At 35.9% G+C, this 72089-nt stretch overlaps 1 pseudogene; it reads left to right on the top strand.

The window, feature by feature from the left end:
• Positions 1 to 23774: 23774 nt before the first annotated feature.
• Positions 23775 to 49632, top strand: LOC113750492 (annotated as a pseudogene).
• The last annotated feature ends 22457 nt before the right edge of the window (positions 49633 to 72089 follow it).

Below are 72089 nucleotides of genomic sequence, written 5' to 3'. Positions count from 1 at the left end.
TCTCGAGGTACGTAAGCGACTGGAAGAGTCTTTTGAAGGCTTTCAGCAGAAGATCTGCTAAACAAGTATGTATGACCATCAGAATCAATGTCTGGATGTTCCCGAAGGGCAAAGCTATAGCGCTTTTCCAGCTAGTCGTTCCAAATATAGCCGAACAATGGTTAGAGACCATGATTAATATTTTCACCGTCTTGAACTACACCGAGCAAAGACAAGTAAACTTTTCGGTGTTCCAATTTGAAGGATCGGCCCGAGCGTGGTGGAACGTTATTAAAGCAAAATGGGAAAGAGAACAGACCGTATGGACATGGACGAATTTCCTAAGGAAATTTAACGAGAAATACCTCCCTCCTTTAGTTCAAGAGAGGAGAGAGGAAGAGTTTATTGGACTACGCCAGGGAACGCTAAGTGTGGCCGAATATGAAACGAAATTTACGAAACTATCCAAGTTTGCTTCTGAATTGGTGGCCACAGAGCGGCGAAGAGTAAGACGGTTTATACAGGGATTAAATTTGGAACTCCAAGAAGCATTAGCGACAGTACAAGTGAATACGTTTACAGAGGCCCTTGAGAAAGCTCAAAGAATCGATACTGCAAAGGCACAGATAAAAGCTTCCCAGACCCAAAAAAGGAGTGCATCGAGTAGTGTAGTGGAGGAATTAAGTGAAGCGAGAGTCCCTTCCAAAGTGCAAAAAGTGAACTTTTTGTCCCACCCACCATGGACATTAGGGGCGATAGGTGAAGGATCTACAAAAGAAAGCCAAATCAGATTTGGGAAAAGTTTTCAAGAAAGCCAAAAGATGGCTTCTCACGTGGTCTGTGGGTACTGTGGAAAGGCAAATCATGTCGAAAGCGATTGTTGGAGAAAGGGGCGAAAATGTTTAATCTGCGGAAGTGGCGATCATCAAGTTAGCAACTGTCCGAGGAGACAGTCACGTGAAAGCAATATTCTGCAACTGGATGGAGCTAAATCACAAGTGAATGAAGGAGGGAAACAAACTAGCGGACCGGCAAAGGTTTATGCTTTAGACAACCGACAAGTTCCTGACTCGTCTGAGGCAACTGAAGGTAAAATTTCGAGGACGAAATTTTTTTTAAGGGGGAGAGAGTGTAAGGTCCCGCAAATTTCTTATATATATTTTTTCTTTTCTTCAAAAATGCCTTTTAATTTGAAAATTATTATTTATTAAAGCCCTGCTACCCAAATGTTCCACAATAAGTGCATATGAACCTAGAAAGTAGGTTTTACTCTTCGTTTCCAAGATTGGGGCAAATTAGGGTTTTCGCGATTTTTCGCCGGATGAAATTTCGGCACCGAGGAAGGATCAAATTTGGTGATTAAAAATGACTTTTAAGTGAGAAATAATATGTGATTAGAAGCAATGATACAAGGTTAGTGAATAGGAAGTAAAAACCCTAGTACGTGTGTTTTTAAGAAAAACGACGCGAACCGGCGGGTCCCGCGCACTACCGATTGAACGCACCACTTGACCACCACTTTCTTCCCATACAAGTCTATTGATATTTGAGCAAAATATCTCCTAATTTACAGCTAAGCTTAACCGAAATTTGTGGCTCAAATGCAAGGAAGGAAAGAGAAAATTTTTGTGGTTGAGGTTAAGCCAAGTGTTGGCCAAACTTGTGGTTAGAATTAATTCTTATCTTTCTACCTTCTTATAAGACAAACTTAGCTTAATCTCCTTCATTATTTTCTGCATCTTGGCCGAGTAAGGAGAGAGAGAAAGGGAGAGCAAGAGTTGCACCATTTTCTTCTTGATTTACACCAACCAAGTGCTAAAATCGAATTCTAAACCGATTGATCGTAAGTTTGGAAGCTTGGGAAGTTAAGAGAACCAAAAATTTCAAGAAATAGTGGAGGATCACTCTTGCAAGCCTTCTTTTTGAGGTATAAAATCTGATCTATGGCTTTGATCCTTTTATTCTTGTTTAAGATGTTAAATAGTTCATGTTTTGGGTTTGATTACAAGTTATGCAAGTTGATGTGATGATTTTGGATGAGATAGGTAAGTTAGGGTTTGATTAATTTCTGCCTATACTTGATGTATGATTGATATATGTGTGTCCAAAGTTATATAGGGGGTTTTGGTAGCAAGTGTAGCAAGAAATTAAGAAAACTATCATTGAAACCAAAAGATTTCAGATTTCTGGAAATTTTCACCCTATTCTTCCCGTTTTTGTTGCACCATGTTAGAGGCCGAATTGGCCTTAGGTCAAAACATGAAAGTTGTAGAGAATGGTATTTTATTGCTGCCTACAAAATTTCAGCTCAATCGGAGCAACGTAGCTTGTTAAAAGATGAAAATACCCTCGCTGATCTAGGTCACTTTCCAGAGTTCCGCGTGGACAGTTTAGTCCTTTTGATTGAGTTTATTCACTATAATCCGTTCGGGTTTAGCCTTTCACCAAAACATGAAAGTTTCAGTTCCGTGTCTTAGCTTTGTAACGCCACCAAGAACGTCTTAAGCAGGCCTCGGTAGACTGAGATATGGTCAATTGAGTGCAGTGCGGTTGATTAGCTGAATAGTTGAAACCAGGTTATGTGAGTTGGGAATTTGATCAGGTTACACTGAAAATTAGACTAAGTGCTCTTCATGAACATTGTACCCCTGTGTCTTACCTTCGAAATGGTATAAGCTGCGTATCAATCCGATAAGCGTAGCCTCAGATATGTTATTTCCGTAAAGCCCGTCAAATCTGTCTTTTGCTAGATTGTATTTCCGCACTTGTTATCACTTTGATTTCTGTTCTCATGTTGTTATGAGCCTATGGAACGGCCATTTACTTGAATCTATGATATGTATGATTTTGGGATTGGCTGAGGAAAAATAATGAAGCCAAAATAGCTGGAAAATTAGGTAAATACAAAGGGCGTGCTGCCCAAATTTTCGCTCGAGGGCTAGGTTCCTATTTGAACTTGTATACTTTTGTTTGGCCAATACCATGACCGGCTTTCCATTTTAAAACATGATTTTTCATCCTTGGGTTCAAACAACCCTCTTCTTACTTGAAAGTCATCTTTACACGTTTTACTCCTAATTAGTCGGGTTTCTTTGTTTCTCTTAAATGTTTTGCTCGATAAACTGTAATATATTCTCTTGTTCAACCTTAGGTTTCATTGGTGACTAAGCGTAATATCCGGAAGGATATTTTGCACATTATTTTGCATAACTAGGTGAGTGTTCCTTATTTGACTTTATGGCTTGTTGTTATCGTTTGCTAATGTGTTAAGTGCTTTTAATGATTTCCAAAACGAGCTTTCTAGGCGAGTGTGTACTTTATCGCACTCGACCTAAATAACTGTACAATTTTCAAGGATTTAATGATTAAAATGTTACTTGCGCATGAATGTAAGTCTTTTGGGCTGAACTGGCCATTGCCCTTGTTACCGGTCGTCTCGAGCGAGAAGCGGACTCGGTCGGGCGATTAGGGACTTGGGTGAACGTTTGGTATACTCGAGTATTACCCTGTAGGTTGGTGGAGACTGGCCAACGGCCAGGACGGGGGTGAATGAATGAATGAACGAACGAACAAACGAACGAGGGTTTATTGATAAACGAAAAATGCATTTTCAAATGATTGGAGGAATAAGGAGAAATGTCAGGAGAACGAATGAACGAACGAACGAATTGCTCCTTGTGAGCCGTATCCTTTTAATGAATGTTACTATTGCTTTCCATTGTAAATGTTTCTTGAATTATTGATACTCCATGTTTAATGTATTGAATTGATTGTTTGATTATCTGTTCGGAACCTCACTGAGCTTTTAGCTCACCCCTTTAGTTTTGTTTTCCTTAACAAGGGATGACGAGCAGGATGAGAGCATAGATTAGCCTAGTCTAGGTCTTTTGTTTCTTTTGTAATGGTTCTCGCCCTAGTGCTTGGCACGGGTTGGTTGTATGGTGAAGTGAGAACCTTAGTACATTTGATGGTTGTACTTCCTTTTGAGATAGCAATGTATATAAGTTCCGCTTTAAGTTTGGATTGCTGCCCTATTTATTCTTGTGATTTGTTCTGGATGTGATTAAGGAACGACTGAGTCCCGGCGAGAGCCGGGCAGGTGACCCGCTGAACCCTGGGGTACGCCCTAGGGGGAGGTTGGGCCGTCACAAGTGGTATCAGAGCTTAGGCTTCAGATCTCTGTAGTGTATCCCAGATTAAAGATTAGGATACCGGACTGTGGGATTTGATTGGACTTGAAAGTTAAGCGATTGAGGGATAAAACTTATAGCTGCTTCGCGTGGTTTCTACGTGGAGTGACCCTGGACTAAGTGGTGAATAAGTATGAGGGACTAAGTGCTCGTTCGAGCATAAGCTATGAATTGCGAATGTTATAGGCCTTAAATCTTTCTTATGGTATCTGAGGACTATAGATAGGTACGTCAGGTAGGAATTTCGATTGTAGATGGTTTACTCCTGGGACTGCAGCTCGAGATGTGAACTATCTTATTTCGGATTCTCGTGCCTGAGTACTCTATAGTTGAGGTGCTGCTAAATACTTGAGACTTGCATTTTGGGAACATGAACGGGTTTTGTCTGGCTAGAATAAGTATAAGAGATCAACGGACATCGAGTCGGATAGAAAGTGACGTGAGAAATCGGACGGGGTTATTCTAGTTGGGTGTGGGACGATATACCCATTTTCTTTTGATTCGCTCGTATATTGTCACTACATGCCGTCAGTTGTATACTTGTGTATTGAATATCCGCTTGACTTGAGACGTATTTGTGTATTTGATTATTTGTTTCTTTGATATGTTTATGTGGTGTGTTATGTGGGTATATGTTTATTTGAGTATTTGGTGCCCTCAATTTTAGTTACTTTAGTCACCTTATCATGTTTATTTACTAAATTACCTTTTGGGAAAAAAGAAAAGAGAGGGAAAACATATATATGGACGGGAGACGTAGCCGTGGACGTGGACGTGGCCGTGGGAATGAACGAGCTCAAGAGCCAAGAGAGGAAAGAGAAACAACAGCTGCACAAGAGCAAGGAACGAGGGTTGAAGCCGAAGACCAAATGGCAACGGTAATGCAACAAATGACAGATATCTTGGCAAGACTGGTGGATCAACAAGACCAAATGGCCGTGAATCAACCCCGGAACCCTGAAATCGGAGAAGATAAGGCTCTTGAGAGGTTTCAGAAGTTTACTCCTCCGAAATTCCTTGGAGGATCTGATCTCGAGGTACGTAAGCGACTGGAAGAGTCTTTTGAAGGCTTTCAGCAGAAGATCTGCTAAACAAGTATGTATGACCATCAGAATCAATGTCTGGATGTTCCCGAAGGGCAAAGCTATAGCGCTTTTCCAGCTAGTCGTTCCAAATATAGCCGAACAATGGTTAGAGACCATGATTAATATTTTCACCGTCTTGAACTACACCAAGCAAAGACAAGTAAACTTTTCGGTGTTCCAATTTGAAGGATCGGCCCGAGCGTGGTGGAACGTTATTAAAGCAAAATGGGAAAGAGAACAGACCGTATGGACATGGACGAATTTCCTAAGGAAATTTAACGAGAAATACCTCCCTCCTTTAGTTCAAGAGAGGAGAGAGGAAGAGTTTATTGGACTACGCCAGGGAACGCTAAGTGTGGCCGAATATGAAACGAAATTTACGAAACTATCCAAGTTTGCTTCTGAATTGGTGGCCACAGAGCGGCGAAGAGTAAGACGGTTTATACAGGGATTAAATTTGGAACTCCAAGAAGCATTAGCGGCAGTACAAGTGAATACGTTTACAGAGGCCCTTGAGAAAGCTCAAAGAATCGATACTGCAAAGGCACAGATAAAAGCTTCCCAGACCCAAAAAAGGAGTGCATCGAGTAGTGTAGTGGAGGAATTAAGTGAAGCGAGAGTCCCTTCCAAAGTGCAAAAAGTGAACTTTTTGTCCCACCCACCATCGACATTAGGGGCGATAGGTGAAGGATCTACAAAAGAAAGTCAAATCAGATTTGGGAAAAATTTTCAAGAAAGCCAAAAGATGGCTTCTCACGTGGTCTGTGGGTACTGTGGAAAGGCAAATCATGTCGAAAGCGATTGTTGGAGAAAGGGGCGAAAATGTTTAATCTGCGGAAGTGGCGATCATCAAGTTAGCAACTGTCCGAGGAGACAGTCACGTGAAAGCAATATTCTGCAACTGGATGGAGCTAAATCACAAGTGAATGAAGGAGGGAAACAAACTAGCGGACCGGCAAAGGTTTATGCTTTAGACAACCGACAAGTTCCTGACTCGTCTGAGGCAACTGACGGTAAAATTTCGAGGACGAAATTTTTTTTAAGGGGGAGAGAGTGTAAGGTCCCGCAAATTTCTTATATATATTTTTTCTTTTCTTCAAAAATGCCTTTTAATTTGAAAATTATTATTTATTAAAGCCCTGCTACCCAAATGTTCCACAATAAGTGCATATGAACCTAGAAAGTAGGTTTTACTCTTCGTTTCCAAGATTGGGGCAAATTAGGGTTTTTCGCGATTTTTCGCCGGATGAAATTTCGGCACCGAGGAAGGATCAAATTTGGTGATTAAAAATGACTTTTAAGTGAGAAATAATATGTGATTAGAAGCAATGATACAAGGTTAGTGAATAGGAAGTAAAAACCCTAGTACGTGTGTTTTTAAGAAAAATGACGCGAACCGGCGGGTCCCGCGCACTACCGATTGAACGCACCACTTGACCACCACTTTCTTCCCATACAAGTCTATTGATATTTGAGCAAAATATCTCCTAATTTACAGCTAAGCTTAACCGAAATTTGTGGCTCAAATGCAAGGAAGGAAAGAGAAAATTTTTGTGGTTGAGGTTAAGCCAAGTGTTGGCCAAACTTGTGGTTAGAATTAATTCTTATCTTTCTACCTTCTTATAAGACAAACTTAGCTTAATCTCCTTCATTATTTTCTGCATCTTGGCCGAGTAAGGAGAGAGAGAAAGGGAGAGCAAGAGTTGCACCATTTTCTTCTTGATTTACACCAACCAAGTGCTAAAATCGAATTCTAAACCGATTGATCGTAAGTTTGGAAGCTTGGGAAGTTAAGAGAACCAAAAATTTCAAGAAATAGTGGAGGATCACTCTTGCAAGCCTTCTTTTTGAGGTATAAAATCTGATCTATGGCTTTGATCCTTTTATTCTTGTTTAAGATGTTAAATAGTTCATGTTTTGGGTTTGATTACAAGTTATGCAAGTTGATGTGATGATTTTGGATGAGATAGGTAAGTTAGGGTTTGATTAATTTCTGCCTATACTTGATGTATGATTGATATATGTGTGTCCAAAGTTATATAGGGGGTTTTGGTAGCAAGTGTAGCAAGAAATTAAGAAAACTATCATTGAAACCAAAAGATTTCAGATTTCTGGAAATTTTCACCCTATTCTGCCCGTTTTTGTTGCACCATGTTAGAGGCCGAATTGGCCTTAGGTCAAAACATGAACGTTGTAGAGAATGGTATTTTATTGCTGCCTACAAAATTTCAGCTCAATCGGAGCAACGTAGCTTGTTAAAAGATGAAAATACCCTCGCTGATCTAGGTCACTTTCCAGAGTTCTGCGTGGACAGTTTAGTCCTTTTGGTTGAGTTTATTCACTATAATCCGTTTGGATTTAGCCTTTCACCAAAACATGAAAGTTTCAGTTCCGTGTCTTAGCTTTGTAACGCCACTAAGAACGTCTTAAGCAGGCCTTGGTAGACTGAGATATGGTCAATTGAGTGCAGTGCGGTTGATTAGCCGAATAGTTGAAACCAGGTTATGTGAGTTGGGAATTTGATCAGGTTACACTGAAAATTAGACTAAGTGCTCTTCATGAACATTGTAGCCCTGTGTCTTAGCTTCGAAATGGTATAAGTTGTGTATCAATCCGATAAGCGTAGCCTCGGATATGTTATTTCCGCAAAGTCCGTCAAATCTGTCTTTTGCTAGATTGTATTTCCGCACTTGTTATCACTTTGATTTCTGTTCTTATGTTATTATGAGCCTATGGAACGGCCATTTACTTGAATCTATGATATGTATGATTTTGGGATTGGCTGAGGAAAAATAATGGAGCCAAAATGGCTGGAAAATTAGGTAAACACAAAGGGCGTGCTGCCCAAATTTTCGCTCGAGGGCTGGGTTCCTATTTGAACTTGTATACTTTTGTTTGGCCAATACCATGACCGGCTTTCCATTTTAAAACATGATTTTTCATCCTTGGGTTCAAACAACCCTCTTCTTACTTGAAAGTCATCTTTACACGTTTTACTCCTAATTAGTCGGGTTTCTTTGTTTCTCTTAAATGTTTCGCTCGATAAACTGTAATATGTTCTCTTGTTCAACCTTAGGTTTCATTGGTGACTAAGCGTAATATCCGGAAGGATATTTTGCACGTTATTTTGCATAACTAGGTGAGTGTTCCTTATTTGACTTTATGGCTTGTTGTTATCGTTTGCTAATGTGTTAAGTGCTTTTAATGATTTCCAAAACGAGCTTTCTAGGCGAGTGTGTACTTTATCGCACTCGACCTAAATAACTGTGCAATTTTCAAGGATTTAATGATTAAAATGTTACTTGCGCATGAATGTAAGTCTTTTGGGCTGAACTGGCCATTGCCCTTGTTACCGGTCGTCTCGAGCGAGAAGCGGACTCGGTCGGGCGATTAGGGACTTGGGTGAACGTTTGGTATACTCGAGTATTACCCTGTAGGTTGGTGGAGACTGGCCAACGGCCAGGACGGGGGTGAATGAATGAATGAACGAACGAACAAACGAACGAGGGTTTATTGATAAACGAAAAATGCATTTTCAAATGATTGGAGGAATAAGGAGAAATGTCAGGAGAACGAACGAACGAATTGCTCCTTGTGAGCCGTATCCTTTTAATGAATGTTACTATTGCTTTCCATTGTAAATGTTTCTTGAATTATTGATACTCCATGTTTAATGTATGGAATTGATTGTTTGATTATCTGTTCGGAACCTCACTGAGTTTTTAGCTCACCCCTTTAGTTTTGTTTTCCTTAACAAGGGACGACGAGCAGGATGAGAGCATAGACTAGCCTAGTCTAGGTCTTTTGTTTCTTTTGTAATGGTTCTCGCCCTAGTGCTTGGCACGGGTTGGTTGTATGGTGAAGTGAGAACCTTAGTACATTTGATGGCTGTACTTCCTTTTGAGATAGCAATGTATATAAGTTCCGCTTTAAGTTTGGATTGCTGCCCTATTTATTCTTGTAATTTGTTCTGGATGTGATTAAGGAACGACTGAGTCCCGGCAAGAGCCGGTCAGGCGACCCGCTGAACCCTGGGGTACGCCCTAGGGGGAGGTGGGGCCATCACACCGTCTCTTGGACTTCAGCTTCCGCTTGTTCATGTAAGATGCACCTAATCTTTGTGGAGTATAGTCTCTTGCAAATTTCGTTTTTGAACTCGTTTTACTCTTAAAAGTCCTAGAAACGATACCAAACACCAAATATGAGCCGATTCTAGCACTTAACACCACATATTACCAAAATTAAGTGGGAATATTCATAAATAAAATGCACATTAAGCTCTCTCTATCAAGGTTCCATGGATGAACTAGAGAGCTTTTTGGAGACAAAAGGGAAGAAAACCACCAAAGAAATGTAGATTTTAGTTCTTACTTTAGATTAGGATAGTGTAGGATTAGATTAGTTTATCTACTATTGTGTTTAGCTAACCTTATGAAAGATTGAGGATGAAGAAGGGAGAGATTAGAGGCTCATGTGATAAGGATTCTTCTCTCTAAATCTTGATTTCTTGTATTTAGATTCTAATGTTTGGCTACAATACAAAATTGGATCTTTTTTTCATTTGTTTTATGTGTTTTTAAAATTTCATGTCTTAGGTTTTGGTTGAATTATCCATTGATTGTTTGTGGTATTTCTTTGGTTATTTTTTATGCTATTATCTTGAACAAGTTATTTAGTACTTTGTTATTATAATTATGATTAACTGGCAATTAATTATGATAATCTTAAGGTATAAAGTTTGCAATAAGAATTGGGATTTAGCACTAGTTCAAGGAAGTGTTAAACCTAAGAAGTACACTTACAAAAATAGAGGTAGACTTTTGTGACTTTTTTTTTATAGTAATTTCATAGAAGTTCATGAACTTATAGTTGATTTCACAATCATGAACATAGGTATGAATTAGGTATTGTGAGGACCCAAAAATTTATTTTAAATTTTCTCTTGTTTTGAAAAACTAATTTATATTTCCTTTAATTTTACTTTACTTGCTTATTTGCTAGCCTTAATTTGACAGTGATTTTAGAGGTTAGGTTAAGATTTTTATCATTCCCTTTCTTATATTTTGGTACATGTTAAATTTCGTAGAGTATTATGGTAGTTCGACCGATTTGAGAGATGTGCGTACTATATTTGGTGGACGAGAATGGGCGTGGTATTAGAGGAATTATGCGATTAGAAGCGTTAGGAACGTATTAGAGGAATACAAGATAGATTAGATATAAGAAACACAAGAGAGACAAAGAGATAGGAATAGAACCATTTGCTGCCACTTGTTGAGGATCTAACCAAACTTTGACTAAGACTTGGACCAAGAAAGTCTTGTGTTTATCTTCCAAAATTGAACCAAAAACCTCTCATTTGTTCCTCCTTGTGGCCGAACCTAAGAGGGACAAAGAAGAGAGAAAACTTCCAACTTTAATCTTGATTTCCTTGCTTGATTTGTGAAGAAACCAAAGATTAACCTTAATCCACTCCATAAAACCTTGAGTTAAGCTTGGAAGGAAGCTTTTGGTGGAGTTACTAGAGGAAGAAAGCTCTTGTCTTTCAATTTACCTTGGAGTTTGAAGGTATGAAGCTAGGGAACTTACTTTTCATTCTATTCTTGCAATTTATTGGGCATATGACTTGAATATGGAAGTTTTGTGGATGGTATCAGGGATTTGTGATGTTGTTGGAATTTTTCAGCTTTTATTTATATTTTCCAGCCATGAATTGGGAGTTTCTAATTTTGATTTGGATATGAAAGTTTAGATATGAAGAACTGTGACGCCCCCACCTCTCCTTAGGGCGAACCCTAGGATATCAGCGAGGCGCCTGCCCAACTCTCGTCAGGACTTACGTACTCATTCTATTTTAAAAGAAATCCACAAGTCAACCATAGACTTAAGATTAAAGGAATACTTCAAATATACAATCCAAATTCTTCTAGGGCTACTATTTACAATTACAATCCAAAACCCAAATATAATAAAGTTTACTCTTCCAATGTCTCCAATATCATACAAAATATTCACTAGTTTCAACCAAAACTGCTAGTCTAGAACTTCCCAACTTCCATTTCCACTTCCAAAACCTGTTAATGAAAACAAACTTAAAGGGATGAACTAACGCTCAGTGAGGCCAAGAAAATCAAGCAAACAAGAAGCACAAATTCAATCAAATATCACGCTTAAAACTGACTTAACATGAAATTTCATTTAAGTGCACAAATAGGAAGTAAAACACACGTAAAAGGATACAGGAGCTCTCAGGAGCTATTTTAACGTCTCGACCGGTTCAAACCATTTTTGGTTGACCCTCCGTCAACTCAAGTAGCAACATGTTCGTAGAGCTCCACTTACTTCCTCCATCCATCATAACACCCTCTTGGATCAGGAACCAAACAAGCACGAGATGGCAATACTACTCGAGTATGCCAAGCAAGATCTCAAAAGATCAAACTTTATATTTTCCCATGGTTCACCAAGCTTCTCGACCAAACCCTTGTCGGCTCGAGTTACTAGGTTAGCCAATGGGGTTGGGCGTCCCCACAAGCACGAGTAGTCGATGAGACAATGCTCCAATCGATTTAAAATCGGTCATAGTACTGAGTGGGTATGAGAAGCACCTCCCACCCGAATAGGGTGTGGTACATGTTGCCGCTCAGTATTCATGAGTTACAAGCATGTTCGAGTACAAGTGCAAGTCATGCAAATTCATAGACAAGTAGTGAGTATTCAAGAAGGAGATGACAAGGGCGATAAAGTACACTCTCGCCTTGACAAGTTCACAAATCATAACAATTTCACATAGCACTTGTACAAATATCATTTCAATCATAGCATATGAAACATGCACTTGACACTCACCAAAAGTCAAGAGCAAAGCAAGAGCAAAAACAAGAGGTCAGACAAGCTCCTTGGCGTCCACGTGACCACATGAGACATGTACAATCACGATTACCTAGGTATTCGACTAGGGCTAATAAGAGAAAAACAAATCTTCTTGCTACCCACACTCAAACCCACAAGCTCAAGTCGAGTTAAAAGAGACTTTATCAGTGAAATAACACTCAAGGGAAACTCAAAAGTCGTTTTCAAGTCAAGTCGTGGCAAGAAATCTTGATTCCAAAAGGGAGTACCATACTTAATTTTGGCACGAGAATCGGGGAAAGGAAAAATAGTTTTCATATTTTAAAACTTCTAATCCTATGCCCACGTTTTAGAATATAAAGGAGCATTCACATTTTCTAAACTTATGGAGTCAAAATCCATCAAAACGCTACTTATTTTCATAGTAAATGTTGAAGTTAGAAGTTCCAAGTTTCGAATATAAAACTAGTGAAGTTCCTCGAGAATTACCCTAACTAAACGCTCCAATTTATGGTTTATTTTCATGAAAATCAAGGGTATAAGACTAGGGGGTGAAATCCATTTCCCAAGGATGAAATGAGGTGCAAATAACCAAGAAAGTTAGGCTTGAAACCTAGAAAATGTTTTCAAGTGTCTTTGGAGTTTTGTCACTTTACAAGGAAAAATTCAGTTTTGGTAACTTTCTTTGAAAAATCATAACTTGATTTCCATAAGTCCAAAATTTGCAAATCTTATACCGTTGGAAAATAGACTCAATGAACTAAAACTCTCTAGAAGACATGTTTTCCAGATTCAAATCTGAAATCAGTCAAATCTTAGCTCCAAATCACTGTTTCAGTAAGAACAGACCAAAACAGTCTTGAATTTTAGTGAACTTTGAAAATTTGGAAAAATTCATAGGACTCGAACCAGCCCTTAAAATTTATATCACTGAAAGAACTCCAAGTCTAGTTTCAAATGCAATAAACGGAACTCAATTTGGGTTTTTCTACACTAAGATACAACAGTTTTATGAAAGCTGGTTTTTGAAACCTGGTTCACAAAATTCCAGCTTTAGAACACCCGACACAGTTTGTAAATCAGGTCATAACTAAGGCTACATAAATCCAAAATTAGCGTGGTTTATGGCGTTGAAAATTAGATTCAAAATGCCAAAATTCACTAGAAGAAATTGTCTTCAAATTCATTTTGTAAGATGAGTGAAAATGAGCTACAAACTGCAGCTGTATTTGTTTCTCGGTTAAAACAGTGAGGAAAAACAGCCAATTTTGCCGGTTCACTGCAGCTCATAGAAAACAAACTAGTAGGTGCATTTTTTACCGTTAGAAAGCCCTCAGATTCTAGTTTCATATGCCACAAATGGCACTTGATTTCGACTCCTGTATGAAAAAGTATATGCTGTTGAATGTACACTGGTTGGCCCTACTGATCAGAAATTTCCAGGTTTGATTTCCTCCCTTTAACCTAATTTTAACTCATCCAAATGAAATGCTTTTTGGGAGATAATTTACACACACATAACCCAACATGTAGCAAGCATTTTGGCATCAATATACCCACAAAATTCGAAATTAAAACAAGGAAAATGATCCAGCAAAAATCGGACAGCATGGCTCTGTGCTTCTCTTCGAATTTTCTCTCCAACTTTTCACACCAAAACCAAGTTATAGATCACTAAAACAACAACCAAACAAACAAGAAATCCTCAAGGCCACTACCTAAGAATCTTCCTCAAGACATCTATCTAAAGTCAAGGTTCATGGAACCCATCAACAACCCAAGCTTAACTAGTTAAAAACTAACTAAAACTAACCATAAGATGGAAGAAAAATGAGAGCTTTGAAAGTTATCTTTCCTCCAAGAGTAGTAGGCAAAACCACAAGAAATCAAGCTCTAAATTACCAAGAATCTTTCCTCCTCTAAGTCTCCTGCTAAGCTTGAGGATGATGCAAGAGAATGGGCTAGGTTGGAGTAAGTTTTTTTGGGAGCAAAATGAAGAGGATGAAGCTGAAATTTTGGCTAAATGGGAGAAGGGAGTCGCCGGCCAAGAGGAGGGAAGAAGAGAGGGCTGTGATGTGATTTGTTGAAAAGGAAGAAGTGACATAAAGCTACTTTTAGTGCAAAAGTCAACAAGTGAATAGTGACCCATTTGTGCACCTAGTTTAGCTTAATTTATCTCACTCACTTCTAATCCCTCACTTAGCTTTTCTTAGTCTACAATTGATCATCTTTAATTCTCCAAGACCACTGCACTCTCAGACTAAATATTGTCTCAAAAAATGTGTATTCACTAATTTTCACTAATCAAGCGATCGAAAAATTAACTTTAATAGAAAACGTGTTAAAAATATATAATGAGGCAATGTACCATGCGGATGCAATTAAAATGAATGAAATAAATTAATTGGAGCAAATAAATAAATAATTAAATAAATAAGCCAGTAAAATAAAATAAAAATAAATAATAAATAGATAAAATTCGGGTCCTCACAAGAACTCTAGCTTTGGTATGAAATTTTAGCTTCAAAATAGGATTTTCCAGCTTTAGATGTGAAATTCCAGCCTAGGGTTTAATTATTCCAACTTGAGTATGTGATGGTTATATGCTATATATATGCTTGATTTAGTGAGTTGGTGGCCTGGTATGTATATGGTTGATTTGAGGCTGTTTTATGGTGAGAATGAAGCCTTGAAAATGGCTGGAAATTAGGGAAAATAAAGGGGAAGTGCTGCTGAAAATTTTTCCCGCAGGAGACTTTAAGCAGTTTTGGGAAATCTGTTATATCTTGGTGTAGAAAAATCCAAATTGAGTGCCGTTTATTGCATTTGAACTAGACTCATACCTGTTTTAACCATGTAAAAATCAGGGGTTGGTTCAACTCCTATAAATACCAGCAAATTTACAAATTTTCTTGAAAAACCATGACTGTTCTGTTTTGCACATGACACAGCAGTGATTTTGAATTGAAAATTTGACTAACCTATGAGTTGAATTTCATTAAGATGTCTTCTAAAGTCTATTAGTACTTCGAGTCTATTTTCTAATAGTGTAAGTTTTATGATTTTTCGACCTATGGAGCTCAAGTTATACTTTTTCAAAGAATGTCGCCAAAGCTGGAAAATTTTGTCAAATGAATTGAGTGGAACTTGGAAAACTTTGAGAAAACTTTTCTAGGTCTTAAACTTTAATTGGTGTGATTTTGGATGGTTTTGTGGCCTTAAATAAGTGTACTTCATAGCCCTAGAATGCACTTGGACATTCTTCGATTGGCTTTCAAGTTTGTCTTTGAGTTTTGTGTTTTGAGGGGCCGATTTTAGATAGGCGTATGACTCATGATTAAGGCTAATATGAACACTTTATTAACCTACGTTTTGAATGATCGGACCATGACATCTTGTCTTGGTTACTTTTAGGGTTTAACGGTGGGAGCGAGCACGACCCAGAGTCAAACGTTTAGCTTTGGTCTACTTTAAAATGTGAGTGTTCCTTGCATGTGTGTGCTTGAAATGACTATGTGAAATATTGTGAATGTTGCCGAAATGTTAAATGCTTTTCAATGATTGATAAATGGATTTTCAATGGACAAATGTGTACTTTATCGCACTCGACCCAAGTAAAAGTGAATTTTCAATGATTGAATGCTACTTGTGCATGAATGTTAGCCTTTTGGCTGAATTGGGCCCTTGCCCTTCGTTGCCAGTCGACTCGAGTTAGAAGTTGACTCGGTTGGGCGGCTGGTGACCCTGGAACAATGTTTGGTATACTCGAGTATTACCACGAAGTCTGGTGGAGAACTGGCCAGTGAATTCAATACAATGAAATCAATGAATGAATGACATAAACACTAAAGGAGTTTTCACGTGCAAATGTTATCTAATGTCGGAGGGATAAGGAAAATGGTTGGCGAATGTATGACTTGAATGAATGGCTCCAAATAAGCACGTATCCTTTCAATGAATGAATGATTGATTCTTTAATGACTACTTATTACTGTGCCAAGTGTGCAAAGCGCTAAGTGTAAATGTTCCCGTGTTTATCTGCTTGTTTGGGAATCTCACTGACCTTTTAGTTCATTCCATTAGTTTGTTTTCCTTACAGGGGTGGAGGCTGGAGCAAGTAGCCGTGAACTAGTGTATATAATCTCTCGTACTTGTACTTTTGTAGATGAGATGTATTTGGAATTTTTAGAAATGTAATCCTATGTTTTACTCTTAGATTGTAAATTAAGTTTGAATTGTTGGTTGGAAATGGAACTTTTATGTTAATTTTGAGGATTGAACGGCTATTTCAAAAACGTTAGTGAGTGAGTCTTGGCGAGAGTTGGACAGACGGTCTGCCAAACCCTTGGGTACGCCCTAGGAGGAGATGAGGTCGTAACAGGTATAGGTAGGGTTGGTCCATTGACGAAAGGGGGTATCGCATATTTTAGAAAATTATGTCATAACTAGTCGAAATAGTAACAATCAATTAACTCGGGAGATTCATTAGCAAGTAGTTAGGAATTCCATAACTCTACAAGCTTTTTAATTATAGTTTTACTTTATTTTAGTACATGTTTGTAGTGTAGTTTACTTTACTTATATTGGTGATTATCTAAATAATAAAGGAGTTTGAATAGCATCAATAATTGATCAATTTTCTCTGTGAGATCGATATTCGAATACTCACTATACTCATGTGTGACCTGTATACTTGCAGCAGCAGGAGTTCAAGTATAATTAAAACTTCTTGCCATAACTATTCTCGTTCCTATGCTTCCACGATCACGTCACTGTCCAACTCTAATAGCAGGATCATGGAGAAAGTTCCAGGCCGAAAATCCTTTTCTACCAACTCAAGTGGAAGGACGAGCAAAACAAATTGTAATTCTTTTCATGGCCATATTTACCGTTTGAATTTGCTAGATTTATTGCTAATTTAGATATCAATTACTGGATTGCAGGCACGTAGAGCATTTGATGATGGATCCAATTGGATATGACTTCAGGTGCAGCATGAAGATGGCTACATGCGTGCAGTGTTCAAGTGATAAAGGGATTGACTTCTGGTCATGCATGGTTCAAAGTTGTGGTCGTGGTTGTAATTGCTTCACATTGGTCACAGCCAAATTGTTACAGTCACGATGAGACCATACATTCACACATCTGATTTTTTAAAAATCGTGAAAAAGTCTAAAAACTATATAAAACCATGTAAAAGAAAATGGTCGAAATAGATAAGCATTATTACCAAAATCTTTATTACATTTACTAATGATTAGTAATAATTATCTCCAAACTTCTTATTAATCATTAGTAAAATATCAACGTTGATTGATATAAATAACATTCCCAAGACCTAGTTTAGCTAGTGGAGGCATTGGCTAAGAGACGTGAGACCTTTGATTCACTCTTAATCCCTTCCCTTTTCTCCCTTTCTCCTTGTAAGGTTTCAAATCTCCTTTTGAACAATTTTTTTTTTTAAAAAGTAGAAACAAATATTGTATAGACAATAATCCAGCTAAGTGGATTATGTTATTGTAAATAAATTTTTAAGCCATTATTATGAATTTTAGCTTTCATGTATATATTCTAGCTTATAAAATGGCTAAGTTAATAAGAAACATGAAATTAGTTGTGACTTCGAAGTAATTTAAACTAGAATTATAGTTTTAGGATGGTAACAAAGAAAAAGTCTTCCAAAAAATAACAAGACATATCTTTTAAATTCATGATAACTATATATAGAGACTTACAGATAATAAGAGATAAATACATAACTAAATATTGAGAAAATATCAAAGTTAAAGCCCTGAAACTAAAGTGCGTCCCTACTTTCCTCCCATTTCTCTTCCTCTTCACTTTTTCGCCTTCTAACCAAATATGACCAATGATAGTCACAAACTAACAGTCACCTATTATAACAAGTTTTTGTTATTACTATAAGAGACTCCTTTAATATTGCTAATTTATATGTAGCCCCAGTTTTAATCTTTTCCCCATCCTTCATTATTTTCTTTCTCCTCCTATCTCCTTCCTCTTTCCTGGGCTTCAGTTTTCTTCTCCTTGTCTTCAGTTGTATTACCATGGATTCCCAACTAATTCTAGACAACTTCATAACTTGAACATACAAATAAATTTCTTCAATTTTGGTAATAAATAAGGAGATATAACAAGACATTGTTTAAGTTCTAAAAACTTTTGCAAGTACATCTCCTACCATCCAACCTATGGATTGGGAAAGAAGGGCAACCAAAGTTGAGAGATAGAGTGGGCGAGATAGCCTGATTCTGCCTCTCCGGTTCCTTTCGCTTCTCCTACATCTCTCCTTCAAGGCCTGATAGTCAATTGGGTTGGAACTTGAATAACAAATTCAAGTGGATCTTAATTTGTGAGATTTTGAATTTTTCTTTTTACAAATTGCGATTTATGAAAGTTAAGATGCCATGGAACTCATGGTAAAGCTTTGTTCGTATAAGGTGGAGGATATGGGTATGGTTGCCTGTGGACACTGGAGTTTGACGATGCAAGAGAGGCTGAGCAGGTTGCTTGCAAATCTGGAGCCATGGGAGGGGAGTACGAAAATTAGTTTCCTTTGTTAAAAAGAAAAAAAATTGCTTTCATTTGCTCATGTAACTAGGCGAACTGGTAGACATTTTATTGAAAAAATTGATCGTACAACCATTAAATGTCCGTAACGTGAAATCATGTTAATGACTATAATGGTGTTACCTTCTGATGACGAAATATTAATAAGCTTCAGGAATTCACGTTCTCCTATAAAATTATTTCAAAATTTTAGCTGCTATGAATTTATGGATGTTCAAATTTTTTCCTTCTTCTCCATCCGGTTAGTTTTACAGAACTACCTAAACACTAAGGTTTCTTTCTTCTTTGAATCTGCCTTGTATTGAAAGTGTAGATGTTTCCTTTTATCCTCTAGACACTAATGATTTGGTTCTCAAAATTTGACAGATTTTTCTTCTTCTTTATTAGTCTTTTTCCCTTCTCCACGGGAGTGATTTTTTTTTTTTTTTTGGATTGTTGGGTTTCTTGGAGACAGAGTAATTCATTCGTGGAACGATCAACAAAGTTTTGGTATCCATCAATTTATTGGTGAAGGTTTCTCATTATCAGTGATAACTTATTGAAGCACTCTATGGTCATAGATGACTTTCACAAAAATGAAAGTCACTTGTCTTCCGTTTCGAAAAAAAAAAGAAAAAAGAAAGTCACTTGTCTTCCTTCCTTTCTTGTTTAAGTGGCATAATCTCGGCCCACTTGGAAAAGTCGCAAGTCACCCTACGTTAATAGTTGTTGACCTTGGCAATGGTACGAGAAGGCCACAAGCAATCAAATGGCCACAAAAGCAACAATTGAAACAACAGCTGGATGTAATAATTGGAATGGTTGATTAATGTAATTTGCATAGACCTAACAAGATTGACTTTTAATCATACTACTTTATTGATGCAATAATTTAACTTAGGCCTGGATCAATGAGCGCCAATATTCTAAAATGAGCAATCTCCTAAGTAAGTTAAAAAATCTCATCCTCTCCTAATCAACATCGTACTTCATCAAGAACCAATCTTTTCCCTCAATGTTACACAAACTTGTTGTTGATGTAGTTTCCAAAATAGGAAAGGTTTGTACCTTTTGAAGCACCCTTTCACAGTGAAACTTCATGTTCCTTTGAAAGGGTACATATGGGCAGTTTCTAACAGTTTTCTGAATATTGTGGGTGTATAAATCAATGGGTTGAACACCAGAAAATAAACTGAAGCATTTTTTATTCTTGACTAGACAAATCCAAGAACTTGCTACTTGATTGTCTAATTAGAATTCATTGTATTCTAGAGTTTTTGCCCAGAGACCGGATTAGTAAGATAGTGGGGGCAATCAAACTTCAAGGAAAGTGATTACACGCCTTGAATTCTTCAAGTTTTGATCCCCGTTTATGTAAACTTGTTTCTAGTGAATTCTCTCTTGAATTTTCTGATTTGACTCAATACGATCTTGTCATTCTATATTATATCTTTTTCCTACAATCTTGAAGTTTGATTGATTGACAAGAATGGAGTCTACACAAGAGAGTGCTGTCAAAGTTATGAACCAAGATTTCGTTAAGTTAGACAAACTTGATGGAACCGGAACCAACTTCAACTGTTGGAAGGACAAACTTATGTTCTTTCTCACTGCATTGAAGGTGATTTACATTCTCAATCCAAATCTTCCAGAAATTCCTGTTCCAGTGGAGGGTGAGTCCGAAGAAGAGACAAAGCAAAGGCAAAAGCGTGAAGAGGATGAGATTATCTGCCGAGGTCACATTCTCAACACCCTCTCAGATAGTTACTACGATATGTTCCAAGGAGTACGAAATCCAAGGGAAATCTGGGCTGCAATTGAGCGAGAGTATACAACCCAAAAGCAAGGCACAGATAAGTTTCTCATTAAGAAATATTTTGAGTTTAAGTTGGTTGATTCTTTTTCTCTTATGGACCAAATTCATAATCTTCAAGTGATAGTTTCTAAACTTAAAGAATATGGTGTTGAAGTTTCTGAATCTTTCCAAGTTGGTGCAATAATTGCTAAGTTGCCACCATTATGGAATGATTACCAAAAGAAGTTGCTTCATACTTCTGAAACTTTAACTTTATCTAGTGTTTTGAAACATCTTAGAATTGAAGAAGGGGCCAGAATACTTCAAAAACTAGAAGTTGATAGTGCTCCTAAGACTAATATGGTTGAAGAGAAAATGAATTCTGGTGGTAAGAGAAAGAGGCCTGAGAATACTAATTCAAAAGACAATAAGAAAAAAAATAGAAATTGTTACAATTGTGGCAAGAAAGGCCATTATAAGGCCGAGTGCAAACTCAACAAGAAACAAAAGAAAAATGTTGCTCCAAGTGCTAATCTTGTTGATGAGTGTGCAGAAATTGTAGCAATGATGACTTTTGGTACGGTGACTGAACTTCATATGACGACACCTACGCCTTCAAAGGATTGGTGGTATGATTCTGGTGCTGCAATTCATGTTTGCAATGATAAGAATCAGTTCAAGAGTTATGAACTTCTTGAAGGTCATGAAGTTGTCATGGCAAATGGAGTGAGAGCCAAGGTTCATGGCAAAGGGGATGTGCATTTTCAATTCACATCTGGTAAAAAATTGGTCCTTACCAACGTACTTCATGTTTCTGATGTTGTTAAGAATTTAATGTCAGCGGACATTCTTAACAAGAAAGGATTGAAGGCTGTACTAGAGTCAAATAATGTAATTTTGTCAAAGAATGGTGTATTTGTAGGGAAGGGCTATTCTTATAATGGAATGTTCAAGTTGAGTATTAATAAAGTGAATGATATTTCTGTTTACTCTTTGGCTTCTACTTCTTCTACTTGTTCTTATTTTTTGTGGCATGGTAGGTTAGGACATGTGAATCATAAAGTGTTGAAATTTATGACTAAAGATGGCCTAATTTCCTATGATGACCTTGAAAATAAGAAATGTGAAACTTATGTTCAAGCCAAGATTACAAGGTTGCCTTTTCCTAAAGTTGAACGACAAACACAGATGCTTGATCTTGTGCACTCTGATGTGTGTGAATTCAATGGTTTTCTAACTAGAGGAGGAAATAGATACTTTGTCACATTCATAGATGATTGTTCTAGGTTTGTGTATGTGTATCTTATGAAACACAAAGAAGAAGTGTTTGGTATGTCTAAAACATACAAAGCTTTAGTAGAAAATCAATTGAATAAGAAAATTAAAATTTTGAGAAGTGATAGAGGGGGTGAGTACTTCCCTAGTGAATTCTCAAAATTTTGTGAAGAAAGTGGAATTGTACACCAAACCAGTGCACCATACACACCACAACAAAATGGTTTGGCTGAAAGGAAAAATCGAACTCTTGAAGATATGGTTAATTCCATGCTTGTGAGTTCAGGGTTGCCAAATAATTTGTGGGGTGAAGATTTGTTAGTTGCATGTCATGTTCATAATAGAATTCCTTCCTTAAAAACTAGAATTTCTCCATATGAAGTGTGGAAAAATAGAAAACCAAATCTGTCTTATTTAAGGATTTGGGGCTGTATAGCCTACTATAGGGTCCCTGATAATAAAAAGACTAAATTGGGACCTAGAGCCCTTAAAAGTGTGTTCGTTGGCTATGCAGAAAATTCGAAAGCCTATAGACTACTTGATCTTGGTTCAAATATAATAGTTGAGTCAAGGGATGTCGAGTTCTTTGAAGATAAGTTTCTTAAAGACTCAACAGTTACTATAGGTCCATCCTCTCCAAATGCAACTTCTTCTAGTGGTACAAAAAGAAAAGAAATTGATACTCCTAGTGAACCTAGGAGGAGTCAGAGACAAAGAAAAGAAAAATAATTGGCCCACGACTTTGTGTCTCTTCAAGCTATTGTTTTTCTAGTAGAAGGAAATAGAGATTCTCTACTAAATAAAACTCCAATTTTGTTGAGTGTAGAGGATGATCCTAAGACATATGATGAAGCTATGAAATCGAGAGATGTTGCATTTTGGAAAGAGGCTGTGAATGATGAAATGGACTCAATATTGTCTAACAATACTTGGGTTCTTGTGGACTTGCCTCAAGGTTCTAAACCTATTGGTTGTAAGTGGGTATTTCGCAAGAAATATGCCACTGATGGAACTATTCTTACTTACAAGGCTAGGTTAGTAGCTAAAGACTATAGACAAAAGGAAGGAATAGACTATTTTGACACATATGCACCTGTGGCTAGAATAACCTCTGTTAGAGTACTTCTAGCTTTAGCTTCTGTTTTTAGCCTTCATGTGCATCAAATGGATGTTAAAACAGCTTTCTTAAATGGTGATTTGAATGAGGAGGTGTACATGGAACAACCGGAAGGTTTTATACTCCCGGGTAAAGAACATAAGGTGTGTAAGCTAGTGAAGTCTTTATATGGCTTGAAACAAGCTCCAAAACAATGGCATGAGAAATTCGAATCTGTCTTACTCTCTAGTGGATTTAGGTACAATAATGCTGATAAGTGCATTTATTCTAAATTTAATAGTGAATATAGTGTGATTATTTGTTTGTATGTGGATGACATGCTAATTATTAGTGCTACACTTAAAGGTGTAGTAGAAACTAAGAAGTATTTGTCTTCTAAGTTCAAGATGAAAGATCTTGGTGAAGTAGATACTATCTTAGGGATTAAAGTTAAAAGACATAGTGGGGGTTTTGCCTTGTCTCAATCACATTACGTTGAGAAAATATTAAAGAAGTATCAACATTTAAGTGTGAAAGAAGTTGGTACCCCTTTTGATCCTAACTTTAAGTTGTATGAGAATACCGGTAAACCAATAGCTCAACTAGAATATGCTAGTGTTATTGGTAGCCTTATGTATGCAATGAGTTGCACTAGACCGGATATTTCATACTCCGTTTGTAGACTAGCTAGATATACTAAAAATCCAAGTAAAGATCATTGGAAAGCTATTTGTAGAGTGATTGGTTATCTTAAAAGAACCAAAGATCTTGGGCTCTTTTATAATAGTTTTCCTAGTGTTCTTGAGGGCTTTTCAGATGCTAGTTGGATTACTAGTATTAGTGAGCAAAAACCGACTAGTGGTTGAATGTTTATGCTTGGTGGTGGAGCTATTTCATGGGCTTCAAAGAAGCAAACGGTGATAACTCATTCAACCATGGAAGCTGAATTTATTGCACTATCTTCAGCTTGTAAAGAGGCTGAGTGGCTAAGAGATCTTTTACTCGATATTGATTTCTGGCCTAGACCAATGCCTCCAACAACTATCTTTTGTGATAGTGAAGCTACTATGTCTAGAGCATTGAATAAAGTTTACAATGGTAAGTCAAGACATATAAGCTTGAGAAATGCATTTATAGGACAAATGCTTGCAAGTGATGTTGTCAGTATTGTGTTTGTAAGAACGCACAAAAACTTGGCGGATCCGTTGACTAAATCTCTCACAAGAGAGTTAGTGAATGTGACAACATCCGGAATGGGATTAAAACCCTTATACTAAAATCACTTAGCAATGGTAACCCAACCTTTCTTCTAGTACTACCCCTAGTTTGGAAGGTTTAAAGGGTAATAACAAGTTGCTTCAAGTGATAGTGAACACTACGTTTTGTGTGTAGACCATTCCAATTAGTAGTGTTATGTGTTACTCTTAAGTGAGTAGGATGAGAAGTAATTCTTAATAAACATATTTCTTGTGTTTTATTTGTTAAAACTAGAAATATAGTTTACCTATATGGTCATAGAAGTGGTGCCGCTTCTAACAAGAGTTTTGGGTGATCTCTTGTATATGATCATGAATAGGATGAGCACATGGCCAGTAATAGTGCTACAGATGGTTGTGAATATATAAATGCTACATGATTCATGTATGTGATATTTCTTGTTTTTGTGAATCTTGGTTTAAGCAATCTAGCCACCAAGGGCTTCACTTAAATGTGTATTTCGGTTTGGTGACCAGAAGACTCCTTAGGAGTTAAGCGTGCCCACGCTAAGTGATCACTCTTAAAGATCAGAGTTCCAGTTACAAAACAGAAGACTTCTTATGAGTTAGACGTGCCCACGTCTAATCCGGAACGAGTTAAGCGTGCCCACGCTAAGTGATCACGCTTAAAGATCAGAGTTCCAGTTACAAAACAGAAGACTTCCTATGAGTTAGACGTGCCCATGTCTAATCCGGAACGACCAAATCAGACCGAAACTTAATTTTCCAGCAAGGGAAGTTTAAGACGAGAGTTACTTTCCTTGATGCATGAACTTTCAGTGTTAGTTTGACTTTCTATTTTGCAAACTAAGTGGGGGATTGTTGATGTAGTTTGCAAAATAGGAAAGGTTTGCACCTTTTGAAGCACCCTTTCACAGTGAAACTTCATGTTCCTTTGAAAGGGTACATGTGAGCAGTTTCTAACAGTTTTCTGAATATTGTGGGTGTATAAATCAATGGGTTGAACACCAGAAAACCAACTGAAGCATTTTTTATTCTTGACTAGACAAATCCAAGAACTTGCTACTTGGTTGTCTATTTAGAATTCATTGTATCCTAGAGTTTTTGCCCAGAGACCGGATTAGCAAGATAGTGGGGGCAATCAAACTTCAAGGAAAGTGATTACACGCCTTGAATTCTTCAAGTTTTGATCCCGTTTATGTAAACTTGTTTCTAGTGAATTCTCTCTTGAATTTTCTGATTTGACTCAATACGATCTTGTCATTCTATATTATATCTTTTTCCTACACTTGTTACTGATCAAGCTCATCTTTTGGCCTAACATCAGCTTGAAACTTAAAAGAAAAAAGAATGGCATCTTCATCAGCAACTATGGCAACCCAATTTCAGAACCCATTTTTGCATTTTAAAACTCCATTTTTAGGCAATAAATTAAACCCCAATGGCAGTAGAGTTTCTTCCTGCAATTTAAAGCCCCGAAGCAGTAACAATGGCAGAAAGACTCAATTTTACAGGCTTTGAGGGTGATAAATGAGAAGGCTGTTGGGATTGATTTGGGGACAACGAATTCAGCAGTGGCTGCCATGCAAGGAGGGAAGCCTACTATAATTACTAAGCTGAAGGACAGAGAACGACGCCTTCTGTGGTGGCCTATACCAAAAACGGGGATAGATTAGTTGGGCAGAATGCCAAAATGCAGGCTGTGGTGAATCCTGAAAACACATTTTCTTCTGCGAAGAGATTTGTTGGGAGGAAGATGTCTGAGGTGCATGAGAAATCTAAGCAGGTTAGGTATAAAGTTGTGATAGATGAGGACGGAGATGTTGTTAAACTTGACTGCCCTGCTACTGGGAAAAGCTTTGCCCCTGAAGAGATTTCTGCAGAGGTGAGTAAATTTAGGAACTAATAAATAAGTGTTGTCAGCTTTACTGTTGTCTCAGTTGTACTAATGTCACTAATTGCCCGATGGTGAAGTAATTAAGGTTGAATATCTTGATTATGTACCTTTTGGATATGAATTTTACGATATTCAATTTGCATTTTATCTGCTAATAATTTGGCTTATTATACTTCTGAGTTAGTTAATTGAGATAAATTGGGTGAGTTTGCTGTTGGAGTTTTTAGTAATGAATGCCAAAAAAACCAGATGATTTATTGCTAGGTTCGTCCTTGTTACTTCTTGTTTAAGTATGCAGGGTAAGCATGTTTATACGTAGGCGTTTACAAGTTTGCTTGCACTGAGACAGAAGGATAGATAAGGATGTCTCTGATGCATGCCAAAAACTCAAGCTCGAGATGGGATGTCTTTTAATATTAATGCTTATAATAACAGGCTTTTTCCTCTGCTTTTTCTAATTATTTTTTTTCTTTTTTTTATCTCATTTTTATTTACGATGGTATTTTATCTCTAACTAGGATATCTCATTCTTCAGCACTTGCTTGCATCACTGTGAACAGCATATAACTGACTTTTCGTTGGTTCTTTTTTTTTTGTTCTTTTCTTAATTATCCTTTCTTCTTGTCTTTATGTAATATGGCTCACTGTAATATATTTCTCTCGCAGTTACTGAAAAAACTGGTTGATGATGCATCAAAGTTCTTAAATGATAAGGTAACCATAGCAGTGATTGCAGTCCCAGCATACTATAATGACTCGCAAAGAACTGCAATTAAAGATGCTGGCCGAATTGCTGGTTTTAAAGTTCTCAAGATCATGGATGAACCTATTGCTGCATCATTGGCGTATGGATATACTACTTCAAGGGCTAAAGGCTTTGAGGAGAAGAAAATTGAGACTGTTCTGGTATTTGACCTTGGAGGTGGGACATTTGATGTGTCAGGTATGGATAACTAGCTAGTGATCATTTTGTCCTCTTTTTTTTTTTAATGTTGGTGTTGTTAATTTATGTAACTCTATTTAGGTTCATATGGTAGGTGGTTATCAATGATGTCATTCTGGCAAAATCTATTATTCTTGACACTATGACGGTCAGGTCTTGATATCGCTTTTTACATAGGAAACCTTTATGGTAGGAAGCCTTTGACCATTCCTACCGTAAGCAGCCGCTCAGAGCATGACACGTGTTGGAGTTAAATGGAATACAAACGGAGACGTTAAGCAGTGAAAAAGTGTGTGAAGAGCAAACATTAAATTTTAGTCTGCGGCTACAAGCAAAAAAGCACATGTTCGAACTTCCGTTTTCCAATGTAGTAGGTTGGGCCAAGGAAGGGTAATTGCAAGTCAGAACCACCGGCATTTATGCATTTGCAAATGTACCCGTTAGCAACGGAAAAATACTGCAAATGCCTTCGACAAAAAAATATGAGTAAAGAAGTTATTGAAGTTTTAACAATTAATAAACGTAAATGTCACACGTGTCAATGATAATAACATGAAAGAAGGAAAAGTGGAGCAGAGGTAAACGTATTAGTTCCACGGCAACGCGAAACACAAAGAGATTGAAGCCTTCATTATTTATATACATATATAAATTTAGTACCCAAGTGTTCAAGTTAAGCATCCAGGAAAATGGTCCCATAACTATCGTTAGGGAAAACAAAACAGTTTTAGACATGATATAATAGATTCTAAAAATTTTAGCGACCATTTGATTACTCGTTAGATCTATCCACTTGAATAGGATTATGGGTAAAAATAAAGAAGTAAATTTCTCATCTAAAATAGTAAGTTAACGTAAGAAATTAGTAACTTTTGTAGTCCAAAAGGTAAATTGTAAGTAATATGAAACATACTTTTTAAAGAGATAAATTACAATAGTATATCCCAAATATACTTTTGAGGGAGTAAGTTTATTTGAAATAAAAGTATGTTTTTATACATAAATAGTGATTTTTACTTATAGCATAGTAAATTTGATTAATGACAAAAACATGCTAATTTATGGCCAAAATATTGTATAATGCTTAAAAAACTTATATGAAACCCATATTTTAGTGTTATTTGAAATAACACTAAAGTGTATTGTTAATGATTAAAATTGAGTACGTTACTTAGTAAGTACTGTTAATATACTTGTATACATACTTGATCGTATGTTAATAAATAAGTATTTTTGAAATTTATAGGAAAATTAATTTTTTCTTTTGCAGTTTAAAAAAAAGCACAAAAATCCACAAGTCAAAGTAGTTGGTCTAAGGGTCTGTTTGGTTGGAAGTAAAATATTTTTCTTGGGAAAATATTTTCCGTGTAAGTAATTTTCCATGAAAATCATTTCCCTTTCATCATTTTCAGGTGTTTGGTTAGTTTATTGAAAATATTTTCTTACTTCATTTTTCTGGTGTTTGTTTAACTTTTGAAATATTTTCACATTTATCTCTATCTTTACTTTATACACATTATAACTACATACTTCTTTCCATGCAAAATAAAAAAATTTATCTCATTGTTTAACTTTAAAAAATCTTGGAGAAATGTATATATGGATAAAAAATATCTCCTTAAGCAATAAACAAATTGCTGGCCATTTAGTGTCAAATATCAATCACATGCAATGCTTATTGTGACATATATCTTGCACTCTCACTGCTAAAAGTTTATCTAGAAAAGAATGTCCCTATTATACATAATTAATTACTGGCATAGGATGAGCAGGATGAGGTTTTTTTTTATTTTGAATATACTAGGGGAGGGTTGGGTTGGGTTGGGTGGTATGGGGGAGGGAGTGTAAGGAAGAGGTCTTAGGTTCGAGTCCTCCTGTTTACACTAAAAAAAAAAGAACATACTACAAGATATTTTGAGTAAGTTTGGAACATACTACAGGCGGGATGCATACATTTCGGAAAACAACTTCAGTAAGTTTGGAAGGGAAGTTGTTTTCCATAAGATGAGTGAAAATATTTTACATAGGAAAATATTTTCAGTAACTTTTGTGCAACCAAACACGGGAAATTAGGAAAATATTTTCTTGGAAAATATTTTCACCCGAAACAAACGGACCCTAAAAGGGAAAGAAACATTCTGAATATCATTGTTTACAGTACTAAGTAAATTAGATGTAAATTGCTCATTAAAAATAGGTGCGTTAACATATAATAAAGGAAAGTCATAAAGAATAGGCCATTTACGGGAAAAGTTATCATTCATAAAAATAGCAACGCTTCACGGTTTTCTTATCAGTCTTTCAACGTATGAGCAAAGTGGCAATAATTAAAATAGTATTTTTTCGATTTATACATATTTCATTAATTTTTTTTTCATTTTGAAAAAATGAATGAAAATGTTTTATGAGAAAGCACATAAGTCAAAAGCAATGGTCTAAAAGGGAAAAAAATAGCAGATACGTACAGTACTTGTAGTTCATGTTCGAATGACTATAGTGCTGTTTTTGAAAAATATCCCGAAAAATATGTAATCCAAACAGAACCGGTTCTTCACTATTTAAAATGTCAAATCTGTGATTGTATTTTAACTGTTATCCATTGGTATCCTAAAATATCATTTTCCCATCACATGCCACCTCTTTAACACCAATTTTCTCATAAACAAATTTATTTAGCGGATAAAATACATAAAAATTCGTTTTTCAATAAAACACTAACTCTTTATGATTTTCCTTCATTATAAAAACAGAGTACCCATTTTTCCATAAACAAATTTATTTATCGGCTGAAATAAAAATAAATCTATTTTTCAATAAAACACTAATTCTTTACGGCTTTCCTCAATTATAAAAATAGAGTACCTATTTTAGCCCCTCTAGAAAAATTTTAACCCCAGTCTAGAAAAAAAAATCTTGGCTTTGTCACTGACTGAAATGTTTGTAATTGAGATTTATCCATGGTGAATGTATGATACATAATTTTTTCACTGTATTGAATTTATATGATGACAAATGAAATGGGTCAATTGGATTAGTGAGCATCAGTTTTGTGAATGATTATGAGAGTAAACTATATTATGACAATAAAATACGTTGAATTGTGAAAATTATAATTTAAACATGCTCCTAAATTTTGGATATGTGACTTTCGTAGTTGTAAATTTCTTAAATTAACAGTTAGTTATTACTATGAGTAATGTGGTAAGTGTGAGATATGAATGTCAGTATTAACTGTTAGTTATTACTATCAGTAAAGTCAACAGTAAATGTGAGATATTAATTGAAATTTGCAGATATCATTTTATATAGGTAGTTATTATCTGTTAGTTAAATTTAGGAGTTTTAATTTTATGGGTTAGTGGGAAAAACGTGAGGAAAATGTGGGAAAAACGTGAGCATGAGTATAGGATTTGTACGAGCAGTTATAGGATTAGTTGTGACATAAACATTTCTTAATTTTAGAAATGTAAAATTGTAATAAAATAGTATTCAGACTTTTGACAATTTGGAAAGCTCCTTATCCAAAATTCCCTCTGCAATACATATACATAGATATAGATGTCTTTTTTTTAGTGGTTCAATCTCATATTCGTGAACTATCTGAACAAAAAAATAAAATTCTAGACTATACTAATTTTATTATACCAACTCTGTTATTCTTATTATTGTATTAATTGTTATGCTATTTCTCTCATTTTGTTAGGTCTACATTAATACAAGTTTAATTCTTATTATGTCTCGTGTCCCAGAAAATACAAATTATTCTATTCAGGTGGATACGTCCAACAGATAATCAAATTGATGCTAAAAATTTAGAAAGAATAAGTTGCTTTTGCATAACGGTTGTAAAGGTTTCTTGAGACTTTATGAATTAGGTGTCTTGCGTTTGCAAAAAGAATTTCTAGCATATTTTTGTAATGGAAATGGACTTAAAACTTGCTATAGGTTACTTTCCTGTATTTCAATTTTATCGTAAAGGGTAATTTGCTATTCAACCTAATTTTATTCTGATTTTATCCAACTAATAAATTAACTTATGAAAATAGATAATTTATGGAGAAAAGCCATAAGTAGCTGGTGTTTTATTGAAAAATGGATTTATTTTTATTTTATCCAATAAATAAATTTGTTTATGAAAAATGGGTACTCTATTCTTATAATGGAGGAAAGCCTTAAAGAGTTAGTGTTTTATTGGAAAACGGATTTATTTTTATTTTATCCGATAAATTGGTACTCTGTTCTTATAATGGAGGAAAGTCATAAAGAGCTAATGTTTTATTCGAAAATGAATTTATTTTTATTTTATCCGATAAATAAATTGATTTATGAAAATATGGGTACTCTATTCTTATAATGCAGGAAAGCCATAAAGAGCTAGTGTTTTATTGGAAAACGGGTTTATTTTTATTTTATCCGATAAATAAATTTTTTAATGAAAAAATGGGTACTCTGTTCTTATAATGGAGAAAAGCTATAAAGAGCTAGTGTTTTATTGCAAAATTGATTTATTTTTATTTTATCCAATAAATAATTTTTTTAAGGGAAAATTGGTGTTACAGAGGTGGTATTTGATGGAAACATGAGACTTTAGAATATCAATGGATAACAGTTAAAACACAATCACATATTTGGTATTTTAAATAATAAAGAATCGGTTCCGCTTGGATTACATATTTTTCGGGGTATTTTTAAAAAACTGCACTGTAGTCCTTTGAACGTGAAATACAAGTACTGTACATATCTGCTATTCCTTTCCCTTTTAGACCAATCCTTTTGACTTATGTGCTTTCTGATAAAAAAATTTCATTATTTTTTTTAAATGCAAGAAACAATTTAAGTCTGTATAAATCTAAAAATTACTATTTCAACTATTGGCACTTTACTCATTCTTTGGAGGTCTGGTAAGAAAGCCGTGAAGAGTTGGTATTTTTATTAATGAGAACTTTTTCCATAAATGGCCTGCTTTTTATGACTTTTCTTTATTATATGTTAAAGTACCAGTTTTTAACCAGCATTTTACATCTATTTATTTAGTACTTTAAACAATGATATTCAGCTGTATCTTTCCCTTTCAGACCAACTATTTTGACTTGTGGATTTTTGTGCTCTGCTCAAAAAAAATTTCGCTTACTTTTTTTTAAACTGCAACACAAAAAATTTAATTATGTATAAATTTCAAAAATACTAATTTATTCACATACGATTAAGTATTTATACAAGTATATTAATAGTACTTACCAAGTAAGGTACTTAATTTTAATCATTAATAAAACATTTTAGTGTTATTTCAAATAACAATAAAATATGGGCTTGGCATAAGTTTTTTAAGGATAATAGAATATTTTTGCCATAAATTAGCATGTTTTTGTCATTAATCAAATTTACTATGTTATAAGTAAAAATGATTATTTATGTATAAAAACATACTATTACTTCAAATAAACTTACTCCCTCAAAACTATATTTGGATAAAAATTGTAATTTATCTCTTTAAAAAGTATGTTTCATAATACTTTCAATTCACCTTTTGGGCTGCAAAAGTTACTAGTTTATTACGTTAACTTTTTATTTTAGATGACAAACTTACTTCCTTATTTTTACGCATAATCTTATTCAAGTGGATAAATCCAACAGGTAATCAAATGGTTGCTAAAATTATTATAACCTATTATATCATGTCTAAAACTGTTTTTTTACCATAACGATAGTTACTACTCCATTTTCCCACATGCTTAAGCTCAACACTTCGTACTAATTATGAAGGCTTGAATTCTTTCATTTACCTCCACTTTTTCTTCTTCCAAATTATTATCCCCCACGCGTGTGCGATAATCATTTATTATTTCTTAAAATTTTGGTACCCTTTTTACGCACATTTTTTGTCCAAGGCATTTGCAGCATTTTTTCATTGGTAATGGGTACATTTGCAAATACATAAATGCCTCTGGTTTTAACCTGCAATAACACTTCCTGGCCCAACTCGTACGGAAGTCAGTGTGCTTTTTGGTTACATCCGCAGATGGTTCTATCTCATTTCCTCTCCACGCGCTATGCAACAATTTAACATCTTCGTTTGGACTGTATGCACCCCAACATGTGTCGCTCTCTGCCGGCCTTCCTACCATAGGCAGGTTCCTACCATAAAGGTATCCTTTTTACATATGCTGTTTGACGGACTTCATTATGACTGTTTTTTTAGTAAAGAAAAAGTTTGATTAGGTTCGTCTTTGGTCATCACAATAGTCAAGATATTTCCCGAAATCATAGATTATTTATAGGAGTATTTTTTTTTAATAAATTATCACCAATACCATCATCACAGCAGCAGCATTAACTCAAATATATAAACTTTGTCGAGAAAGTAGCCTAACTTTACCAACCAATCAACTTGTATTGGCTATTTTATGATTCTTTGGTTGCTAAGGAAGAATGAATAATATTAGGGTAAAATATAGAAAAGCCCTTTGAGGTTAAGCAAATATACAAAAGCCCCCTATAGTTTTAAAACAAACATTTTGGTATCTCATGGTTTGAACTAATTTAAGAAAGCGAGGAAATAGTCTGAATTAACAAATTTGAAATACACGTGCTTCTTTTGCAAGTATTTGTACCGGAAACAAATAAATTTTCAGTTGATATACCTATTATACTTTTAGAGTTATAGTACAGAAAAGCTCCTTATGATTAAGCACACATATAGAACAAGTCTCTTATGGTTTCAAATCATACAATCCAATCTCTTATAAATTTAATAAGATGGACGTTAGAAGATATTTTATTGCATATATATATATATTAGGGTAATTGTGTCATTCATCTGCCTCTGTTAGTTTTGACGATTTTCGTTATTATTTCAAATTAGTTCAAACCATGAAAAGTCGAAATATATGATTTGAAATCATAAAGAGTTTTTCCGTAGGTTAACTTAATCACAGGAGACTTTGTTGTATTTTATCCATAATATTATTCCTTGTTGGTGAAGTCCTTAATGGTCTCTTTAGTGCTCAGCTCTCTCTTCTCCCAAAGGATGAAGGCAGCTTGAGCGCCATTCGTAACTGTTGGAATGTATGCCCTAAAACAATATATTTGTTTTTATTTTATACATTCCTTATTATATGTTTTGTATTTTAATAACTTCTTATTTATCTGTTAAATATTAGATACAACCGATAAAGTCCTTAGAATATTTACTAATGTGATGATAGTCACAAGAGTTGGTGACTATGAGATATCAATAGCATTTATAGTAATATTATTAAAATTTCCTAGTTTTTGTACTAATAAAATAGGACATCTTTAGTACGGTAAAACTAGTACACAGTTAGCCTCTAATTAATGTAATTAGTGGTTGTTCTCATCAACTATGGTATGAAGATACTTAGGCTAATGTGTAGATGATTTGAAAAGTACAAATGCATTGGAGTGATCCGTTTAGAGATCCCGTTAGGATATCTATCTAGTGCCAATGGTGTATCTCTAGTGAAAAATTGTGTAAGTGATCCTACGACTTGAGATCACCATAGAATCTTGAGTGGGAATCACTACATTTTGACTCTAATTACATGTTACTCTTTGAGAGTACCTTAAAGTGTAGAAGTTGGATGTAGTGTGAAGCACGTAAAGAAAATGGGTGATCAAGATAGGATTTACCACTCTGATAGAAGGAGTTGATATCCGGATGGCCACTAGTGAGAAATTAACCCTAAAGTCGACTATTAGGTAAATTGAAGAATGTCTTCAATTTAACCTAATTAAGGGTAAATTTCGGGAACTAGAAAATTTAATTAGTCATCAGGGAATTGGCACTTATTCCTTATTCCTGACTAATTGGATATCTTTGGTGAAAGGATAATAATTACACGGTAATTTTTCACGGAAAGGTTAGGTCAAATTCCCTTGACTAATTCCGAATAATTGGGCAATCGCGATGTGTTGCTAGACACCGCTCGTGATTTATAATTATGGATTAATTATTTATTATAAGTTATGATAAAATAAAGTCGTTTATTTTATCTAATTATTAAACCATAATTATTACCAATGCATTCGGGACCTATTGGGTCACACGCAATAGAGATTTAATCCTGGATTGAAACTATGTAAATTATCGAGGTTTAATTTTAAAAGAAAATTAATCCCAGGCCTATTTGAGCAGATAAGAGTAAATGGTTATCTCTTATCTATCAGATAATGATAGATAGAGTCTTGTGTGATGAGAAGTCTTATTGTTTTGATTTTGAATCAGACAAGAAGACTCATCATTCTATCTTATCATATATATCTCTCTCTCTCTCCAATTGTTTTTAAAGGGCTGAGATACAGATATAGGAAATGAGGTAAAAAGAAAAACGGGAGAAAAATTGAGTCTATGAGCGTCACATACGAGAGAGAGAAAAAATATATGTTCGAAAAGAGTAAAAAGGCTAGCACCTTTTTCTCTTCAATACATAGTTCGTGAGACGATCCAGGGTTGCTCTAGCGTGGATATCAGTAGAGGCAGGACGACTGGACTGCTCAAGGGCTGACCATCCTCAAACAACGCTGCTGGGAGACGCCGCTTGGATTAAGGTAATCCTAAAACCCTACTTTTAGTACATCATACGTAAAATCTAGGGTGATTCCTGGATGGTTTTAGGGAAAAATTTTTATTTTTTCGCTGCGTAGTATCCCTAAAACCCAACAGTAACTTGTTTACTCTTGCATGAAGTACAAAATGTGGTTGCAAGATCTGAGTAAATCATATTTATAAAACAGAAAACGGAAACTTTGGATGTCAAATTTAGTTACACAGGATGGGAATTAACTATGCTCACAGATGTTCAGCCTTTCCTTCTTATATTCTTTTTCAGAAGCAATAATTTTGTGACTGTATCTTTCAGGAGAAATAATTTGGACACTTCGTCCTGATTGATTAACAAACCTTGTTTTTTTTTTAATTGTTAATAGTCTAGCCACTTTAGTATTTTTATTTGGTGTGACTTTAAAACTTTTTTGTCACGTTAATCATAAAATTCTTAAGCTACATTTGGTTCTATAGACTTGAAATTGAATTGGGATTAAAATTCTATAGAATTGTAATTCCATGAATTGTAATTCTATTACATTAGAATTATTTTGTTTGGGAAATGAATAGAATTAATATGGAATTCATTTGGAATTCCAAATATTTTGTTTGGACGTCTAAAAACTACATAAAATTTGAATTTACCTAAAATTAGGATTGTACACCATGACACAAATTCTTAAAATTTTCTCATGGTACTTCTACATTAGTAACATGGCTCCAAAATTCTAGTGTTTTAGTGCTAAAGAGTAATCCTCTGTTAAAGAGTAATAGTCACTAGTTTTTTTTTCGAAAAATCAAACCCTTGAGTTTTTCAAATCTATAAGATTAATATTTTATGTAGAGAAAGTGAAGAAATAAATAACTGATGCAAGAAGACGTATTTTCCAATCGTAATTGATATTGGAGTTGGAATTTTCCAATAGTAAATGATAAGTTTATTTTACAATTATTTGTAAGTTCATAGAAAATTCACAGTACAATTAACTCATGGGCGATTCTGCAGTCCATTTTAATTACCATATCTACAAATTAAAGTCACTGATATCTGGTCCATTTTAAATGGTGACTATGTTTTACAATTATTTGTAAATTCATAGAAAATTCACAAATTAACTCATGGGTGATTCTACAGTCCATTTTAATTACCATATCTACAAATTAAATTCACGGATAGTTGGTGATATAAATATTTTGACTCTTGAATTGTAACAATTTTAAACATTTAAAATATAAAAGCACTATCTTCATTGAGGGAATTATTTCCAAGGAACTATAGAATTCTCCTAACTCATGATCAAAGGGTTCAAAAACAATGAACTAAACACCCTAACATATTAGCAAGGGTTCACATCCAAGTAGACCGGTTTTCAAAAGCCCAATAACTCAAATTATGTCACACTATCTCACCAAGTGGTGTAGTATAATTTGTATTATTGAGTTTTTAAAAACCGAGTCTACAAGTACAATCATCAAGAAAGCCAATATTTAATCCATCCAAAGAAAGCATCTTCTGCCCAGTGTAGTCCACATTCCAATAACCATATTGGATATTTCAGACTTTGCTGCTACTCCTTTGAGCGAAATGCTGTTCAATTTCTCACATGTGCATGGTCATTTGGCCATTTTACCATAGCTTTATCATAAAAAAAAAGGAAAATGTGCCAGCACCTAGTCCTCCACAAACACTAATGACTAACTACCACAATATTAAACAAATAAGATTGTAGGTGTGAACAAACACTAGATATATTTGATCATTCACATGTTTTAGAAGAAATGATGAAGGACCTGTTGTAAGAATATTAGGAACAAAGGGAAAGTTGCTGAAAACTTGAGATAGAATTTAGGAATTTCAGCATTAGTGTAAGAAAATTCAAACAACAAAAATGGACGAGCAAGAAAATGCATTAATTATTATAGTATGCAGGGTGCTTCATGTTTGTTAAACATCATCTTGCAAACTAGCAATGATGTTTGTCAATACTCAGATTAGGTGACTTTAGTTTACAAGCACCTGTCACAACAACAATTTCAAAAGAAAAACAAAACCTTCATGAGTAAGATGTCATCAAAGTTGGAGACAATAGATGAGGAATATCCTCATCAAAGGTATATCTTAAGATATACCTATCATGAGGAATATACCTCTCATAGGGTAAGATATACAATAGATGAGGAATATCCTCATCAAAGGGTAAGATATACCTCTCATGAGTAAGATCCTCCTCAAAGTTTCAGGTTGAGCTTAAAATTCATTAGTTTCAACAAAAGTCTCCTTTTCACTCTCCCACGTCCAAGTATTTTCTTCTTCACTTCCCGTATATATTAAAAAAATACATTGAGGTCTAAAAGATCATACCTCTCCTCCTCGCTACCACTAAAACTTATCAAAAGCCGAAATTAATCTCTCAAATTGTAACCAATAAAAGAACTAAAGTTTTGCCAGTGCAAGTCACCGAAGAAACATTTAACTGTTTCACTATGTGATATGAAATCAAACAAAATTAACGATGCTTTTCTGATAATGAGTAAATCTTATATACACTGACAGTGTATACACTATCATCGTTAGATTCATGACATGTGTGCAAAAGTTGAATTTCAAATTCAAATTTTGCATAGTTATCATTCATCCAATGTTGACAGTGTATACGCTGTCGGTGTAGGAAAGATTATTCTTTCTAGTAATTCTCAAAACAAATTAACCCAACAAGGCGCAAATCTTGCTATATAAAACAAGGTTGAGGATTAAGGATCTCTATAAGTTGGTTTTTCGTTTTTCTGAAGTTGAGAACTGTGATGCCCCCACTTCTCCCTAGGGCGAACCCAAGGGTATCGGCGGGACACCTGCCTAACTCTCGCCAGGACTCACTACGAGACAAATTCAACTTATGGATAATCAATCAATATTAAAAGTCAAAAAATATAAAGAAAGGTCGCTTCCTTAACAAACATTCAAATCTTACATCACAAGTTACCAAAGGTACATTAACATTCCCCAAAATATACAACCTCCAAAAGTCATCTAACCAATTACATTCAAAATTCTAGTAAAAGGGGGCCATCAAGTCAGCTTCTCCATGATTCTTTCCATTTCGACTCCTGCTAAGGAAAACAAAACTAATGGAATGAGCTAATGCTCAGTGAGGCCAAGAAAAGCATGCAAGCACATAGTTCAAGTAGCAATGGCATTTATACGAGAAATTAAGTTATAACGTTCAAGTAATTCACAATTTAAAATAAAACACACTCAATAAGGATACGGGAGCTCTCAGGAGCTAGATTCCACTTGCTTTGTCTATTCTCGATCACATACCTCCGCGTGATGACACTCCGTCAACCGGGTAGATATAAGTAGTCCGTAGAACTCCACTTACTTCACGAATCTAGTTCACCGTTACAACCCCCTGTCCCGGGCCCGCTCATCATTTAGAAAGGCGATACTACTGCAGTATGTCAAGCAAGATCTCTCAAATAGATCAAGATTATGATTTTTCTCTCATGGCTCACCAAGTTTCACGACCAAACCCATGCCGGCTCTGTGAGGACCCGAAAATTTTGCTTATTTTATTTATTTTATTGGCTCAAATAAGTATTTATTCATCTGATTTCTCCGATTATTATTTTCTAACCTTTTTAGCCCTAATTAAATGTATCCATAGCTTAGTTATATTTTTTTAAAGCGATTCGTTTCGAAATTTAATTTCTGAAGGCTCGTTAGGTGAAAATAGTAAATACGCGACTGGAGTAAATAATCGATTCGAGAAATTACATATATTTTGAATTTATTTTATTTTCTTGAGTTATTTAAAACAAAAATAATAATAATAATAATAAATTATGTGAAAAATAATATAATTGTGCCAAATATTAAATTAATTAGTTTTGTTATACTAAATTAATATTTCTAGAGTTAGATTAATATTATTGCCTTAATATAAATTCTTTAAATTCCGATAGCTAAGTTTAATTGTTAATAATGTTAACGGTTAATAGGAACCTTAGTATTAAAATGCACTTGATAAATTGTAGACAAAATCGATACAAGTATACCAAGTATACTTAGGACGTAAAAACTTCGATAATCGAACCTTTGCGAGATTAGTATATTATTGGGCATTCAAATTATATTTGGGGTAAATTTTGGAATTAGTTTAGGATGAGGGACCTAAGTGAAAGGTCGCACAAGTTGCTAAAAGACTAAAACAGCCCTCCTCCATTTCAAATCTACCAAGCAGCCATGGAACATTACAAACAACTCCAAATCCTGCCGGTTTCACTTCTCACGTGTCATTCCAGCCTTTTGCATTTGATATGGCCGACCAACTCCACTCAAAGCCTCACCTTATATACCTTACACTACCACACACCACTATATCATTCTCACTACATCACAATATCACAACTTCAATTTCCTTTCTGCCGTGAGAGTGAGGGAGCAGCATAGGAAGTATCGACTGGGTGAGAGAGTGAGAAAAAAAAAGGGCCGAGCTTCTTGTTTCTTTTCTTTTCTGTCCGTAAACCAAAGAGGGACTTGTGATCCGGTCTGTCTTCCATCCGTGAGCTGGTGCAGAGCTTGAGACTAGAGTTCCTTCATCCAGCCGCAAGCCAGAGCAAGGGAGAGAGGAAGAGAGACCTAGCGGTCTGCATTTTTTTTCTGGACAGCCGAGAGTGAGAATTGTTGCAGCTGCTAGTAGTGTGTTTTAGGCTTCAAGCTAAGGTAAATCCTGGACTTAGATGAATTGTTTACGGGTTGATGAAGCTGTCTAAACGCATGCATGTGGGTTGGTGAGGTTAGATGAGGAATTGAGACTTAAGAAATCTGTCATGCGAAAGAATAATTTCTGCCGAGAACTTGTCTTGAAAAATGCAGTTTTATTTGGGTTAATTTTGTTGCTCTAAACTTATAGCTATGTTTAACTAAGTGGAAATGAGATGATTAAGTCATGCATGTCTCGGTTGTGTGTTCGGATGATGAACTTAGAAGCTTGAGAAAATCTGTTTTGGGGAAATTGGAATTGCTGAGAGCTGGAGAGTGGAAATGCAGTTCAATCTAATTAAATGTGATGATCTGAGTTGATAGTTGTGATTAACTAGTTAATAACTAGGTGTGTAAGTGTTGCATGAGGCTAATCAGTTCGGCTAAAAAAAATATATATATATATATAATAAGAGGAAACAAGAAATCTGTCGCATGCTAGCTTAGCCGAGGAAGAGCTGCAAATTTCTGGATTTTGGGATGTTTATAACTGTTGTTTGACTTTAATCTTGAACTGGAAATGTTAATTAGCTAGCTAAGTGTTTGCATGTTAAAATGGAATACTTAAAACACTGTTTTAACTGAGGAAAAATTGGATCCAAGACTATTGAACCGCTGGAAATTTTCTTTGATAATCCGAGAGGTTGAGCTGGAAATTCTATCTTGTTACTGGAAATTTTTCCTTGGAATGAAATGGTTCAGAAATGCATGAGGGATGTGTATTTTAAGCTGTGCAAGTTGTTTAGCGATGAAATATTTGATATGTTGGAAGATTGAACCAAAAATGTGGGAGCGTAAATGCTGGAAATTTTGTTTAGCTGAGGACAGATTTACTATGGTGGATCTATTTGCTAAAATTACATGTTATTCGTTTTATTGCACGTTGAAAAATTTTGATGGTGGGCTCTATGAACTCCCACCCTTGAATTGATGGTTGATAAAATGATTGATGATGGATAGAATGCTAGTTTAGTGTTTAAATAAATAGATTAATGGTACCCAGCTAGTCTAGACTTCAAGTGAGGCATAGTTCAAAAATGTTCAGATTTGCCCTGTTTTAATCGCACCCCTTTTTGCAAAATTTTGAGGGTTTCATGACTTGTATATCACGTTGATATGTAGAATATATGGTGTACAAAGTTTCATTGAAAAATATTGAGGTTTGGTTGGTCAAATAAATTGATTTCACAAAGCTAGTAAATCTGGAACTATTTCCGAAATGCTTTGACCAGCTTTCGTATTTCGGCCATAATTTTGAGCTCTGTTGTCGAAATTGAGTGCCGTCAGTGGCATTTGAAACTAGACATTCCTAGCTTTCCATTGGTACCAAATGCATGTTCTGGTTCCACTTGAGTGAGCCACACCCATTCGATTCAAAATCACTGTCCTGTTTCGTTTCTTTCCAGGAGACAGGACAGGACTTGTATCTTGATGCTCAAAAACGAGTTGTTTGTGAATGGAATTTGAAAATGATTTCTTCTGTGAAATTATAGCCCTACAAATTTATTTTCCAACGCCACCAACCATGCTCAATTCCGAGTTGAATTGAGTGAGTGTTGATCAAAATACGGAACCTGCCCTGCTCTTGGAAATCCTAACTTTTGACAGATTTGATGCAAGGCTTGGTATAGACTTGCTAATTAAATTTCTTGGTGTTAAACACCCACCAAAGGTACCATGAATGCTCTTTAGATTTTGCCTATACAAATGAATCATGTTTAGAGGATTTGCTCTTGGTCAAAAGCTTAGAAAAGAAAATTTTCATACACAAGGCAGCCTTGCCTTAAAATTTTGGGAACTTGAGTGATTTTGTTAAGTGACTTTTCGTGCATATTTTTCTATGAAATTTGACAGAGGAATAACCCTTATATGGTAGTATTATACTGCTAATTATGGTGTTATTCTGAGGCCGTTTCATGGGTCAAATAAATTACCAAAGTTCGAGACTTGATTTTGGAAAACCCTTGTTTAACAAGAAAATTTTAGTAACTTTGAGCTACCGTATCTTGGTGCTCAAAACTCTGTTTCTCATTCTGTCTATTTTGTTATACTCTTGGTTTACAACACTAATTGATTTACAAATTTCAAAGGCTAGTTTCAATCAAGTGAATTTTGCCGAGTTTTCAAAGTTGGCCAAAAACCAACTTAAATCTGCCTTATGAACCAAAACAGAGATTTTGAGCTTATTTTTGAATGTTTTCCATTTGGAATCATGGAAAAGTGTATTCTAGGAACTTTTAGTACTTTCAAAGAGGTTTCCAATAGTACCAAGTTTTCCAATTTTGGGCTTGTAGAGAGTAAGATATGATTTTTCAAAGATTACTTGTTAAATCTGGAATTTTCTAACTTAAAGGAAACTAAGGGGTTTCGAACTCTTCATTTCTATCAATATCATTTGATTGTTTTATATTTGAATCCAGAGATGGAAATCAGATTTGTCTTGTGTTTTAAAACCCCACTTTTGAACCTCGGGTTACACGAATTCTTAGGCTCGTCTCCGCGTTAATTTCTTAGATTGCACTATCGTACAATCTTCATCGAAAACTAGAGAATTCGTAGCGATATTGAGTGGTACTTGAATTATTGTTTGCTCAGGCAATCGAGGAGATCTTCAAGAGGAACTCGGAGCGGACGCCTAAAACGCTTGTTTGAGACCTATTGCGCTTGTTTGACTAGGTGAGTGTTCCATATAGGAATACGTAATTGAATAAGTCTAGGACATGCTCATTTCATGATTATTAAGTGTTAAGTTTTTACCATACTCATGTCTATATAAATAATGAATACTTGCATTGTATACCAACAGGAATTGGTTAAATGATTAACCATATCAAATGACTATATGAACTCGATACATGTTTAATTGGCTAGATTTCTTGCTTAACCTACTTGGTTTTGTAAAATGAGTATCCCTGCTTGTTCTATGCTTATTTGGTTAAAGTGTTTTCTTGACTCGATATGTGATAATTTGAAAAACGATTTTTGATCCATCGAAGTGAGCAGTGTGTACTTTATCACACTAGCCTTTCGAGTGGTGACTTGTGTGAAATGTTTTCGTGAATATCTTACGTGTTGTGACGTCATTGGGTGAATCCCTCGACCAGTTTACGCGTTGTGAATCTCCTCGACTCTCGTGTGATAAAAACAAGATAACGGCCAATGATGGCCTATTAATATGGCAAATGCCTGTCAAATAACCGTCACTACTCAACCGTTAACCGTGAACCGTGAACCGTTTACCAACCCACATGACTATTCAATATCCGTGAATTACATTCTTCCATGAAATCAACTTGTATTGCTTACGTGCTTACGTGCTAAGTATCCACTTGATTACTTGATTATCATGAATCACATGTTATATGAAGTTGTCCATCATTGATAGGCGAGTGTGTACTTTACCTCACTCGACCTACTCAAATGATGAATTTTACCTTTTGTCAAATTACTTGGTTACCTGTGCATGCTGTAAGCTCTAAGCTGAACTTGGCCCCTGCCTCGGTTACTGACCTACTCGAGCCAGGACTGGGCTCGGTCGGGTAGGTTGGAACCCTGGACAACCGTTTCGGTATACTCGAGTACTACCACTGGAGGGATAAGGTGATGACCAGTCAAACCGAGGGGATCCGGAAGTCATAAGGTGCAGATGACCGATGAAGTTCCACTGGAACACCGTATCCTACAGTATATGTTTACCTTGTATCATGATAATTATTTCATGCTAAAATGCCAACATGAAATCATGAACTATACATGCTGAATGTCTCATACCATGATAAACGTCTCAAATTACCGTATAATGATTATCACTTCATGATAACATGCCATTGTGTAACGTTGAACCATGCATACGATATGCCCGACTTTCTTGATTTGTTTGAACTGTTAGAGTGTCTTGGAACCTCACTGGGCTGTGTAGCTCATTCCACGTTGTGATTTTCTTTTACAGGATTTGGAACCAAAGGTGCTCGGAAGTAGTACTAGATTGTTTACTTTCATGAATGTAATTCGAGTTAAACATTTTAGTTTTGCCTTAGGTTGCCACTTGAAGCTGGAAAAGTGTAAACCCTGGATTTGTATATGGCTTGTATGAATTTGTTACTTGGCTTGTAAGGATGTATTTGAATTGATGTTTTGTTTCTTGGGTTGTATTCGGGAAGGTATTTTAAGAATCGACGTTGGCTATCTTAAGGCACTGTTATCTCTGAAGTTAATCTGATTCTAGAAACCGGCTTATTTGGAGGGAAACGATGTTGTAATAGATTAGGTTATACTTCGGAAGGATTTTTGCTAGCTTGCTTGCGTGAGTCCTGGCGAGAGCTAGGCAGACGGCCCGCCAACCCTCTGGTTCGCCTTAGGGGAAAGTGGGGTCGCCACAGGCTCGAGTCGCAAGGTCGGCCAATGAGTTTGGACGTTCCCCGAATAAAAATATAAGTCAATGAGACAACGCTCCAATCGACGATCACAAATACGAATCATAACAACAACACTTCACATTAGTCAAATATCGATTCACATAGCAAAATTCGAATATCATTTCATTTGAAAGAGAACGAGTGCGATAAAGTACACACTCGTCTCGACAATTCCAAATTCACATAGCGGATAAGCAACAATTCAAGTACTTAGCAACAAATTCATGCACTTGACACTCACCAAGTCAAAAAAGTGAGTAAGTGAGCAAATAAGCCTTTAGGCGTCCGCTCCGAAATTCTCTTGAAAATCCTCTTGAGCGCCTGAAGAAATAACGAGTAACTATCACTCACAACCATGCATCAACCAAGAAAGAATGTACACTTGTTTAGAACCAAGAAAATATCTTAAACGAGAGCTTTATTCTCTCAAAATCGATATTCAAAAGTGAGGATTTAGAGTCCCAAGAGATACTTGCCTCTTACATGAAATCGAGTTTAAAACGGCTTATCAATATCGAGAGAGAGTGAAAAGTTTTCAAAACTCATTTCCTAAGAAATCGGAAAATTTCAGTTTTACGCGACAAACTTGGAAAAATTAGATCTTGAGTTTAGTACATCCAAAGATGAAAAAATTTATACCGTTGGAATCTAGTTTGGAGTAGTAAAAGTTTCTAGAAGACACTTTTCCAAGATTCCAAACAGAAAGCATTCATTTTTCAGCTCAAAGTCGCTGACTCATTATGACAAGACAGCACCAACCTTGGTTTTTAGCAACCTTTGGAAATTCGGCAGAATTCATAGGAAGTGAATCAGCCTCTGTAATTTGTAACACAAAAAGAGTCCCATAAAAAGTTTCAAACACGACAAGCAGAACGAAATTCAGAGTTTTGAATATCAAGATATGACAGTTGAAAGTCGGCTGGATTTTGCAAACTGTTCAATGGGTTTCCAGATTTGAAGAGCAATCTTTGGAACATTATTTGGGTATCGAGATGGCCTTGAAATTACACTAAATTTGGTACACTTAAACTTCCATATATGAACTAATTCTCTATCAAATTTTACGCAAAAACTCCCACGGAAAGGCAGTTAATGAAACAACCAAAATTTGTGAAATGTTCAAAGCAAATCTGCCAACCCACTCTTTCTTTCTTTTCAAAGGTTTTTGCCCAATGAAATCAACCCCAATCCACTCCATTTTTGAAACCAAGGTTCTAGAAACATTTAATAAGCAATTGATGGGTAATTGACGTCAAAATTTTTGAAACAAAACATCCCAAAATAAATCTGACCATTCGGCTAGCAAGAAGGGAAAAACTTTCCAGTTTCCAGTTTTGTTGCACTTTCAAAATCAGACCACATCTCACTCGATCCAAGTTCAAATTAAGAATGGTTTATGGCATTATAAACTAGGTTCAAAATGCTACAATTCATCAGAAGGAATAGTTTTGAAAATCTTTTCACAAATGGGACAAAATCAAGCCACAAGATGCAGCTTCTCGTTTCATTCGTATAAAGAGTCAAACAGAACAGCCAATTTTGTCAACTCAGTACGGTTCACTCAAAATGAACCATCAGGAGATTTTTATATAGTTGGAAAGCTATGAATGTCTAGTTTTGAATGCCGCAAACGGCACTCAATTTTGACTTTTTGACAAAGAGTTACGTTCGAACAAAGAAGCACTGTCCGAGTGTCCTATTGTACATTTTACAGATTTGATTCTTGACCAAAACTCAAGTTTTGTGTAACCAAATGAAACGATTTTTGGAAGACACTTTGTACACACAATATACAACATATATCCATCAATTTCAAAGTCAATCAAGCATCAAAATTTCAAATTAAAACAGAGCAACATGGACAGAATTTTCGGCCAGCTCTAATCTCACACATTTCTCAACTTTCTCCCCACTTTCTAACCATAATCCTCTCATATAACACATAAACAACAATAATCAAGCATTTTAATCCTCAAGTCATCTACCTATAATCCACCTCAAGACCGCTAGCCTAGAGATTAAGACGAGAAATGAAACTCCTCAAATTCACTAGCCTATTTCTTGCTTAGGGTTTCAAACCTATGCAAAACTACTCATGATTCTTGAAGAAAATGGAAAGACTAGAAGAGTTAAAGGGGTTTCCTCTAACCCTAGATGAAAAATCAGATTTTTCCACCACAATCCTCCAAGAAGCTCCACAAGATGTTGTCTTTCTCCAAACTAGAACTAATCTCAAAAGGTTTTGTGAGTTGGGTGAAGATTTTCAAGTGAAATGGAAGCAAAATTGAAGCAAGATGAAGAGAGCTTTCTTTCTCCTTGTCTTCCTTGGAGTTTCGGCCGACCAAGAAAGGAGAGAGAGATGAGTGAGTTGTGTGTTTGGCTTATGTTGGAAGATTGGAGGCAAAAAGAACTAATAAGCTTGCCAAAAGTCAACTTTGAATAGTAGTCGAAATAGTGTCGTGCACTACCGATTTCTCTCTTGTTCGATACACTCATGCACTAATCCTCCAAGATAATTCTTTAACACTGTAAGTACTTCCTCTTACTAGTCTAACATTAATTTCTCAAATCTCCAATTTGTCGTACCGGCGCGACTCTCGAGAAATTATTGACGCGCGCGCGGTAAATGCTTAATTTGAACTCATTCACATCAAATCCCTAAATTAACTTTTCTTAGTCTACTATTGATCATTCTTAATTTTTCAAGGTTATTGCACTCTCGGACTGAACATCGTCTCGAAAAACGTGTACTCATTATTCCTTACTAAACGAGTCCCCGAAAAAATTAAATTTGCTAACGGAACGTTTTAAAAATATAAGTGAAATATTATTCCATGTAAATGGATTTAAAATGGTTGAAATAAATTTTTCGGAGAAAACTGGTAGATAAATAATTAAATAAATCAGTAAAATAAAATAAAAATAAGTAAAATTCGCGTCCTCACAAGAACAACAATTGAGTTTCTAAGGCTAGTTAGGAAAATAACAATCAAGTTTCCAAGCAAACCATCCAAGTCAACCCTATAGTCACAGAGTAGATAAAAACAAAAGCCGGGAAAACCCAAAATTAAAATTCCTACTAGTCAGGAAGCATGAATTACGCAATTGTTGAACGGTCAAAGCCAATTGCTGCTTTACCCAAGGTAACTTTACAAAATTAATAGCAAAAATTATCACAGAAATAACAAAATTAGCGTTTAATTGGAAAAAATTAAACTTGTAGTTACCTATACAAACCTTAAATTTGTCTGAAAATCATAGGATGAGAAAAAAAAAGAAAAAAGGAAGAGGGATGTGGGAGAGTGAGGATAAGAAAAATCGTTGCAACAATGGCAGCATTGCCAACAGAGGGGCTATTGAGGCGGGCGCAGAAGCACAGGTCCAGATGGAGTAACAAAAATTTGGTGATATGTTATTGCAATGGTGGGAGAAGAGAAGGGTGGAGTTGGTAGCCGGAGAGGTAAAAGGTGAGGGTGGAACTAGTGGCTGGCGGCAGACGTGAAAGATGGAATCGGCGGAGGAGGAAGACTGCTTGAACGAGCAGTGGTGAATATGCTCTGTGATGGTACAAGAGAGAGATAAAGAGGCCGTGTGTTTCTTGTTTTCTTCCTAAGATTTTGTACCTAATCAGATTTTCAATTTTAACCCATGTCAGATCGGCGTGTTTACCGACGTTTTTGGAGGTTTGGTTGTAGAATTGGAATTGTAAATCTTTGGTCCAGCCAAATAATTGAAACTTAGGAATTGGACCTGCGCGAATTAGAATATTAGAATGAAGCCCCATTTCCAATTCTAAGCCCCAATTCTATGGGGAACAAATGCACCCTTAAGAGAATTGTGGTCATTTCGGGAATATTTGGATGGTTGGTTAGTTCTTATTATCTTTTCCAACTAACTATTGGATTGGACATTGTTTTTGCCTGCAGTTATCCGGATGACGGGTGAAGAGTTTTAAGTTAACTCAACTGCAGTTGATACACATCTAGGTGGTGATTTATTTAATGAGGTATAAGATGGCCTAACCAATCTTGTAATGACTACCTTTTTGAATATCCGATTATTGATAGATATACCATGCGTGATTTTGTACAGAGAATTGTTGATTGGCTTGCTGAGAACTTCAAGAGAAATGTAAGAATAGATTTTCTTATAGATAAACAAGCTCTTCAACGTCTCACAGAAACAGCTGAGAGGGCAAAGATAGAATTGTCTTCTTCAACCGAAACTAAAATTCGGTATTTACTACTACATTTGTGGTTCACCTCCTTCTGTGTCCAATATCCATTTTCACCGAGTGGGATTGTTTTGTAGTCTACCTTGTATTACTGCAAATGCAGATGGTCCAAAACATATCCAAACGACACTTACACGGGCCAAATTTGAAGAATTATGTTCAGATTTACTAGACAGGTATATATTTAGTCGATATGGTAATTTTGGCAGTACCAATTTTGGCTGTTCAGGTTTTCATTAATTGAATTTGATGCTTTATTCTATTGCGGTTGATAGTTTTGGTATGCGCCTGATGATTGCGGATGTCTTTCATAGGCTAAAGACACCTGTTGAGACTTCCATGAGGAATGCAAAGCTTTCTTTTGATGGTACCGATGAAGTAATTCTTGTTGGTGGATCAACAAGAATACCTGGTGTCCAGGATACTGTCAGAAAGCTGACTGGCAAGGAGCCTAAAGTTACTATGAACCCTGATGAAGCTGTTGCTCTTGGAGCTGCATATCAAGTTTGTTATCCTCTTTGAGTTGATTGTTAACTCTTCTCTGTTTTTCCTTCTCCTATGCTTTGCCATGCACATTTTCTTTGTACGCAGTACATAGCTTTGTACTATATACACTGTCTTATTAAGCCATTTATTGAATTTTGAGAATGGTTTTAGGCCGGGCTCTTGGTTGGAGCCGTTAGTGACATTGTGATCATGGATGGAGAAGCAGACGGATCAGCCGAGTCATCACCAGAAATTGGCTGGCCATTCAGAAAATGACCCCATACACATCGGAGACACCAGGATTGGCGGCGACATGCTTGAATTTGGACAACTCGGACTGAGTTGACTCGGAGACTAAAAAACTAGTAAAAACTCCGAGTTGACTTATTTTGACTCAGAAGTAAATCAGGAAAAAATATATTTCTGCTTGTCTAAATGAAAAAATTATAACAAAAATTACTAGAAAAACTTATCAAAAACTTTGTGTTTACTTTTGGAAGCCATTGAAGAAAGTGAAACAATTTCATGGAGTTAGTTTTCTCAGGTGAAATGATTTGATAGAATTGGTTTTCTCATACTTGGTGAAGTGGGAAATAATTAGAGGGAGAGAGAGCAAGCCACACAGAGGGGAGGCTAGGAGTGGCTCTTTATGGACGAAAAATTCAGATGATGTAGCTGTTTTAAAATTGCTTTAGCTTTCATATAATCTCGTCATTTATGCAAAGAGATTTCATTTAGTAACTATTTTTTTATCGTTAAACATCTAGTAGTAACTCTAGTGCATGAACAAGAGAGATGAATCATTATTATTGTCAACAATATTTTTTTTAACAAGCCATTTAATTTATATTGACGATTAGCAATTAATAACTCAAGATTTTTTAGTATATTGCACTTATAAAAGGTTTTACATTAAAAATTTCAATTATTACATCAAAATATGCATTTGATGTGTTTTCGTGTTTAGAAACTCGGCCTGGCTAGTTCTGTGACGCCCCCACTTCTCCCAAGAGCGAACCCAAGGGTATCCGCGGGACGCCTGCCCAACTCTCGCCAGGACTAGATACAAATTCAATTCAAACTTAAAAATAACCAATTGATACTAGAAATCGAAGATATAAAGGAAGGTCAATTCCTTACTAAACGTTCAAGTCTTACATAAAAAACTATCAAAAATACATTACATTCCCAAAATATACAAATTCCAAAAGTTGTCTAAACAAATATATTCAAAATTCTAATCAAATGAGCCATCAAGTAAGTTTCTCCAAAATTCCTCCCATTTCAGCTTCTGTTAAGAAAAACAAATCTAACGGGGTGAGCGAATGTTCGTGAGGCCAAGAAAAACATGCAAGCAGGTAATTCAAGTAGCAATAAAGTTGGTACGAGAGATAAAGCCATAACATTCAAGCAATTCCCGAATATTCACAAAACACATTCAAGAAGGATACGGGAGCTCTTAAGAGCTCATTTCCACTTGCTTTGCCAAAATTCAATCCAATAGTCCGTAGAACTTTACTTATTCCATTTATGATTCTGAGTCGAATGAGAGGTACCTTCCACTCGAATCGGTGTGGTACATACTATCGCTCAGTGGTCGATTATACGTTTATGATTCTGAGTCGAATGAGAGGTACCTCCCACCCGAATCGGTGTGGTACATACTATCGCTCAGTGGTCGATGAGACATCGCTTCAATCGACTTATGCTTTGCTTATAGTTCTGAGTCGAATGAGAGGTACCTCCCACCCAAATTGGTGTGGTACATACTATCGCCCAGTAGTCGATGAGACATCGCTCCAATCGACTTAGGATGGTTTATGGTTTTGAGACGACATGAGAGGTACCTCCCACCCGAATCGGTGTGGTATATGCTATCACTCAGAGAACCAATCATTTATTTAAGGTTTTGACCCGACATGAGAGGTACCTCCCACCCGAATCGGTGTGGTACATGCTATCGCTCAGAGACCCGATTATACGATTATACTTATCATGGTTGATAACATTCAGTCCAATCGACAAATACCGTTATAGGCCGATGAGCAACGCTGAAACCGACGATTCCAAATAAGAATCACAAATATGAATCACATCCGCATTACTATGTACAAGCCGATATGAATTCACATAGCAAAATACGAATATAATTTCATTCGAAAGAGAACGTGTGCGATAAAGTACACACTCGTCTCTTAATTTCAAATTCACATAACGGATAAGAAACAGTTAACCACTTAGCAACAAATTCATGCACTTGACACTCACCAATACAAGAAACAAGGAAGTGTCCACTTGAAGGTTCAGGCGTTCACCGTGGGATCCTCTTGAAGGTCATCTTGGGTGCCTGAGTAATTGTTAATAAACTATCACTTATAAATCCCAATTATCATGGAAGGTCGTACACATGTACAATCTAGAAAATATCGTGAAGACGAGCCTAAAATCTTCTTGTAAATCAAGGTTTTAAGGTGGGGTCCAAGAACACAAGAAAATCTGATTTTTATCTTTAAAATCATTGGATGGAAGTAAGTAGGTATGAAATCATGTAAATTATTTTCCAAACGAACGACCGAAGCCGGACTGAGAAGGGACACGTCACAATCTGGCCAAGATTTGGCCGGATATCCGGTCGGATTCGAGGCAGAGAGCAACTGAATTTTTTTTCAATTTTCACCACCAATCCGGCCAACTATCCAGCCAAGAACTGGCCGGATATACAGCCGGATTCTTTGAAAATGGTTGCAGCGCAAAAATTTTTCAAAAGGCTAGGAATTATCGAATTTAGGGGCATTCTTGGAAAAATCATAACTCACTCTCTAAAAGTCCAAAATTGGAAAATTTGGTACCGTTGAAAACTGCTTCCAAAATACTAAAAGTTCCTAGAAAACACCTTTCCATGATTCCAAATGGAAGATATTCAAAATTTGGCTCAAAGTGGCTGTTTTGGAATGCCAAGACAGATTTGGGTTGATTTTCGGCAAAGTTTGGAAATTCGGTAAAATTCACACAATGTGAACTAGTCTCTAAAATTTGGAACTCAATTAGAGTTAAATCAAAGTTTTCAACACAACAAGTGGAATAAGAATTGGAGTTTTGAACACCAAGATATAATGGCTCAAAATCACTGAAATTTCCTCCTAAAACAGGGGTTTTCCATGTTTAAAATTTGAGCTTTGGTACTTTGGTTGAGCATCCAAATGAACTTGGAATGGCACCAAAATTAGCAGTATTATACTACCATATGAGAGCTATTCCACTGTAAATTTTCATGCAAAAATTCGAATGGAAAGTCAGTTAACCAAGTCATTAAAACTCCAAGAATTTCCAAGGCAAAACTGCCTTGTAGTTCCGTTTTCCTTTTCCCAAACGTTTGGCCAACAAAACATCTCAAATATGATTCATTTGTGTAGAAAATGTCTAAGAAATATCCAAGATACATTTAGTAGGTGATTGACACCAAGGATTTCTAATAACAAGTCCCAAATCAAGATTAGCTAAAAATCAGTTTGGAATTAGGGTTTTCTTTCACGAAAACAGTTCTGAAATTTGGCCACATCTCACTCAATTCAACGCGGAATTGAGCGTGGTCAGTGGCGTTGAAAACTACATTCATAAGGCTACAATTTCTTAGAAGAATCTTTTTAAAATTCTATGCACAACTAGCTCATAATTGAGTATCAAGTCGCAGTTCAAAACAGAGCTTCTAGTACAGATGCAAAACAGAATAGTCAACTTTACAAGGTTGGTACGGATCCCTCAAGTGGAACCAGGGCATGCATTTTATACCATTGGAAAACTGGGAATGTCTAGTTTCTAGTGCAGCAAACAACACTCAATTTCGATGTCGGAGCAAAAAGTTATGACCGAAACAAAAGCACTGCCAGAGCAATACAGGACACAATTCCAGTTTCGACAAATTTTCGAAATCTCAACATTTGTCCAACCAAATCAAGTAATTTTTTGATGAAACTTTCTACACAACCTATATTACACATATACATCAAAATCCAGTCATTTGAACTAAAAAAAATGCACTAAGGGTCACGGCAATGACAAGGGCAGAATGGGTAAAATTTTCCTCTTCACTTCCTTTGAACTTTCTTCAACAACACAACTTATTTTCACTAGATTAAACACTAATCCAGCATAAACAACATCAAATCTCATCAAATCAGTCCATCAAGACATAGTGGGATTTCATAGAGCCCACACACCAAATTTCCAACCATCTAAAGTTACCCATATGAATTTATGAGATCACAAGTGCAATATAACTTCCATTAATCAAGAATCAAGAGGTTGATCGTTGTATACCTTCTTAGATGGTTAAGGCAGAAATTTTCGGTCCAATGGAGCTCAAGAAAACCGTGCAAATGAAGCCCCTTTCCTAGCTTAGCTTGATCACCAAATGATTTGCAAGTTATGTGTGAATTTTGAGATGATTTGGACAAGCAATGAGCACGAAAATAGAGAGCTTTTGGTCTTGTTTCTTCCTTGGGGTTGGCTGGCCAGCTTAGAGCAAGAGAGAGAGAGTGTTTGGTGAAAAATGAAGCTTCCTTGAGAAGCTAAAATGTGTGGCTAAGAATGCCTCAAAAGTCAACTCTCTCCCCGTGTGCACACGCGCGCGTTTCGTGCTCGATTCCTTTCGAGTTTATTCACTTGTGCACTAAACCTCTATTGCACCTCCATTCATATTATTATTATTCACTCTTAATGGTCTAAAAATAAAGGTCTAAAGTCCCTCAATTAATCGCGCAAGCGAAAACGCGTATTTCCGAATTGTACGCGATAAAGTAGAATTTCCAAGAAATTTCTTATAATGATAGTATCACTAACTAATAATTGAATATTTAAATATAAAAATACCTATTTCAAGACTAATGTACAAGTCTCCAATTTTTCTAATTTATTGTATTCTCGAATCGATTATTGACTCCAATGCGTATTCACTATTCTCACTTAACGATCTTTCAAAAATTAAATTTTGAAACGAGTCATTTTAAAAATATAAGTGAGTCATAGCTCCATGTAATTGGGTTTAAAAAGGTTGAAATAAAATATTCGGAGTAAACGGGCAATTAAATATTTAAATAAGCTAATAATAGGAGTTTAAATAAATAAATTTGCGAGTCCTCACATCCTTCCCTCCTTAAAAAGAATTTTGTCCTCGAAATTCATACCTTGATTTATAAATAACCCCAAATACTTTCTCCTCCCGTGAACAATTTTCATCACTCCTAATTCTCCTATTCAAAACTCACACTTATTAAACTTAACTATTCTCAGGTGCCATTCATGATCTTATGGAGCAATAGAGTACATATACATATAAACCGTAAAATCAATTAAAAGCAAAGTACATTTTCATATATCATAAAAGATCATAATAGTTACACTAAATTATAATAAGTTCATCAAACCATTTCAAAAGAAAAGGGGAAACAACAAGATCAAAACATGCTAAGTCGCAATATACCACAAAAGGATGTCATCCCCTATACAAAAGATTACAACCTTTAAAAGTGCTAGTCTATGTTAGGGTAAAACCACAATCCCTATTTGTCGAGTGGAGTCAAATTCACCCCTACTCGTAGAGTTTCCACTACTCGGATCTCTCTTACAATCACCGGTATTAATTATTCCTTCCGGTACTCGATTGATTTGCAGTGGATTTAGCAGGTGATTGAGAATTTCCTTCTTCCTTAGAAGTTTTAAGGCAATTCGAAAACTTATACTCGATACTACTGCACCTCATACATTTCCTCCTAAAAATGAAGCTTCCTTGAGAAGCTAAAATGTGTGGCTAAGAATGCCTCAAAAGTCAACTCTCTCCCCGCGTGCACACGCGCGCGTTTCGTGCTCAATTCCTTTCGAGTTTATTTCACTTGTGTACTAAACTTCTAATGCACCTCCATTCAGATTATTATTATTCACTCTTAATGGTCTAAAAATAAAGGTCTAAAGTCCCTCAATTAATCGCGCACGCGAAAACGCGTATTTCCGAATTGTACACGATAAAGTGAAATTTCCAAGAAATTCTTATAACGATAGTATCTTTTTTTCTTTTTTTTTCTTTTTTTTTTTTAGAAATTCTTTTTATTTATTCATGGAAAATATAACCAAATATTCCTCTTACATAATCCTCAATTTTCTAATTGAAGGTATCCCTATTCTGTCCAAACGGATTGCCCCACGAGCCAACCTTGGGAATTTACTGAAAGTATCGTAAACCTCAATTTGTTTATCTGGATGAGATATACCCACATTGGATAAAGCATCAGCAACTGTGTTAGCCTTCCGATAGCAGTGCGTGAATCTAGGTGGATCATCTAATAACTGCCAAATCTGGTTGACGTATCTTCGAATTTTCCACGGACACTGAGTACGACGTTGAATGATCCCAATTAAAACCAATGAATCTGATTGTACACATATGTTTCCAAAACCGTTATGTATACAGATCTGAAGACCAATAAGAAGGGCACAAGCCTCTGCACGGAGACATGTAGTTTCTCCCAGATATGCCGAGAAACCAATCATTGGTAATCCAGTGGAATCCCGGAGTATGCCCCCACCTCCACCTATTCCTGGATTACCCTTAGCACATCCATCAGTGTTAAGAGTATACCTCCCTGTCTCTTTGGTTTCCCAGCGGATACCTTGATATACAACCGTACCCCCAGGTGCCTTTGACCAATCATACAATTGACAAAAGGATTGTAGTCTTATCAATTGTTTAAAATGTATTCCTACCATGGATTGGATTTCTGAGAAGATGGCTTGGCGAATGGCCGATGATTGCATCTGGACACCCTCAAACATTGCTTTGTTCCTTGCCTTCCAAATCTGCCAGCAAATTACACTAGGAAGAATACGGCAAATAATCCTTCGCAACTCAGAATCCTGTGAATTCAACCACCAATCTACTATGCGTGCTCGTAGAAAAGATCCTGAGAATTTTATTCCACATAACCCTCCAAAATAATTCCAAAGGAATGACGCAATGTGTCCATTGGAGAATAAATGCTCAATAGACTCCTCGGAAGGCTCAGTACAGCAAAAGCACTTTGACGGCAAATGGAAACCAAATTTACGAAGCTTATCCGGTGTCGGTATTCTCCTCAGAAGTAGTCTCAACATGAAAAATGAAACTTTCAAAGGTATCAGAGAGTGCCAAATGGAAGCAAATACCATAGACGTGGGTCGGGTCTGCCTAATGTCCCCAAAAGCCGAATGTAGAGAGAAATTTCCAGTTGTTGTGGGCATCCAAAAGACTTCAGCTATACTTCCTTCTTCTGGGACCATTTGTTCTGAGATGGAATAAGCAATTTCCTTTGGCAATGTGTGGTATAGAAGATTCAAATCCCAATGGCCGTTGTTTACGAAGTTTCGGAACGTCAAATTTGGGATAACTGGAACCTTTAGAAACAATGCACCACTCCCCAACCAGTTATCGTACCAAAAATGACACGCCCCATATTTGGCCACCCATAATATTGAGAGTTCCACTTGCCGGCTCACATTGAGCATCCTTCGCCAAATTGCCGAATCCGTTGGCCTGAGTTCTACCTGACAAGGGTGCAAACATTTACAATACTTTGCTTTCATGAAGGTCGACCACAGTGATGATTCTGTTCGGAATTTCCACCATAACTTGGAGGAAAAGGATGTGTAGACGTCACATAATCTCCCAAATCCAATTCCCCCTTCCTCAACTGGATAGCACAATTGAGGCCAACGTATCCAATGAAGCTTCGATTCCTCGGGTGAGGATCCCCAGAGGAATGCCGAGCATGCCTTTTCTATAGTTTTAAACACCGAGCTGGGAATCACTGCAGCTGACATTAGGTGAACTGGAATTGATGATAATACATGCTTGATTAGAATAATTTTTCCTCCAAAGGAAAGTAACCTTGATTTCCAAGACAGAATCCTTGCTAGTATTGCGTGACAAACTTCTCCAAAATAAGATGATTTGCATCTTCCAATGTAGAGCGGAAACCCTAAATAGCGTATTGGAAATGACTTGCAGGCAAACCTAGAGATGCGATCAAGCAGCCGTCGTCTTGCCATTGATACAGATGGATGAACCAGATAACAGCTTTTTTGTACATTTAGTAATTGGCCCGAGCATCTTTGATAATCATCTAACACTTTCATGATAGCCTTCAGGGAAAATGAGGATCCATTTGCAAATATAAGAACATCATCCGCAAATGCCAAGTGAGTAATAGACGGGCATCCATATGGAACTTTGAAACTCACAAATCTTGGTTGCATGACAAGATTATTCAGTGCTCTAGATAACACCTCTGCCCCTATAATAAATAATGCTGGTGATAATGGGTCCCCCTGACGGAGTCCTCTCGAAGACTTGAAAAACCATATGAGGATCCATTTATAATGACGGAAAACCAGACATTAGAAATCATTCGCCAAACCATATCAATGAATCTCTCACCAAAATCGAACCTTCTCAGAACATTGATAATATGACTCCATGCTACTCTGTCATATGCCTTAGACATGTCTAGTTTCATAACCACATTACCACCTCTATTCTTTTTCGCCATACCCGATATCACCTCCTGTGCAAGTAGGAAGTTTTCGGTTATATTGCGACCCTTCACAAATCCTGTCTGCTGGGGAGAAATAATTTTTGGCAATATTCCCGCCACTCTATCTGCCAAGATCCTTGATAATAGCTTGTTGAAGAAGTTACATAGGCGGATGGGTCTAAATTGAGAAAAATCTTGAGGATTTGGCACCTTTGGAATTAGAACAATTGAAGTAGAGGTGATGAAACGAGGTAGCTCTGCTCCACAGAAAAAACTGAGTACCGCCTTGTAGACATCTTGGGCGATTACTTGCCATGCAAAAGTAAAAAATTTTCTCGTGAATCCATCTGGGCCAGCAGCACTTTCTTCATCCATTGCCTTCAGGACTCTAAAAACCTCTTCAATTGAAGGGATTTCTTCCAACTTCACATTATCCTCTCCCGAAATCATAGGTGGAATGAGGTGTAGCATATCTGCAGATGATCCCAAAGAATCTGAGAAAAGTTCAGAGAAATAGGTGGTTGCTTCACTTGCTATATAAGCTTCATTGTCCACCCAAACACCATTGGCTTTTTTGATACGATGAATCATAGCTTGAGCCCGTCTCTGTCTTACTATCGCATGAAAATACTTTGAATTAGTATCTCCCTGTCGAAGCCATTTTACCCTAGCCTTTTGCCTCCAAAATTGTTCTTCAATTGATAATGCATATCTCAGCTCCGCCTGAGCCTTTTTGAGTTCAATCTGGCACTCCTCCGAATCATCTTCATCTACCACTTCTTCTGCCCGTTGCACCGCCATTTCTGCAGATCGCACATTATCGATCACGTTTCCAAAGTGTTCTTTGTTCCATGTCTGAATGGCTTTTCTTGTTGCCAATAATTTAGAACATAGAGCACGCATCGGAGATCCATTGACATCTTGAGTCCAAGCCTGGCGTATTACCTCCAAGAGTTGTGGTTTAGTTGTCCACACATTCAAAAATCGAAATGGACGCGGCTTAGTATCTGATTGAGCAACAAATGAGAGCTTTAACGGTGAATGGTCAGATGGGTGTCTAGCCAAGTGAAGGACAGAAATGTTATAAGAAAGATCCAGACATGCCTCGTTGACTAAGAACCTGTCTAACCTCTTTGAAATCCGAGCTCTACTTCGTCGATTGTTTGACCATGTAAAATTGGGTCCTGAGAAGCCTACATCAAATACTCCAGCCTCCTCCATGAAAGACAGAAATTCCACTCCTTCTGTTATAGCAAATGGACGACCTCCCCTTTTTTCATGAGGTGCCACAACAACATTAAAATCACCCCCAATACACCAAGGAAGAAAACTAGGCTTATCAGCTAACAATGAGGACCATAACTCACGCCTCTCGTCAATTGAGCATTTTGCATGAACAAAGGACAAAATTATTGGAGAAGGAATTAGGGGACTTTGTACATGTAGAGAAATATGCTGATCCGAATTACCAACAATCGAGCAAAGAAAAGGATTATTGTAGAACACCCAAATATCACTTGAACAATTAACAAGCACGTAATCAAATAATAGACGTAGACGAATGGTTTGTATTTTAGATACGTCTAACTTTGGCTCACAAATCACAACAAATTGGAGATGATGTGTCCGTACTAAATTGATTAATCTTCGTAGATTAGGTGCTTTAGCTACTCCTCTAATATTCCAAAAAATGCCATTAATCATGAGAAAGAACCTGGAATGAGTTTTTGGATGATGTCTCTGACCGTGAGCGCAAAATTCTGTCGGTTTGCAGATTAGCCCTCAAACCTTTTGTCCTTTTTTGTTTGGGATTACGGTCAGCCCCCCCTGATTGATCAATACTTGAAGAAGGACCTGATGATTCAGGCAAATTTTCTTGTGGGACACCCGGTCTGGAAGACAAATTTCCTGCAACAGTTGGTGAATTAACCTCCACTATCCCATGCTCTGTAGGACCGAAATTCTCCACTCCTCGCAACTCAACATAGAGATGCTCCAAAGAGTTATTGTCGGCCATGGACTGAAGTTTCTCTTTTGATGCTTCAGACGATGTAGCTTGGGTCCCTTCATCATTTCCATGGACCTGTTCTGAATGCTTTTGCATTAACAATTGTTCCCCAACAAGTGCTTGCTCCCTCATATGAGCCGTATTCAAATTCCCTTGCACATCATATGTTGTCGGCTTGGATGCAGCAACTATCACCACTTGGTGATCAGTATTTAGATGATGAAGAGAATTTTTGTCGGCCTTACTCTGAAGTTTGTCTGTGGGATTTATATTAGTTTCAAAACGGGTCCCTTGGTATTCATTCCCGTGGACCTTCTCCAGCTGGTTTTCCATTTCCCTTCGTTCCTCACTAACTGGCAGCTCCATTGCAAGATCATTTTGTGGTTGTTCAAATCCAGCAGAAGACGACAACTTAGTTACTCCAAGCTGAATTAGGTGATCATCAGGCTTACTAACCTCTTGAACCTTTGTGGCAGTACAAACTTCCTCCACCACTGCACCTTTTAGTTTTTCAGCATAATTGCCCATCTCAGTACGCTGCACTTCGTCGGAATCAGTCACGGCATCTGTTGTTTTTTCCAAGTTAGCATCTGGGTTTTTCACGAGGTCTAAGTTAGACACTTGAACATTATTAACTTCTAACGATAGATCCCTCTGCAGCTTCGTGTTATGCTTATATAGATACCGAGACCCAACCTCAGTTACATTCTTCTTGCATTGCTCTTGGGAATGACCCAACCGTGAACAAGATGAACAATACAATGGCATATTCTCTGGCACAATCCGTTGCCAAAAACCAGACTCCCCTTCAACAGCCACCCAAACTCTTTGTGTAAAAGATTTCGCTACATCGAGCTCCACACATACCCTGGCCAAACTTGGTCGAGTCCCAGCTGCCGTTGCCGAATCTAGAAACAGTGGTCTTCCTACTGGAGAAAGTATGGAGAATAATGAATGTTTGTCGAAATAATGAATAGGCAGAGCTGGAAGAACTACCCAAACCGGAACCAGAGATGATTCCCTAAGCACATGAAACTCCCTTGTCCATCTAAACACACGCATCGGATATTTACCCAGTTGCCAAATCCCTCTCATCCAAATTCTGTTGAAGTCAGCTTCAGCCATGCACTTAATGAGAACATGCCTATAGTCCATCAATCCAATAGAAACATGATCCTTCAGGTTTAAAGAAGCAAAAAACTTTCGAATGTCTTCCAAAGAAGGTCGGCCGTGAGAAAATTTTCCCACCAAAGCCCATTGAAACGGCGCTGCAAGTTTGTCTGCATCTGCTTTAGAAAAAACTACCGCAGCTTCTCCCTTGTAGACAGAAGCTTGCTGAATGTGGATAGACGATGTTGCCGGCTGAGAAAAAAGTTGAGAAAAAGATTTTTTTTTTGTAGGTGATAATCCTTGCCCCTCAGCCGACGGCTGAAGGGCAGCCATGAACTAGTTGAGAAATTAGAGAAAATAAGAAGAGAGAAGGAAGAGAGTTTTTTCCTAGAGAGAAGATAGGAAACAATCTAACGATAGTATCACTAAGTAATAATTGAATACTTAAACATAAAAATACCTATTTCAAGACTAATGTACAAGTCTCCAATTTTTCAAGTTTATTGTATTCTCGAATCGATTATTGACTCCAAACGCGTATTCACTATTCTCACTTAACTAGATTTCTAAAATTAAATTTTGAAACGAGTCATTTTAAAAATATAAGTAAGTCATAGTTCCATGTAATTGGGTCTAAAAAGGTTGAAATAAAATATTCGGAGTAAACGGGCAATGAAATATTTAAATAAGCTAATAATAGGAGTTTAAAATAGATAAATTTGCGAGTCCTCACAAGTTCAACAAGGAATCGGGTAGACATCCGGCCAAGTTATCCTAAAAAACCATCAAACAAAAACTCGGTCAAACCCAGTCAAAAATCGGGTTTGACCAGAAACCGGATGAACCGCTTCGAACTGGATTTTTTTCCATCCTTTTCTTTTTGACCTTTTTGTTTTCCTTTTTTGATTCTTTCTTTTAATTACTTTCAAATCTCCTTTTTTGATTCTTTCTTTTAATTACTTTCAAATCTCTTCACATATCCTGCCATAAATCTCTCTCAAACAACTCCAGTGCAAGATCTAAGTTCAAACAGGGATAAAACATAAAAAAAAGTAAAAAATTTACCGAGAAATATTTATCAATTTTATGATTTGATTCCTAGAGTACTAGAAAACTATTATTACACCTAGAAACATTTTAGAACTTACAGCTACACCCCTAAATTCTTGTATTACTTTTCAAATAACCTCTTCAATTTGGTTCTAAACTTGTTGAATATGCATTAAATTGTAAATTGCATAAATTGCTACTTAATTATACTACCTTATTTGTATTTTCTTGTAAAGTATCTTAGAAACATCAAATATACATTGAACCTACCTTTCTTAGTATGAACATGTTTTTAGAAATTTTACATAATATATTAATTTTTTAAATTAAATATATTTATGACATCATGATGACGTCATCCAGTTCTTGAATCGGTTCGATCCCGTCGAACCCATTGACTTCTGACCCTTGATCTCGACCGAGTCGATAGCTGGTCTGAGTTTCAAAACATTGTTTCCAGCCCTCAATTATAGTTGCATGAAATGACCTATTTGCATGATTCCATCCAATTAAACCGAACCCACATCAATGACCTGCAATAATGAAGCACTTGACCTAATTCCTCTGTTGACGGAGTGCCTTAGTAGTATGTCTGTCAAAATGCATTAGAAGGGGACTCAAACATGGAATCATGAACCCAGAAGGAGCCAACACATGCTAACTCAATTGTTTCAGGTCACTTTTTCATAAATGGTTGTATTGATGTGTGCACCGTGTTGGTGAGTAATCTATAAAAATTTCAATAAGCGACTTATGTAGGAATGTCAAACCCCGCTAATGCCCGGCCCCCACCCTGTCCCATCCCACTTAAAAAAGTGCATAATTAGTAAAAAAGTGTATAATAGAATAAATGTATAATTAGTAAAAAGTATAATTAGTAATTTAGTTTAAATGTATTAGTATAACTAATCAATAATTTGTATTAGTACAAATATATAATGATTAATATAATTAATAATATCAATTATATTACATATACATAATCTGATACTTATAACTAATAATATAATTATTATAAATAATAATATTAAATATGTTATATATATATTAGGCGGTGATGGGGATGAGAGATGGGACAGGGGACCCCATATTTGGATGGGGACCCCATTAATGGGGGGAGAAGATGACCTCCTGCCCCGCCCCGCTCCATTGATCCCTAGGCCCTATTAACCCCTTATGGAACGGGCACCCATCCTTAAACTTATGATTTCGAAGACACATCCTGATTCGTGGTAGTCGGAACCAAGCCCACTCAAACTTTTTCCTATATATAAAAAAAGGAAAGAACCTAGAAGGAAGATAAACTTACCACTAGACCGCTTTACTCCTTTGGGACATGAGATGAACCTATATTATATTGGGAAGATTGTCCTATATTAAAATAAGGGTTGATGAGAATGTGTTAGCAGTCCTCCAAAGGAAGTTGCCTCAAAAGTGCTAGGATCCAGGTATATTCACAATACCATGCATTATAGGCAAAAAAAGAATAGAAAGAGGTTTGGATTGATTTAGGGGCATCCATTAATGTTGTGTCTTTGTCAATATTTAAAGCCTTAAATTTAGGACCTCTTAAGGATACAAGGGTAATAATTCAACTAGCTGATAGGTCTAATGTTTATCTTAAAGGCCTAGTTGAGGATGTTCTAGTGAAAGTTAATAAACTTATTTTTCCTGCTAATTTTACATTGTTGACATGGATGATGATTATTTTGTCAATTCAGCTGTAATTCTCTTGGGTAGACCATTCATGAGTACTGCTAAAACAAAAATTGATGTTTATTCAGGAACCTTGACTATGAAATTTGATGGCGAAGTTATAAAATTCAATATCTGTGATGCCATGAAATGTTCCAATAAGGCACATTCTGTTTTTGTTCTAGTTGTACTTGACCCTTTTATGCAACAAAAGTTTGAATTAAATGGTAGAGATGCGTTGAAAGATATAATAAATCACAGTTTGGATTCGTAAGAAATGTCAAGAGTTGCAAAGATGATTGAATTACACCCTGATTGAGCACATGGTAATATCTAGCCAAAGATATTAAAGAAAGACACTACTGGGAGGTAACCCAATTAATTTTGATTTAGTTTATTTTGAATTTAATGTTCTTTGTTATTGTTTATTTTTGTTCTTAGTTTTGTTTGTATTAAAATAATGTTATTTTTTTGGGTAGAAAATGAGGTTCTATAAGACGTAGTGCAGATGTGGTGTAAATGGAAAAAAAAAATTTCAAAAGTTGGTAAATTAAAATTTATAACACGTGTCATGTCTTGTTTCATGATGTTCGTAGAAAAATGCCAGAAAACTTAGCTCTAAAAAGCATGCCCCATGTTATGTACAGAAGGATCTTCCAATTAAAATGTCAGAAGACTAAGTTATAAGGACCGCGGCCCACGCTATAAAGACAAAAGTCTTTTATTGTTCTTATGTTGTAAAACTAATAAAATGAACTACTATAATAGAAATTGAAATATTGGAGAAAGAAATAGAGAAATGGAGAATGATTTTCTTATTATTCCAACTAATACAAAAGTAATCCCAAGAGGTGCCAAGGTACCTCTATATATATGTACTATAAAATTAAAGGTATATCAATTCTATTAAACACTCATTACTACAAGAACATGAATATTCTATGAAACGGTTCTTCCAATACATAAATAGGTTTATGGATTGAAACCGTTCATCTATTGTAACCCCTTTACATAATGTAGTAATGAATTATGAATTAATCCCTTTGGGATCAATGAATTGTGAATTAGTTCTCTTGAGAATATAAGTGAACATCCATACTTTTAATTGTTTCATAACACTCCCCCTTTGATATCCATTACACAAAGAATATGCCTCGTTAAAACCTTACTAGGGAAAAATCCATCGGGACAAAAACCCTAGTGAAGGAAAAAAAGTACACTATTCCTGTGTATTAATTTCTCCTCCTGATGCAAACATCATTTGAGATCTTTTAATCGTCACATTCTAATATTCTTCACCAATTTCTCAAATGTTACAGTCGGCAATGCCTTGGTAAATAAATCTGCCAAATTATTATCTGATCGGATTTTTTGCACATCAATTTCACCATTCTTTTGCAAATCATGAGGAAAAAAGAATTTTGGTGAAATATGTTTCGTCCTATCTCCTTTAATATATTCTCTTTTCAATTGAACTATACAAGCTGCATTATTTTCATATAATATAGTTCGAGGTTTTCTTTTTCGGAGGATAACCCACAATTCTTTCGGATATAATGAATCATTGATCTTAACGAAACACATTCTCGACTGGCCTCATGAATTACTATTATTTCAGCATGATTCGATGAAGTGGCGGCAAATGATTGCTTAGTAGATCACCAAGAAATGGCTGTACCTCCATATGTAAATAGATAACTAGTCTGAGATCTTGCTTTATACGGGTCAGATAAATATCCAGCATCAGCATAACCAAACAATTCAGGTTTCGATTTATTTGAATAAAATAAACCAAGATCAATTGTTCCTTGGAGATAACGAAAAATATGTTTAATACCATTCCAATGTTGTCTTGTGGACGAGAAACTAAATCTTGCTAATAAATTCACTGCAAATGATATATTAGGTCTTGTACAATTAGCAAGATATATTAGTGCATCAATTGCACTGAGATATGATACTTCAGGACCAAGTATCTCTTCATCTTCCTCTCGCGGTTTAAAAGGATCCTTATTAGGATCTAATGATCTGACGACCATTGGGGTACTTAATGTATGTGCCTTATTTATATAAAACCGCTTTAATATCTTTCGGGTATAAGCAGTTTGGTGGACAAAAATTTCACTTTTCAAATGCTCAATTTGTAAATCAAGGCAGAATTTTGTTTTTCCAAAATCCTTGATCTCAAATTCCTTCTTCAAATATTTAACATTATTTTGAATCTCTTCAAGGGTTTCAATCAGATTTAGATCATCAACATATACAGCAATTATCATAAAATTTGATCCATATTTCTTGATAAAAATATATGGACATATTGGATCATTTGTATAAGTCTCTTTAGTTAAACATTCGTTGATGCGGTTGAATCCATACAAAGACCTTTGTAATTTAATAGAATAAATATCTTTAGAATTTGATTTGCATGCTTCGGGCATGTTGAATCCTTCGGCAATTCTCATATAAATATCATTTTCAAGATTTTCATATAAATATGCAGTAACGACGTCCATTAGATGCATATCTAATTTTTCATGTATTGCAAAACTCACAAAATATCTAAATGTAATAGCATCTACTACAGGTGAATACGTTTCATCATAATCAAATTCAGGCCTTTGTGAAAATCCTTGGGTTACAAGTCTTGCTTTATACCTCACAATTTCATTTTTCTCATTTATTTTCCTAACAAATACCCATTTATATCCTACTGGCTTTAGGCTTTACACCTTCAGGTGTTTGGACTACAGGTCCAAAAACTTTTCTTTTAGTCAATGAATACAATTCAGATTGGATCGCATCTTTTCACTTTGGCCAATCATTTCTACGTCGATATTCATCAACCGATCTAGACTTATGATTCTCGTCCTCTATTATAATATCAAGTGCTACATTATATGCAAAAATACTATCAATAATTATTTCTTTTCGGTTCCAACTTTTTCTTAAAATAACAAAATTTATTGAATTTTCTATAATTTCTTTCTCTTTAAGAATTGGCTCTTTAGGAGCCTTCAGGAGGTTGAATTTTATCACTAATTGTTGACTCATCTACTCCTCTTTTCTTTCAAGAATTTTTATTTTTGGAATCAAGAGGTCTCCTGCACTTCAGGCGTGCTTTAGACTCATTAGCACTTGTAATTTGTCCTTCAGGGACATTGATTTTAATCGGAGCATTTTCAGTAGGAAATGCGATTTAGTAACTCTTCTGGTATCATTAAATGCATCCGGTAATTGATTTACAATTTTTTGCAAATGTATAATCTTTTGAACTTCTAATTTATATTCTTTAGTACGAGAATCGAGGAAATTGAATGATATTTTTCAAGTGATTTCCTTTTTCAACTGATTTTTATCTCTCGTTAATATTGAAAAATGTGATTCATCAAAATGACAATATGCAAATCTCGTAGCAAATAATTCACCTATCAATGGTTCAATATACTTAATAATTGAAGGTGATTCATACTCGGCGTATATCCCCAATCTTCTTTGGGGGCCCAATTTACGACGTTGGAGCGGTGTAATTGGAACATAAACCGCACAACTAGATATTCATAAATGAGACATATTGGTCTCATAATCAAAAGCTAATTGTAGGGGAGAATAAGTATGATAATTTATCGGTCTAATTCTCACAAGTGTCGCTGCATGTAATACAACATGTCCCCAAGCAGATGAAGGAAATTTAGACCTCATCAATAATAGTCTAGCAATTAATTGTAACCGTTTATTAAATGATTTAGCTAAACCATTTTGTGTGTGAACATAAGTTACAGGATGTTCAACAGTTATTCCAATAGACATACAATACTTGTTAAAAGCATATGATGAATATTCACCAGCATTATCTAGACGAATTTTCTTTATTGGATAATCTGAAAATTGTGCTCGCAATTTAATTATTTGAGCAAGCAATCTCGCAAACGTCAGGTTGCGAGTAGATAATAAACATACATATGACCATCTAGTTGATGCATCAATGAGCACCATAAAATATCGAAATGGTCCACATGGTGGATTTATAGGTCCACATATATCACCATGAATTTATTCTAGAAATGTAGGGGATTCAGTCCCAACTTTAGCTAGTGATGGTCCAATAATTAATTTTCCTTGGGAACAAGCAACACAGGATAATTCATTTATTTTTAATATCTTTTGATTTTTCAATGATTGATCATGTGAATTCTCGATTATTCATCTCATCATTATAGATCCAGGATGTCTGAGACGATCATACCAAACCATAAAATCATTGGGATGAGTAGACTTTTGGTCTAATAGGTGATAAATTTCAACTGCACTACTTTGTACATAATATAAGTCAGAAGAAAGAGAAGGTAATTTTTCTACTACGCATTTCTGCCCAGAAATGATACTTGTGATTAATATAAATTCTCCATTTGTTTCAGTCATTGTCTCGATATGATATCCATTTTCGCGGATATCTTTAAAATTCAATAAATTTCTCCGAGACTTGGGAGAGAGTAGTGCATTATTTACGACAATTTTAGTCCCGTCAGGGAGAAATAGAGTGGCTCTTCCGAATTTTTCAATCAATTTTGTACTACCATTGATGGTATTAACATTTGTCTCTCCTATTTTCAAATAAGAAAAATATTTTTTATTTTTCAATATAGTATGCGTAGTAGTACTATCAATGAGACAAATATCATTATTACCATTATTTAATTCCAAATATTTGAAATCCATTTCTTGTTCAGGAACAAAATTTTAAATAAAAATAAATATTAATAAAGATGCGAAAATAAATATTAAATAGAAAGAAAATTACATGAAAGATATAAAGCATCATAAAATATCTAAATAATCATGAGATATTTGTTGACATCTTCAGGATGTTCAAAAAAATCAGCTGCAACGAGGTGTGTCATATCAGCATCATCACCATCATCATAATTATTCTTTTGATCAATGAAATTTATCTCAATACCTTTGTCTTTCTTTTTCAATGATGCTTGATAGAGATCAACAAGATGTTCAGCCGTACGACAGGTACAGGACCAATGATCTTCCATTCATTGACAAATTTTAAATCTTGTAGGCATAAGTGAAGTCAATCATATCGGACTTTTGGAAGAACGATCAATTTCAGGTGATCGAATCTTTCTTTCAAATCTCTCCAAAGGACAAGAGGATCTTTGACAGTAAGATACTCTATTTTTAATCTTTCATCTAAATGATGACGAAGGATTAAGGCATTAAGGCAGGGTAGATTATTTTTAGTCCAATGGTAGATTATTTTCACAATGAAAGAGCATTAAGGCAGGGTGATCCACTTTCTCCCTATCTTTTTCTCTTGGCCATGGAGTGCTTCACTGTGTTGTTTTAATCAAACATACAACATAGAGGTTATGTGTCTCATCCAGGATGTCAGAAAATTGCACTTTCACATATCATATTTGCAAATGATTTGTTCATTACGTGCTCTCTTACTGCCACTTCTCTTGACATAATCAATAGCAGCCTACAAGAATTTGGGATCTATCTGACTTTTGTCCAAATATACAGAAATGTAGTGTTTTCTTGGCAGAGGTTCCTTGTTAAGAAAAAAGATCAGATTTGTTGGAAGTTGGGAATGCCTTTGGGTGCATTACCTGTTACTTGGGGCTCCCTTTGATTGCTTCTAGACTAGCTTATAAAGATTGTCAAGCTATCGTGGTTAAATGTGAGATCAAGACTAAAAGCTGGGCAACAAAGAGATTGAGCTATGGGGGTAGATTACAACTAATTCAATCATTGTTGCAGAGTGTTCAATCCTGACTGGTCCAGTGTTTTTATATTACCAAAGAAGATTATTAGGAAAATTGAGAGTTTGATGGCTGCTTTCTTCCAATCGGATGAAGTTAAATCTCACTACTGTGCAAAAGTAGCTTGGGCTGATGTATGTAAACTAAAGAAGGAGGGTGGTTTGGGGTTGATTGATCTTGGTTTGAGGAATAAATGACTGATTTTAAAACACACTTGGTTAATTTGTGTCAAAAAGATTCACGGTGGATCAAATGGCTGCATGAAATTTTACTTGAAGGAAAATGCTTTTGGAATGTTAGAATTTCTTCAGATCGCTCATGGATATGGAGGAAGATCTTGCAAATACGAAATATGGCTCATAAGCGGATTAAAATAGTGGTGGGGAATGGGAAATCCACTTCTCTGTGGTTTGACAACAGACACCCTTTGTGGCCCACTAGTGAAAATGTTTTCTAGTAGGCTACTATATGCTTTTGGGTGTTGTCTATCTGCTACATTAGATTCCATTATTCAAGAGAATCAATGCAGAAGTTCAGAGATTGATTGAGAGTACTCTTGTAAACTTCCACCCAAGGAAGCATATGGCTGATAGAGCTAAATGGTTAGCCCATGATTCTGGAGTGTTCACTGTGGCATCTGCAGTCAAGGCACTCAGTCCTCTCTGGAGTGGTAGTCGAGTGGCAAAAACTGGTTTGGTTCAAAGGAAGTGTTCCCAGGTTTGCTTTTGGTACGTGGCTTTTGTGTAAAGGACGGCTGTCTGCTAAGGATAGAGTAAGAAGATGGGGCTTACACTTTGATACAATGTGTGCCTTTTGCAATTGGAAGAGGAAACACAGGGGCACTTATTTTTTTTAACTGTCCAATTACTGCTATGATCTGGGAAAGATTCAATTATTTTCTCTGGTCTTTAAGGGTGCAAATGGTTGGCAACAGGGGTCTGGATGGTTGACACAGCATGTAGCTCAAACAAGCTTTGCTGAAAATATGTTGAAACTAGCTCTCTCTCTAGTTACTGTATATCACTTGTTTTTAGTGAAAAGAGGTGTAATGCTATAGCTCCGGTGGGTAATGTGGTGAAGGAGATCCAAATTTTAACGAGTACATGGAAGGGCTTCCTGAGGAATCAAACTAACTGGATGATAGCTTTAGAATGGAGTTTGAGTCATGGGATTATTTGTTTGGTTTGATACTTGTAAGTAGGTTGGGCATAGTTTTAAGAGTAAATCTTATATACACTGAGAGCATATATATTATTACTGTTGAATATATAACACATGTGCAAAAGTTGGATTTTAAATTCAAATTTTGTATAATTATCATTGATCCGAAACTGGTAACATATACAATTATGTTTTTAAAGATCAATCCTAGTTTTAATGGCTTAAAGTGTATTACTGAGGATATCCTCAAATATCGTACAATCTTTTCCTACATCAATGGAAGTTATATTGTTTGCCCAAAAGAAATTATTGATCATTGCTCTATTCCATCTATAGTTGCATGTCAGTTCATTCGCTATTGACACATTAGTATCCCAAGATTGCCTTGAATTTACCACCCCCATATCACTTAGTGGCTTGGTATGTTTAACAGAACTGCAAAAATAAATAAATAATATAAGCTCATTCAAGGAAGATGTCGAGAAGATATGTACTTTTAATTTCATAAATAAACAATATAAACTCATTCAGGTTAAGCTATCGTGTAAATATTTTGCTTAGAAAAAGGTTAAGTTGATTGGGAACATGAAGTTCATTATGAATTTTTGGGCTAAATTATAATTTTAATATTGTGAGACAGCAAAAAGATTAGCATTGCAAAAACATTGGGGCAACTTTTGAAAACTAAAATAACAATTAGAGTAATCAGGCAACGAGCCATTCTTTCCTAATTCCTATATGGTTGCTTCATTTTCCGAGCTTTACAAAATTCAATGTATAATACTTTTTCTTTTCCAACCTTCCTAAGTAAGTTTAGAAGAACATTAACGTGAAACTCCAGTCAAGTTGTGTATTGAGTGGCAGAGCTAGGAATATATAAAAGAAAGGAGACTAGTGAATATTGAATAAAAATACTAGAATGGCTTCATTTAGATTGAGGGATTTGATCAAGAATTTGAAATTCTTTCAAATTGCTCTAGTTATTTATATTATTTAGAAAGTATTTGATTTAAAAATTATAAATTATTCTAATATTTAAAAATAATTAATAATTACTGTATTATAAATCAAAATATCTATTAAATAATTCAAACATCTAGGAAGATTTGGATCGTCAAATTACTCCATCCAAACGAATATAAGCTTTAAAAAGAGTGGACATTGAATTTTCCTCCAAGGCAAAAATGAAGGAAGGTGGGACCGTGGGAATATATAATATTAGATCATAATTATAATGGACAAGAAAAAAAATGAACTGCATATAAAAATTGTAAAATTTCAAGTTTTTATAATTTTGGTGGGGACAGGCCCCTTGCTGCCACCGCCGAACGGTCAAAAGCTCTTCCCATGTAGCTTTTGACTCGTGGAAAAAAG

The sequence above is a fragment of the Coffea eugenioides genome, chromosome 10 (assembly GCF_003713205.1).
Source record: "Coffea eugenioides isolate CCC68of chromosome 10, Ceug_1.0, whole genome shotgun sequence".
Classification (NCBI taxonomy): Eukaryota; Viridiplantae; Streptophyta; class Magnoliopsida; order Gentianales; family Rubiaceae; genus Coffea; species Coffea eugenioides.
The sequence above is the reverse complement of the archived record's forward strand: the minus strand, read 5'-3'. Positions and strand labels throughout refer to the sequence as shown.